We start from the raw sequence: 69,674 nt of genomic DNA, 5'->3' as shown, positions 1-69,674 counted from the left end.
CCTTTTTGGTCCTGGCTCCCTCCTGGTGGAACGCTCTGTCTGCTGAGATCAGAGCCCAGCAGGACTTACTGTCCTTCCACCGGGTCTGCAAGACAGAGTTGTTCTGCCAGGCATATGGCTGAGGCTGGGCCTCCGCCAGCTTTAAAAAAAGGGGTGTATAAATCTTAACCCTCCCTCCGAAGGCTGTCCACCATCCTGTTTTAAATGTGTGTTAATACACTGCTGTTTTAATGTTTTAATGCAGATGAATTTTTATTGTATTTTAATATGTTATCTGCCCTGAGCCCGCTCGCGGGGAGGGCGGAATAGAAATTTGAAATTAAATAAATAAATAAATGACCCTGCTTATTTTCATTTATTTATTTATGTCATTTATAGTCCACCTTTCTCATTGAGACTCCAGGCAGATTACATAGTGTGAGAGTAGTACAGTCAGTTGCAAGGACATTTCCATAAACAATGCCATAGGGTAAATAAACACAATTTTACAAAGACATAGCATTAGCAAGAAACCAGTACAGAACTGAAGAAATGCTGAAACAGAACATAAGCAACTCTAAGGCTGAGATTAGACCACGTGACGCACAAGTGGCTCATAGGAGCACATATTTAAGACAACAGGACCATTTCCACACTACTCGCCTTCATTTGGAACGCTGCAGAATGTCGCGAAAAAAACGCAGAAGATAGCGTCTTCTCGTGTGAGTTTTTGCGCGACATCGTGCAAAACTCGCGTGAGAAGACGCTATCTTCTATGGTTTTTTCGTGACATTCCGCAGCGTTCCAGATGAAGGTGAGTAGTGTGGAAACAGCCCAGGTCGTACTTAAGACAACATAGTGGTGAAGTCAGCGAAGCATTTGAGAGCCCCTCCCTACAACACAAAAGCCTTTTTGAATAATTCAGTTTTGCATCATTTGCGGAAAGCTAGGAGAGTGGGGGCTCTCCTGACCTCCTCAGGCAGGCCGTTCCACGGGGTAGGTGCAACCACAGAGGAAGCCCGTGTGCAGGCTTGCTGTTGATTTCACCCATGTGCAGGGGGGCACCTGCCGGAGACCCTGTTCAGATGTGCGGAGGCCTCTGAGATATGATGGAATGGGGCTGGCATTCGCATTAGGGGCTGTTGCAGGCTACAGAAACACATTTCCGGGTCCTTCTTAGCCGTTGCTCATAATCTTTGGATCTTCTTCTCCTTAAACTCTTTGCCTTCCGGGCCTTCTGATGTCAAAAAACCCTTCACAGAATTTCAGAAGCCGTTTGAAAAAGAAACGCTTGCCTTGGTATTCAACGCTGGTTTTAAATGCTTGCTTTTGAATTACTTATTGCCTTGGTTTTTAACTGCTGTGTTCATAATTGCATATTGTTTCAATGTTTTGAATCTCATCCCTGTGACTGGATATCTTATTAATTATAAAGCCATTTTGAGTTGTGTTTTTTAAAAAAGGAAAAGGGCAGCACAGAGATGCAAATGAACCTCTTCCTAAGCTTTCCCTGCCCTTCATCCCTATAGCTGCTATTTGCCCAATTACCTGCATTATCCTCCTCTCCAACACACAGACACACACACACTTATTTATTTAGTTAAAGTTTTGGTCTCCTGCTCTCTCTTTGAAACATTTCCAAAGTGGCTAACAATCACCAACAATCATCATTAAAGCAGCAACTACAAACAAGAAAAAACCACCACATCTTAAAAGATCCTCTAAAGCTGCAATCGATACACCATCAAATACTGCATGAAGCAAGAAAAGGGAAGGAGTGATTAAAAGAATGAAAGCTGATCAACGTCTCCAAAACACTGAATAGCTGAAGAGTTTGAACAGCGAAATTATTCCAGCACTACAATGTAAGCTGAGAGGAAGAAGTCGTGCAAAATGTTTGGGGGAACAAAAGGTTTGGGGGGAAACATGTTTTTGGTCAATACCTGAAAAAGAACTGACACTAGTGGGATGTCTTGGAGAAGGGAATTCCCCAGCTTTGGCACCATCAAAGTCTGGGGACAGGTGGGCGGGGTGGGGGGGAGAAGCAGCCCAGTATGTGTGCGAATACAACATAAAAGAAAGCCACAGGGGCAAAGATAGTGGAAATGAAAAACAGCAGAAGGAAGGGAAGGGAAGGGAAGGGAAGGGAAGGGAAGGGAAAGAAAGAAAGAAAGAAAGAAAGAAAGAAAGAGAAAGAAAGAAAGAAAGAAAGAAAGAAAGAAAGAAAGAAAGAAAGAAAGAAAGAAAGAAAGAAAGAAAGAAAGAAAGAAAGAAAGAAAGAAAGAAAGAAAGAAAGAAAGAAAGAAAGAAAGAAAGAAAGAAAGAAAGAAAGCTTTCCTCTTGTAAATCAAGTTGCTTCTCAGGTGCCAACCCTCAAAAGCCAGCTGCTTAATGAATGACTAGACAATTCTATGTGGTGGTAGTGCCCACCTAGCCAATGCATTGTTACGTGAAAACTGTAATGTCTCAGACAATACCCCCTTTTCTTTTCCTTTATCTAGGCCAGCTCTAGAAAAGAACCTGTATTGTGTAGAGAGTCAGACTAGGATCTGGGAGACCCAGGTTCGAATCCCTGCTCTGTCATGGAAGCTTGCTGGGCAACCTTGGCCCAGTCACAGGTTCTCAGCCTAGCCTGCCTCACAGGGTGGTTGTAAGGATAAAATGGAGGAGAGGGGAACCATGTAAGCCAATTGGGTTTCCGCTGGGGAGAAAGGTCAGGTAAAAATGAAGTAAATTAATGAACAAAAATAAATCGATGTTATGGACTGGAGACAACCTGGCCATGGAACCCTTAAGGGTCCATGAATCACAATATCTCATAATCAGCATAAAGGGGGGAGAGGACACAGTGGCTGAGGTGATTGCCGTGAAAAAAGACTGCTTTAATGTTATCAGTTTATTATTTTGGAGGTGTGTTAATTTAGGAGATTTCTGTGCCCCCTCATCAGAGGCCTGCTCAAGGTGACTTACAATTAAAATAGTAAGTGATCATTCTCCTTCATTGATTGGACCATTATTTCCCCCTAAAACCTCCTGGACTCAGTTTAAGCTGGGAAAATATATAAACTTGTGCCAAGGCCTACATAATAAAGTGATGAGGGATTGTTACCATTTGTCATGCACAGGAAGGATCATTACATTTTACGCTGAAGAAAGAAAAACCACACATAAAAATCCTCCGTTAAACTAAAAAATCCCTTATGTTTGCTGTTCAGCTTCTTTTGAGAGGAGAAATCAGAATGGATCAGAAGGTTGCAGCCGAGGAAGGGGACAAGGGACCAGCCAACGGCACTAGTACAGGTGCCATTTTGAGAAAGCAGTCACTGTCCCCCCCCCCCATGATCCCCCCACACAGTACTTTAGCAGCTCCCGTGCATTTCCATGGAGCTTGTGCGGGAGAAACTCCCGATGGTTACATCCGTTTATGGGTCAGCTTCATCTCTCCCCCACTCTAGTTCTCCAGACCCTTCGCCTCCTCTTGCCTCATGGGAAAACCACCTTTCTGTATCATGAAATGGAGAATATGTGGTGTGAATCAGCAATACACAAAGTGTCTACAGTATTTCCATGAGGACTACAGCAAATTCTATGAATGTGCATCTGGAAATGTACTGATCGGAGTCCAACCCAAGCAGCACTCATTCCCAAAAAGCAGCAGTTCTCCAAATCTGAGAACCCTCTGTTATAAAAGTTGTGATTACGCCTGTTTGTTTTCATTATCCCTGATGGCAGTGAGGGGAGAGTGAGGTAGCAGGTATGTGCCTGACAAGGACTTCATCCAACCAAAACAGTTAGTTGATCTTCCAGCTAAACAGGATTGTTCTAATTGGACTTTCTGTGTGTTCACTTCCATTTCACTTTCCATCAATCATTGCACCATCTGACTAGTTTTGGAAGGGCTTTTTGATTTTGAGTCCTGTGTTTGCCCAAGATAGTTGTGTGTGTGTGTGAAAGAGAAAGAATTCAGTGCCAGTATCCTCAACAAATTACAATTCCTGAGATTCCATAAGGGAAGATGCAACATGCATAAAACAGGGATGAACACACAAACATAACATTTGTTTTCTTTTGGGGAAGATTTTTGATTTTTAAAAAAGTTGTCTCTTTTTGCTATTTAGACATCTGCTCTCCCTGCTCCCCTCTGTTTCCCCTTCTGCTCACCTCCATGAACTCTAAACCAAACAGCCAGGCACCAGAACAGCAAGAGATCCTATTTGCTAATAATAACTGGTTACTATTTTATGAAAAAAATAAACTGGGGATATTCCCCAAATGACTTTTTTGTATAGTTGCTCGATTAGTTAACATCTGAGTGCACGTTCCTAGAAAAACCCAGCATTTGCTGTGTCTACATCCCTTTTAGCTATCTAAAAGCAGCCAAGTACTGCATTTACTCAAAAGAAGGACAACACTGAATGTAATATGGCCCCCCTCTAAAACGTTATACACACACACACACAAAATATTACTGAACATAACTGCAACTTGTATGTGAATGTAACACAACCCCCCTCTAGTCTTCCGAGTAGATACTGTATTTGAAAACCACACTGAATATTTTTATATAAAATCACATTGATTCTATCAATAGGTCACGCTTGCTTCTGCATTCTCTTTCCCCTCGACTCCTCTTCTGTCAAAATTTAGATTGCAAACCCTTTGGGGCAGAGACCAGCCTTTTCACTTACATTTCACTGGTAAGAACCCTTCTGAAAGCCACATGGGGCCACCAAGACAGAGAATCCCCCACAGCCCATATCATGTTCCTCTTTAGAGACTCTGTTTGGATTTTGAGCACGGAGGCAGGGAGAACTGCTCTCCAGCATTCACCCAATCCTTTTCTGTTCTTGTTGAAATCTAGGAAATCCAGGAAGAACTGGGGTGTTAGCAAAACCTTGCATTCAAAAGGAGGTCCTCAATCTCACCACCCCAAACCTGATTGCTTGATATGGGTTAGTTAAATGTGTGCGTGTGCATGTGTTACACAATTAAGGAGATTAAAGCATAGTAAAAGAGTGGACTCTTCTCCCTCCCTGCCTTTTTTGATACATTCCCTGCTTGTTGACCCTTCCAGGCAAATAGTTGGCTGCTGTATGAAACAGGATGCCAGATCTGATGGACTACCGACCTGATCCAGCAGCTTGCCTCAGATGGTTTTCAATGCATACAGGTAGAAATTCTGATTCACGTTCATAATTGTAACAACGAAAGCAGGACGTACCTCCTGGTGTCTTAGGACGCATTTTGTTAAGCAGCCCAGTCATTTGAAGACTGCAGTTTGTTCCATCGTGTTCCTAGTCAGTCCAGATGCATCAATCCAGCATTGCAGGATGTAATTTTGCATTTACCTACAAGGGGAAACACCTGTCTGTGGTTTCCACTCCATGTGGATTATAAGGCTACAGTTGTGTCTACATGGTGGGGAAGGTACAATGGAGCAAGAGTAGTGGGGGGAACCACTCAGGGGTTGGGGAGGCCGGAGAGTTGACCTGAAGGAGGCTCCTCCTAATCCACAAGAGAATTCCCATCTCTGTGTAGCTGAACTTTGGCTATTACGCTTAGCAGCAGGAGGGGATGCCCCAGGCCAGTGCCAGTGGGAGGTCAAGGCAGCCAAGCAGAAAGAGAAGGTGTGAACGGAAGGGCTGAGCATCTGTACGGATGGCGGGAGAGGCGGAAGGCTTCAGAGAAATGGCTGTCGGATCCCATCCCGTCATGGTTGTCTGGCTCTCAGCCACGCTCTGTAGGCTGTCGGGACTTTTTTCCCTCTGATGGCTCCATCCTGTCTCAAAGCGAGGCTGGCCGTGGCAATGTTCACTGCTGGTTCTGAATCTTCCAGGCCTGCTCGAAGGCCAGCTGGGACAGGCGAGGGCTGGATTGTTATCCTAGGGACACTACAGATCAGATCCCCTGGCAAAAATGGCTGCTTTGGAGGGTGCATTCTGTGGCATTATACCCTGCTGAGGCTCCTCCCCTCCCCTCCCCAAACCCCACCTCCTGCAGGCTCCACCCCCCAAAATCTGCAAGAATTTCCCAACCTGGATTTGGCAAATTTAGTGGCTGCCTGAGGAAACTTGCTAAACTCTACTTTATGGGGAGACAATCTATTTATATCCCACTCGACTAGTGCCTTGGAGCGGTAACAGGGGGGAGAAAGTGGGGAATATCTTCTGGGCAACTGAATGAGATCCAGACTGATCTTCTGTTCCTTCTCTGTTTGCAAGGATTTAGCCTGGGTCTTAGGCCTGTTTCTAGAGGCCAGACCTCTGAAATCCCCAGATTTTGCTTCTGCCCAGTCAAATCAGCACAATGGTAGGGGCGGCTCCATTCCTGAACAGCCACGGGAGACCCAGAGCTCTCTGCGGTTGTAAGCAAGGTTGTTCAAGCTGTCTGGGGAGAATTAAAGACCAGAAGCAAGCACCTTGCAAATATCCTCATCAACAGGCAGCGCCTGGGCAGTAGACTGAGCTGGTCCTGTCTACTTAGGTCATAGAAACTATGAATAAATTTGCATATATGAATATGCATTAGCATATGCACATTTTGCCTTCTGTTAATGTCTTTTGGGGGGGCTCCTCTTTGTAGACAGCCACCCTTGGTTCATACGAGAGGCCGTAGAATATTGCTCAACACCCCCAATTCCAGGCCCGGCATGTGTTTTGCATGTACTGGAAGGAAATCATTTCTACTTAGCTGTGATTATTGTGAATGCCTTCGGTTCTCCCTCTCCGCACGTCTGTTGCCTTCCGGAACCCCCCAGGGTTCCTATCAGCCTCCTCACAGCCTGACACAGGCCTTTCTCTGCTCAGTTCCAACCTGACCCGTCCTCCCGCCCCGGGCTGTCTCCAATCAGAGGAATGGCCCATCATGGAACTCCAATTCATTTCGCTTTCATCAGGGCTCCCATTTAAAAGCAACAAAAATGATTGAAGAGCCAGACGGGAATTGGCTATCAGGACAGAGGAGCCGGGCTAAATACCGAAAGCTCATCCCGGAGAGAAAGACGGAGGGAAAAGGGCAGCGAGCAAAGTTGAGAGGAGGGAGCCAGGCAGAATTAAACATAGGAACATGAAAATATATTGCTGGAAGGGACTCCAAGAATCATCTAGTCCAGCCCCCTGCACCATACAGGAAATTTCCAGCTCTCTCCTCCCCGATCGCTTTCTCCAGTGACTCTTTCTCTATGCTCAGAGGAAGGCAAAAATTAGGGGTGAATATTTGGGAGCTAAGGCTATGGGTGTGTGTGTGCAAAGTTCCAGAAGTCCTGGCTACCCAGAGGGGCTTGACCAGGTGCTATTGTTGTGCAGTTGTGAGTTCTGTAGTAGTTCTATTAGCCCTGACCTGGATAGCCAGGCAAGTCCGATCTCATCAGATCTCAAAAGCTAAGCAGGATCGGTCTTAGTTAGTACTTGGATAGGAGATCCCCAGAGAATATACAGGTTGCAGAGGCAGGCAATGGCAAACCACCTCTGTTAGTTTCTTTCCGTGAAAACCCCACCAGGGGTCGCCATACGTCAGCTATGACTTGAGGACAGGATTTCATTTCCCCCCCAGTAGTTCTATTATTCAGCGGAAGGACAGATGAATCTGGACCAGTCCTTGTCTCACAACCTAATCTACCTCATAGGGCTGTGGCAAAGCTAACACAAGAGGGTAGGGTTGCCGGGTGACAGGCGGCGATGGGCAGTCCCCCACTGCCATACTCAAATGCCTGCCATTGGTCAGATGAGTGGAGGGAGGGAAAAGGGGGTGGGGAATTGTGCCACCAATGCCATGTGTGATATCATTTCCAGGTGAAAAGTGGCATCACAGCCCCTGTCCCAGCCACGATGGTTGAAGAATTCCACTGGCCTTTAACATAGAGATTTGTGAAATTCCTAGAGCGTCACAAGGGTCTGTGACATCTGTAAAAGACGGAATGGCCTGGTGGAGTACAAGAAATCTTAATGTACACACTCCAGTGCAGGTTACAACAAGATTCTCTTGGAACAGTTTCTAATATTCATATTTCCATAGTAAGTTTCACTGCCATGCTAGGCCAGGAAAATGCACCCTTTGGTTATCACCCCAGAGAGGAAGTGTTGCCAACTAGGAAGTTATACTTGAATTTCAGGGCAGGTATGATTAAATCAGAGAAACGTGGCAGGGTTTCAAGATTAAATCTCATTCATTCATTCATTCATTCATTCATTCATTCATTCATTCATTCATTCATTCATTCATTCATTCATTCAGTGACTGCCTTTCAGCCATGAAAGTTTCCAAGGCCGTTTCCAATATTTTGTTTTAAAAAATAAATACATATTTTAAACAATCCACATTTGACAAATGAAATTCACAAAATCAGTTATAAGCCAAAATGAATGGCAGCGACAGCAGATCAAAATAGATTAAGCTAAAGGACTCTCACCTTTTTAAAAAAGTAGCACGAATCTTTTGTTTAATGTAATCTCTGATGGCACAGCTAACAAGTTTGTACTCTCTTCCAAAAAAGTTTTTTTAAAAAGAGAGAGAGAGACTGCTGGGTTTCCAAAAGGACAGAATACCAAAGTTCAGGGGCCACCACAGAAAAAGCCCTGCTCACTGTCAAGGAGAGTTTCGTACTGCACATAATAGTTGATACCTGAAGCCGGGATTTGGTCGTCGTCACACGGGCTTCTATTTAGCGCGAAAATGGTGCAATTTCCCGGCAAACACCCACCTTATTCCAACACTGATGCGATTTTCTCTCTTCTGCTTTGTGCTTGATAGTCGCGATATTTTGCGCCTCAGTGTGAATGCCTCACATCGATGTTTTTCACCTCGCCACGCCATAGGCCCCCCTTTTTTTCTCTCCTCAATTCCAGAATCCATTTCTCCCACGACTCCCCCCCTTTTTTTTAATAATGTCCTTATATCGCTATAACGACATCACACAATGAAAATTTTCTGCTGAAGAAAACAAGTAAAAATGACTGAATTGCCATTAGAGAAATTTTTATTTTAACCCAAAACCACACCTCGCTAAAAATGGCCGTGTTCAGTCATTTTCCGTTTTTTTTTTAACATTATCTAATGTTATTCTGTTATAGCGGAATTAAACGCCCAAAAATTTTTTAAAAGGGGGGGAGGAGCTGCTTCTGTGCCCATTAGAGAGAACAGAACAGAGCGCTTAGGTGTGGACAGCGAGGTGACCCAAAGAAATGTTACTGTGCCGATATCAGCGATGACGCTATATGCTGTAAATTTAACGGAACAGATGCCCGTGTGACGACGGCCTTTGTTGGGAAATACTAAAACTGTCCCATGGCAGGATGAGAGGAAGCTCAAGTAAGAGAAAACGCTACTTCCTGAGATACTTGAGAGAGTTTTTGGCTTTAAAGTTTGAAACCACTACCTTTGCTTGGGCATGGAAAGAAACTGCCAGTGCTTCTAAACAGGTGTTGGTTGTTCATGATGACTTGCACCCATCTGCAGGTGAGCAGCTGAACTCTGAACCCCTCGGAGCTTCCAGATCGCCTTCCCGATCACATACAGTGTATTACAGTAACACTAGAGTCCTACTCACGAGGTATAGTGGACATGAATACAATCTGTGTAAACACATACATTGAGTTACCCTGACCTGGATAGCCCAGGCGAGCAGATCTCTTCAGATCTCAGAAGCTAAGCAGGGTCAGCCTTGGTTAGTAATTAGACGGGAGACCTCCAACAAAGACCAGGGTTGCAGAGGCAGGTGGTGACAAACCACATCAGTCCTTCTCTTGCCTTGAAAACACCAGCAGCGGTCACAGCATTCTCCACCACCACACTGAGTTATTCTCACGTTACACTCAGCACATGCACACTGGAACATTTATCCAGTAACTGATCCCTGGTTTTAGTTGCAAAGTGAATGTGCCTGGCTTCTTTCTTACAGATGTACAAATGTACAGGAAGGAGGCACATGTACGCACGGTAATGCGAATAGGACTTTCTGAACTGGAATGTGGGCAATGCTGCAGTCCCATTCCTTGGTCACAGGGAGAATTTTGGCAGATGAAATGCTGCAGCTTTAGGACAGGAGAACCTGCATGATGTTGAGGCACACGCCCACCTGGCAACTCCCAGTGCCACCTCCCCATTGCCTTCTTATAAATCTCTTGAATCTGCTCTCTCTCTTACAATGTCCTCTGTTGCAAGAATGAGCTGACTCTCTTTGTAAGCTATGGAACACTAGGTACCTCGCTCTTAGGATAGTCTTTGCATCTCACACCAAGGATTCCAATTGTTTGTAGTCCAGCCCATTCCAAGAGAACCAGCTATATCCTTGGTGCACCCATGGAAATCCCAGAATCCCAGAAATAATTTTTCTCCATATCATATACACCTCCAATGCTCGGCTTTGTTCAATGTACCCAAAAGATTTCTCACCGTATGCCCTGTATTCCTCTGATTTTGCTGTCCTGGGCTAGCTAAACTGTTGCCCCGGATATCTGGGTTCCACAATGCATCGTCAGTCCCCCATTGCTGTGCCAGGAAAAACCAAAGTTCAGGTTCCAGAAGCTTTCGTTCACATCCCATGTTTGCTCGTTTATCAAGGCATGGTTCCATTTCTGGAGTCCCGCACTGATGCTCAGCCTATGGGTTGTTCCCGAGCCAAAGTTTCAACGTGCATCTTCCCAAAGTCAGACCTGAGTAGCACTGCGCACATTCTTGGCCCCGGGCTGAGGAAGCGAAGGAGTGAAGCTGCGGTGCCTGCTGTCTCTGGTACTGAAGGACTGGGGAAAATTGGGAAGGGAAGAGAGAATGAGTCAGAGAGCTGTAAGAAGAAAGCAAGGATTCTCTTTCTTCAGAACCTTCACTCCCACTTTCATTTAGGGGGCTCTGCCAGAAGCCACCTAAGGCCATGTCACAGAGGCAGAGATGCTCTGAAAGAATCCAGTAACTGGCTGGTCACTGTGTGATACAGGATGCTGGAACAGATGGGCCGCTGGTCGGATCCAGCAGGGCTCTTCTTTTTAACTACTGCACAGCCAAGACAGGATCATTCCAAGGTGGTTTGTAGACAGAGATGCTTTTTCTCTCCCCTGCTTTAATTTTTTTTTTGGAGGGGGCACTTTGCATGGGAGGAGGGCACTTGGGGCATTTTGCTACTTTCAGCAGGATCTGATTGGAGGCCATGATTGTTGGAAAAGGAGGACTCAGGGATGTCCCTTTACTCAGGTTTCAGAGGGGGGCAAATCAAAGATTCAGAAAGATAGAGAGGTCAGGGCACTCTGTTGATTGTTTACTGCTCTGACTATCCTTTGATATGTAGTTTGCTATTCTCAGGATTTCCTCCTCCTGACTTCCTCCCTCTCACTTTTTTCTCTTCCTGGCTTTGTTCCAGGCAACACCTCTCTCCTTCTCCTCCCTCCATCTTGGCAGCATGGATGCAGGCCTTGTCCTAGCATTCATGTCCATCCTTAGACTAGTTAGTATCTGCCGCTCCTCCTTTCCTATCAGAGTATGGAGTTCCTACAATAAAGAACTCTCATTTCTTTTCTAAATGTAAAGCAAGTGTATGATTCATTATTTTCATTCCTGCCCACACACCAGCCAGCAAAACCAACTCACAACCACCTATAATCACACTTCCTATGCCAAACGATAGACTCTGCTAATAGCCCCAAAGTGGAATCCTTTAATTAGGTTTCTGGAGCCTACATAATAAACTGCGTACAGACTATCGTCTTTTGCTAGAGTCTAGGCTAGCTTAGGTGAACTGTGATCACTTAGCCCATCGGACCCTGCCAAGCCAAGTCCACTGGAGCCCAGAAGCAGTGCAACACATTTCATTTGGCATCCCCTCCACAAACGGAGAGCCAGTTTGATGTAGTGGTTAAGAGCAGCGGTACTCTAATCTGGAGAATCGGGTCTAATTCCCCACTCCTCCGCTTGATGTGAGCTGGGTGACTCTGGGTCAGTCACAGCTTCTCAGAGCTCTCTCAGCCTCATCCACCTCACAGGGTGATTGTCGCAAGGATAATAAAAACACACTTTGTAAACTGCTCTGAGTGGCCATTAAGTTGTCCCGAAGGACAGTGCATACATTGAATGTTGTTGTTGTTATTAAACTGCATCAATCCAGCTCTCAACAGCCGAGAGGCAAAAAGCCCTGTTCATATGTTACAATGAACACAGGAAGAGCCAAGGTGCCTTCTCTTTACAAATGAAAGAAGAGAGACTAGTATGAACATAGGAGTCTGAGATCACACATTCAGCTGTAAATGCATGGCATGTAACATGAGAGTCAACACATGCATAAAGAAAAATCAAGTGCATGCTAAACACAGATTGAATGCACTTTCAGGTAACTTGCAAACAGGGCTGACAGTTCAGAGAGTTTGGTGGTGGAGGGGTACACCCTCAGAGGCAAGATGCTCCCAGGCCACACAGATAACAGAGACTGCTCAATAGGCAATTTGACTAGCTGCTGTGCTAGCAGGATGAGGGATGTTTTGCTTCTGGGAATGGAATCTGAAAAGCTTTGTAGGGGGAAATTCCTCTTAACCCCATTTCTGGTGCCTCCTGAGAGCTAAGCTGTTAGAAGAGGAGGATTCAGCGCTGTCCCTTTCCTCAGGTTTCAGAGGGGGACAAACCAAAGAGAAAGATAGAGAGGTCAGGGCACTCTGTTTACTGTTCTGACTGTCCTTTGATAAGTAGATTTATTCTCAGGATTTCCTCCTCCTGACTACCTCCTTCTCTTCCTGGCTTTGTTCCAGGCACCATCTCTCTCCTTCTCCTCCCTTCATCTTGGCAGAATGGATGCAGGACTTGCCCTAGCATCCATGTCCATCCTTAGACTAAATAGGTAGTCAGGATCTGTCTCTCCTCCTTTCCTATCAGAGTATGGAGTTTCTACAATGAAGAACTCTCATTTCTTTTCTAAATATAAAGCAAGTGTATGATTTGTTATTTTCTCTCCTGCACACACAGCCGCCGGCAGAACCACCTATAATCACGCTTCCTATGCCAAACGATAGACTATGCTAACGGCCTAAATATGGAATCCTTTAATTAGGTTTCTGTGGCCTACATACGATTTATTTATCATAAGCTACAAGTGATGCCAGACACCTGTTTTTTAATGTGTCAGGGATGCAATTGTAGCTTGGAACTATAGTTGAAAACAGCGTTATGTCCCTAGCATGGGGAGGCAGGGGAGGGGAAGAGCTTTTCAAAGTCAGTTTTCTGCTTTTCAAAGACAGCTGGCCACCCTGCCCCACGGATCTGTCCTAACATTTGGTGGATGTGCAATATGGGCGCGACTGTCTGTTTTAGATTTTATTGTCTTGACTGACCTGTTTTAATCTAATTTATGCTGTCTATTTTTATTGTATTTATTACCGCTTGTGATTGGCTCTAAGCCTGCTTGCAAGGAGAGTGGAATATAAATTGAATAAAATAAAAATCAATTAAAAAGTCAGAGTCATGTGGGATTGCTGGGGGAGGGGAACTTTAAAATTGTTTGCTTGCAACCCTGTCCCAAGTACGGGGAAGCAGGGAAAGGGAAGAGCCGGTAGTTCATCTCTGTGCTAAAATTGCAAGAAAACAATTCTAAAGTTCCTGTCCCTCAGCGATCCCATCCTTCGAAAAGCTCTTCCCCTCCCCTGCCCCCCTGCACTGAGGACATAATGCTGTTTTCATCTACAGTTCCCAGGTACAATTGCAATCCCGACACGTTAAAGAACACGTGTCTAGCATCACTTGTAGCTTAGCCCTGAGTCCCAGTGCAATACTAGAAGAGGATCTTTGCAGCCGGATCTGGGGACTGTGTTTAAGCCGAAGGGCTGTACGTAAATAGCAGGCCTTACCAAAGAGGCTGGCCCTCCGTATCTGCGCAGGTGTTCCTCATAGGTGATGGCATAGATGTCCGAGTCTCCGGAGGACCAGCGAGGATTGCCCCAAGAGGGCTCATTTTGCTCCTTACCGTTTGGGAACTGGAGTAGGGTTGATAGAGGGAAAAAAACAGGGTCGGCAATACCGAGAGACAGCGCGGTGCAGTGGTTAGAGTGTCAGGTGAGGATCCGGTAGACCCAGATTCGAATCTCCACTCTGCCACGAAAGTCCATTGGGTGACCTTAGGCTAGTTGCACACTCTCAGCTTCCGCTTCCTCAGAGGGGTGTTGTGAGGATAAAATGGGAGAACAATGGAAGCCATTTTGGGTCCCCAGTGGGACCAAACAAATTAAATAAATAAATCAGATGGATAAAGGGGGGGGGGACTTTTTAATGGTACCTCCTCCTAGAGACAGTTCGCACAGCACAATGAGCCCCCTTAACTTCCCAGGCCCCTGGCTCATACCCAATTCATTCTCACCTGGCGAGACAGGTAATGTTGCCGCTTCTCCGGTGGTGTGTCGGGGACTTTCTTGTTGCGTGCTACAAGGGATTAAAAACATCATCAGGACCTCGTATTCAGAGACTGGCTCTCTCTGACTGTCAGATATACACAGCACACAACATGAACCAGGCGAGCACCACTCCCTGTCTTCGAGACAGCTGAGTGCACTACCAACTCCCAATTGCATGAAGCCAACTTCCTCTCCTCTTTTACTATGATAGGCCAGTTAAGGAACAGACAACACCTTTGTTTCTCCTTCTTAATGTATTATGAGACTGAGTATCAAGGCAGGTAGAACTGTACACCGACACATCCAAATTGCTGCAGGAGATCAAGGACTTCTATGTCACAAGATAAAATTCGAGGGTTTGTGCTGCACAATCAACCTGTGTGAGCTCCCAAGCTGACTCTGGGTTTAGACTTAAGCAGCTTGAAAATCCCCAATTCCATCTTTAAAAGTTTCTAGCCTGTTAAGCATGCATCTGATAGCCAAGTTTTCAATGAATTTTTGCAAGACCTTGAAGTTAAATGGAGAAGAAGAGAATATGTTCTAAGCCACATTGGGTCCCTCTTGGAGAGCAAAGGGGGGCATAAATAAAATATAAACAAATAAATAAAATGGAAGAAAGTAAGTGGACAGGCCTTAGAGGTAAGGTTTAATGCTTCAGAAATTATTGGTTAGAAAGACGATTAATTCCTTTCCTACCCTATTTATAAATAGTCTAGGCCAGGGGTGGGCAAATTGCGGCCCGCGGGCCACATGCGGCCCGCTACAGAGTTTTTTGCGGCCTGCCAAGACAGAAAAATCCGCCTTGAACCGAGATTTCCTAAAATAAATGTGCTTGCAGCTATAAATGATATGAAATTAGCACAATAAATAAATTGAATAAAACTACCACTATTTTATTTAATTTATATTTATTGATTTTTATGATACAATTTATACCTTTTCTGAAATGCAAAATTAACTAATGAATGCAATCATTTTAAAAGGTGCGGCCCTCCGCTAACCTCCGCTCCCACAAAGTGGCCCCTGAGCCAAAACAATTGCCCACCCCTGATCTAGAGGACGGCAGTGACTTCCTGCAATAGGATCTTGATTTTGGTTGGCTTTTGAATCACATTGGTTAGAAAGAGCTGCCTGATCGGTTTCGCACCAGGTTTCATTGGCAGCCTTTTTGATAGATCCTTTTTCATCCGATTCTTACCTCAGGGAACTTTGTTTCATGTGGGTAGCAGCCATGTTGGTCCATAGTAGAAGAGCGAGATTTGGGTCCGGTAGCACCTTAAAGACCAGCTAGGTTTCCAGGGTATTGGTATGAGCCTTTGAGAGTCAGAGCTCCCTTCATAGCTGATGATGGGATCTCTGACTCTCCAAAGACCAAATCTAGTTGGTCTTTAAGATGCTACTGGACCTGAATCTAGCAGAGAACGTTGTCTCTGGTGCACCCTAAAAGAATCCCTTGCCCGTCTGCAGCTCACCTCTGCGGAGAAAGAAGATCAGCAAGATCAAAAGGGCAAGGATCAAAAGCATTCCCAAGATGGAGCCAATCACAATTCCCGCAATGGCACCAGAATTCAGATGTGGCTCTGAGAAACAAGAAGTCAGGATTAGAAACCCAGAGGTTTCGTAATGGTTTTGTTGTATTCACAGAACGAGCTGCCGCTACCCTTTCCAGGCTATTAAAAATTGACACACACATGCTCATTCGTGCACACAATGTACAGATGCACACACCGCCAAAAATCCTTCCGTTTAAGAGATGGGTTAGGCTTGTACAAACGACTCGGGAAAGCACAGGACTTGCAAGGAAAGGTTCCTGCCTTAATTGCTGCATAATGTGAGCAGTACAGACGTGGTACAGTCGAACGTTTTGTACTGGCTTACAACTCAGGCTCCTTGGGACTCTGCTTTGCCGTATTCTTGTAGCCTCGATTTTCTGCAGCTTGGGAGTGCAAGGTTGAATGGGGGGAGTCAGCGCTACATAAATGTTTAATCAGGATTTGGGTACGCGTTGAAATTAATGACGGGTTACGAATGACCCTGCCAACATGAATCTTTTTGCTCTCCTATGATGTGCCAGCGAAAGAATGCAGCGGCGCTGTGTATAAACACCTGCAGCTTCAGAACTTTAATTAAGTCTGTCGCTACTGTCCCTGTTCACACGTGTGTGCAGGAGACTGCCGTGGCAGATGCTTGAGGAACTAAAACAGGCTGTGTTACTGCAGGGGGAGGATTCCAGCTCTGAATGTTCTTTTGATTTTTTTTTAAAAAACCTCCCTGCAACTAGAAAACTAGCTCCGCTGGGAGAAAAGCTCTACTATCAATTTTCGTTTTTACCTTGTGCATTTTTAAAAAAATCTTATTTGTGGACTTAAGTTTCTGTGTCCTTGCAGTTGATTGGCACATTGTTAGCTAGCTGCCTTGAGTCTAAAGGCTGAAGGTGCAACAGAAAAGTTTTAAATAAATAATGACGTTGTCTCTTTCCTTGTGATGCTGGGTTTCTCTCAGTAAGGAGTTTTTAAGATAATGGAATACCCCACAATATATCCTGGATGATGCTTTCCCAACAGCTGTTGCCCATTCTACCAGTCCAAGGCTCTGCTACTTCATTCCCCCGTATATGTGAATCAGGCCTTCGTTTTTGCCACAAGCTCTTTTTATTAAGCATCAGCAGCATCTAACACAGGTGGTGGCTGGAGAGCTCCTGGATCACAGTACCCCTAGAAAAAAGGGGTGCTTTGGAAGGTGGACTGTATGGCAATATACCCTGCCAAGGCCCCTCCCCTCCTAAACCCCACCCTCTCCTGGGGGCACCATCCTGAAATCTCCTGGAATTTCTCTAGCTGGAACTGGCAAGCCTAAACACAGGGGCCCCCAACGTGGTGCCCATGGGCACTATGGTGCTGCCAACACCTTTCCTGGCTCTAGGGTTGCCAGGTCCAGGCTGGGAAATTCCTGGAGATTTAGGGGTGGGTTTGGGGCGGGGCCTCAAAATGGTATAATGCCATAGAGTCCACCCTCCAAAGCAGCCATTTTTTCCAGGGGAACTGATCTTTATCGCCTGGAGATCAGTTCCTGAGGCTGGCAAACAGACCTGGAGGCTGGCAAACCTACCTGGCATCCATCATGCATTTTTAGAAAATGTGCAGGGGAAGGTGGGGCTTTTGCTCAGTAGAGTTTCTGAATGGCCCCTGAAGATTTGATTGGCTGCTCAGATTTGAAAAAATGTCCCTTTGGCAACAGCTGCCATTACAGCACAAGAATCTTCATTGACTGACTTAAGGTAAGCTGTGGCGGTCATTTTGTGGCCGGCTCCACTTCCTGTGGCAGCCATTTTGTGGCTGTCTCCAGTGCACTGTCAGAATTTGAAAGGTGCCCACAGGCTCAAAAGCTTGGGGACCCGGGAGCTAATGCGTGCGGGTAGAAACTCAGGTGAACAGTGACATCAGTGACTTTATTTGCAAAGCTATTCAGACAAACACTCTCTTTTTGAGTCTGCAACTCGTACCTGGCCAGAGGGTCTGAGCCTGAGAGGCGTTTCCAGCTTGCAATCCCAAGCGAGGCACCACCTGGAAGGAATATGTGGACTCGGGCTGTAGTCCCACCACTGTGGCGGACCTGTTAGTTGCTCCTAGGACTTGCACCGTTTTCCATTCCGAGGCAGAACGGCCTTGCTTCGGGACCTCCATCTGGATCCAGAAGCCGGTGACCACTGACCCATTGGGAATGGCCCAGGCGATGTACGCAGAATGGGGATCAAGCCCACGAGACAGAGTCCAATTCGAAATGGCAGGACCTGCCAAGATCAGAGAATGCATGTACAGAACATGTGGAGCTGCGTCTTAGATGTAAGAGATGGATATAGGTTAAATAATCAAATTCACAATGCCGGTTGTAGGGGATACTGGAGAAGAGGAACTGGGAATCAAAGGCAAAACCACGAGACTTGCCATCTTTTTAAACTGCCCCTGTGGTTGGCCCAGTGGACGCCATCATGTATAGTTTGGCCCTCGGCCTCAGATACCTCAAAGGTTGTTTGAGGATAAAATGGAAGAGAGGAGATGTAAGCCCCTTTGGGTCCCACCAGGGGAGAAATGCAGGGTGTAAATAAAGTCAATAAGTAATTGGACATAACCCTCAGTTTCTCTGTTTACTACAGGGAGGATCTCACCAACGAGATTGAGATTGACATGTTGGGAACCCAGTGGATTCGAGCAGTTGGCACTGTAATTTCCCAGGTCTCGTGGAGCAGTAAAGTTCCAAATGGTGAGTCTGGTTCCATCAGGGCTGATGTGATAATGGCCTCCAGTAGAAACCAGCGGCTGCCCACTCTGAAACCAGTTGATCTCCGCTGGGTTGAAGGTGCCTTGGCAATCCATTTCCATGGCAACTGTCCCTCCCATGTTATCGAAGGCCTGGAATGAGAGGAAGACCCCTGAGGGGGCTTCTGTGGAGGAAGAGCAAGTTGGGTCCATGAACCAAAGCGTCACGGAAAATCAGAAACGTGGCAGATTTAGAACTGAATCATCGCACATTGATTTTTGACAAGGCAATCTTCTCCTGTGTATGGTATTTTGTTTTGGTACGTCTTTTTATTCTTATGTATCACACTGGTACTCTCCTTTTTTACATCCAAAGAGCTCAGGGAGGAATAAATAGGGTTTTCCTATTTTATTTTCACAACAACCTTGTTGGGTAGGTTGAGCCGAGATGTATTGACTGACTGCAGATGACTACATTTAATTCAAAGTTGCCAGGTCTCCTTGTAGGGTCAACAGCTTCCCCCGGGGGATATTTCTCTGGTGGGGACAAGCATACCAGGGTTACACTGGATGTAGTATCCCTTTTGGCAAAAAGCCAGAAGCGATAGCATAACAACGGGGGCAATGCTCTAGGATTTGGCGAAAACTCTATGGTTAAACAATAGAGCATCCTAGAGCATTGCCTCTGAGGTTTTCCAGAACTGACGTAACTTTGTATGCTGGCACAACATTGGTGCCAGTTGTGTCAGGGGAAAATGCCCCAAAGGTGTCCCTCCATAGCAACAGTTCTGGCATGCCTATCTCCTGAAATGGCCCACTGGCAGTTCGCTGGCAGCCCAAGAAAAATGGGGGCAAATATGTGCTGTCCAACGTCACAATGTCACTTCTGACACGGCCTCCAAAATGACACCCTCATGTTGCTGTGACATTCTAGGACACCAACCATTAAGTTCTGGAGGAATCCTAGTGTGTCAGGCTAACATGATGATGTCACTTCTGGGAGGCTGCACCAGAAGTGATGTTGTAGCATCAGAATGATGTGTATGTGCATGTTCTCATCTGAGAGTTGCCAACTTCCAGGTAGTGGCTGGAGAACTCCCTGGATTATATCTGATCTCCAGGTGACAGAGATCAATTCCCCTGGAGAAAATGGCTGCTTTGGACAGTGGGCTCTATGAATTATAACCTGATGAGCTCCAGCCCCTACTCAAACCCCACCCTCTTCAAACTCCACCCCCTACATTGAGCTGGCAACCTTACCCCACCTTGTACACCTCCCGCCGGTTGGCAACACTCAGCTGGCAACCCTAATTAGCTTCCTTGCTTAGCTGTGACTCGAACTTCCTGGTTTAAGTCTGACGTTCTATCTGCTGGGCCTAAGGTTGCCAGGTCTGAGCTTGAAAATTCCTGGAGATTCTGGGGGTGGAGCCTGAAAAAGGCAGGTTGTAACGCTGTAGAGTCCATCCTCCAAAGCAGCCATTTTGTCCAGGGGAACCTATCTCTGTCACGTGGAGATCTGTTTTATTCCCGGGAGATCTCCAGACACCACCCGGAGGTTAACAACTGTAGCTGAACCCCACTGACACACACTGAACACACACACACACATCTCCACCAACAAGGTTCCAGTGGGGTCCTGCCACCCCCACCTCCTTTCCTGCCTCAGCACCTTTGCATGAGCTGATAATAGGCCCTTCTAGTGCTATTATTCTAGTTGGTTTCCCATCCTCCAGGTAGGATCTGCAGTTCTCCCAGAATTACTACAGAGATCCGTTTTCCTGGAAGAAATGGCAAGTTCAGAAGGTGGGCTGCATAACATTATACGCCCACTCGTTCATGTCCCCCCCCCGCCCCCTAATTTCCAGGAATTTCCTAAGCTGGAGTTGGTAACCCTAACCTTCTGCAGGTTTGAGCTCCCCCACATGGACATTTCTGGGAATACACCCACATCCCATTTACAGCCAGTCATCGAACTCACCAGGAATTATGCTGCAATTCCTCTGCCCAGTCAAATGATGTGCAAGGCAGGTAACCTGGCGGCCACTGAGCCCAGCTGGGAAGGGAGAGACCATCAGCTGTTGCAAATAGGAGGAATCGACCTTTGTGTCCCCTGGCAGACCCTGGAAGCTTAACTGGGGATCCGGCGAGCCTCCTGGCCAGGAACAAGAAAAAAGCAAAGCCGAGCCAGTGTTTGCCGAAGACACAGAGCACTGGGGGAATCCGGTGGGTCGTTCTAAGAGAAGCATAGGGAAACAAGAGACATGTAAATCAGCTAGTTTGGATCCAGAGATCTATAAAGAAGAAGGAGGGGCTGGCCTGATTTATACCTACTGTGCAATGGAAGTTTTGTCTCTCCCAGACCTAGGGCTACCATCTCTGGCCTGGGGAACGTCTGGAGATTTGGAAGCGGTCCCTGTAGAGTGCATAGTTTGGAGAGTGAAGGTAGTTCCATGGGCGTGTGATGGCTCTGTCAATTTCACCTGCCTACCCTAGGGTAGTTTAAAAAGACAGCCTGGTGGAGATTGCTCCTCAGAGGGTTTGTTAATTTCATCTTTTTCTTCCTGAAGGCTCTGTCAATTTCACCTCCACTTTGGGGAGGCAAAGATGAAATTAACAATTTCAGTTTGGAAGAACTAGGTGGGAAGGGGGCTTCAGCTTTTTCTACCAATGCACCATATTCCTGATATAAATAGGGCCCTTGTGAACCTCAGTATATTGTAGGATACAGTTGCATAGTTATTTGTGCAGTAGAATCAAAAGACAGACTCCTGTGGTTTTAGCTCTAAAAAGATACTTTTACTACATATCAGGGAAAAGGGCACATTTGGTGAGAAAATAAAGAATAGCTCTCTCTCTACATCTTGATGGCTAACCAGAACAGGACAGACTAAACTAAGACATGAACTAAGACATGAACTAAGACTGATGACTGAACAAAGAGCAATAAAACCTTAGTATACATTGCTAGTTAACTGCCCCTCAATAAACTGGTTCATCCAATAGATAATCCTAGATCTCTTCATTAAGACTAAAGACTCCCTTTTCTATGGTGGAAACTTTTACTGGATAACTAAGTGGTCCTATGCTAACTAGCTATCTAACTAAACAAACAGAACAACAATTTAACTCTTTCATGACTGAATGTAGGACACTTGCTAAAACCCCAGCATAAAGTTCCCCGACTGTTGAAGTGGTGTGAAAGTTTATAACGCAGACCCTTCTCAAGACTGTCCTATACCTGGTTCCGTCCTCTTGAAGTGATACTTGCACCCCCTAGAGGGGACAGAGGACCCAACCCCCACACTGAACTCACGGGCAACCACGAGACTGAAGTTGTTTCGGACGCGCCGTCTAGTGTGCTGGTTGATAGCCAAACACGAATACGTCCCGGCCTGGTTCAGCTGCACTCTGGGGAGAAGCAGACTCGGCAAGGAAGGCACCAGGTGGTCCTGAGTATCTGCCACGTTCCAGTAGATCTCCGCCGGGGGCTGGGATGGGGCCAGGCACGTGAGGTTCACACTGGCATTCACCAGCACAAAGCCTTTCATGTCAGGGTCTTGATCCGATGAAGAGATGGTGATGTTCGGGGTCTCGGGGCCGTCTGAGAGGAATGGAAACATTGCCGTGATGTAGTGCGGCACCAACAAAATCCCTATTTGCTAGCTTTGAAAAAAGGAAAAGCCCCTGACAGCCTATTTGTCTATTTGGTCTGTAAGTGCTGAGGGTTCCACCTTCTTCATGCGGCTTTCCATATCCAGGTTGCGACCTCACTGATGAATGGGGCCATTCACGTTGATGGAGTGGTCATTTAGTGGCAAGCAGGGAGGCCTTATGGTTTGCCGTTCTGCCCAGCCACCTGGAATGCAGAGAGCTTCTCACCGGTCCAGTTCACACGACCGCTTCCGCTAGCAGATGGACGTTCGGCCTTCTTCCCTGAACTGTGCTTGCTTACAGGCACCTGGATCACCACCCACAAGCACAAATGGAGAACCTGGGCACACATTTTGGAAAGCTGGGGGTCTTGTGCAAAAGCAAGGCTTGTGGTGCACAATTCATGCCTCCTGATCTCCATGAGGAGGGGGGAATACAGCATCTGAGTGTAGGGTTGCCAACTGTCAGGTGGGGTCTAGAGAGCTCCCAGAATTAAAACTGATCTCCAGACAACAGAGATCAGTTCCCCTGGAGAAAATTGCTCCTTCGGAGGTTGGATTGTATGGCATTATGCCCTCCCCTCTCCAAACCCAGCCCTTCCCAGACTCCACCCCCAAATCGTCATGAATTCCCCAACCTGTAGTTGGCAACAAAATCTGGGTATGAATAGGAGGGAAGTGTGGATCGACTTCAACTTGCACTGTCGTTAGAGTTGCTACTAAAATCAGGATTTTAAAAATCTGTTATTTCTTAATGGCTTTCCCACCAAACCAGTGCAGAAAGCAGTATATGTAATGGTCCCCTGATCAATGGAGAAAATTCACAAAATCTCAATCAGAGACAGCAAATGGACCTAAAGGATGTGCAAACATGAAATTTTGCTAGTCTCGGAAGGTTTCCCTCTCATTTCAGTCTTCAAATGAATATCACTGGATATCCAAAATGAGTCATAAAGTGCTAACAGATACAGATTTGAAGCTCAACCAGCAAAATCGATAATGTTATTTCAGGAACTAGAACTCTTCTGAGCCCCCTGCAGCCCTCCCAGGTCATATTTGGTCCTCCCCATCCCTGGGTGATTCCATGGAGGCCAGACCCAAAGCAGGAAACATGCAGCATGTTCCCAGGCTGCTTGGCCTAGTGACGTCATAGGGTGGAAATTCACGTTACGAAGTACCTAAGGATGCTCAAGTGAACCTCATTTCACATGCCCCCCCCTTCCAACTTTCCAGGCACTTGCTGGAGCAGTCACACTGCAATTTGTTCCACGTGAGTACATCCACAGGTTGGTATCAGTTCCTCCTCAACTGCTAAAAGTATCCCAGGCTGTTTACAACTGCCAAATTCATCCCGTTCTGGATGAAGGTGAGTAGTGTGGAAACGGCCCTTGTCTTCTCATGATGTGACCAAAGTACGATAGCCTCAGTTTTGTTATTTTAGCTTCTAGGGGAAACAGGCTATTTTCAAGTCTTCCAATTCATTGTTAACCTGACCCTACAAACCTTGGCCACAGCTATTCTCAGAAACCTAAATTCCTTTTTAAAAGGACAGCTGTCTTTCATGTGTACTCACAATAGACCGTGAGCTGAGCCGAGCCAGTCCCATTACCGAAAGGGTTGGAGACAGTGCAACGGTAGATGCCTGCATCATTACGTTGAGGAAGGCTGATTTTCAGGGAGCCGCCGGAGCGCAGGAATCGGGGGTTCTCGCCCAGGGTCCGCCCATCCTTAGTCCAGGTGACAGAGCCTTGGATTGGGCTACAGGTTAGGGCCACTGAGCTGTCCCCTTCAGTCACCTCCGCAGATGATGGGGCCACAGTGATGTTGTGCACCTCCTCTGAGAAGACATGCAAAAGAATGAGGCTGGGGCATTGTCCCACACATTGCTGCTCTGACCATTAGGCACCACCCTCCTCCCCAATTACATCAACGGGACCCATTCCTCCCAGTTCCCTCCCATACATATTCGTTGTAGTGGAGAGTGCCCTCAATTCACAGTTGACTTATGGCGACCCCTGGTGGGGTTTTCATGGCAAGAGACTAACAGAGGTGGTTTGCCATTGCCTCCCTCTGCAACCTTCGTCTTCCTTGGAGGTCTCCCATCCAATTACTAACCAAGACCGACCCTGCTTAGCTTCTGAGATCTGATGAGATCAGGCTCACCTGGGCTACCCAGAACAGGGCATATACATTCATTGGTCCCCTTCAATAGCCCACAGGTCAAATCTGATCATACATTTTTGCATTCAGCTGCCATCAGAGTTTCCATTTGCAGCAATTCCATTCATTCCTTTTACTTATGCTGCTGTGCATATGTACATGTGCAATATCATCAGGAAACCCAGCAGCCAGGATCGGGGCAGGAGGAAGAAACAGTGTCCAAGGACAAGTGGGTAAGTGTTGCCAGGCTAGACCAGATTGCAGATTCAGGAGGCCTGATTTAAAAAGAAAAGAAAAACCCCACTATGTGACTATGTGCATACGGTATTAAAGTACCAGAGCTCTTTTGTAGTGGCTGCCGGAAGGTTGTAGTCAAATCAGGCAGAAAAGCTCAACTCAAATTGGCTTTTAATGCTAGGGCTTTTTTCTTAATGATGATTTTTATGCTTCATCACATTTTGATTTACAGGTTTTCTGGAGAAGCAGCTTAGGAATTTTCCAGACCAAGTGATCACCTTTCAGAAGAGCTCACGATCTACTCACCATACACCTTGAGTGTGACGTTTGCCTTCAGCACTGTGTTGTCTAGGGCGGAGACTTCTACTGTGTAGACACCAGAATCGGAAGTGTTCAGTGCAGTGATATTGAGGCTACCGCTCGTGGGATCCACATGGAACCGAAGCTGGTAATTGGGTGCGATGAAGACTGTGAAATTGGGCCGCAGGGCTCCTGCGGCCAACGTGATCATATTCTTCCTCCAGGTAATGATGGTTAGAATCTCGGGAGCGGGTAAAGAAAACGGGATGGTGAGAGAAGTATTGTCCCCGGCAAGCCTAGCCAGGAGCGGTGAAGGAAGGGCGGGAATGAAGGGCACTGGAAAGGGAGGAGAAAAGAATGAGATAGATGCGATAGTTTTGTTTGTTTCCCTAGTATAGCGTCATGAATTTGACTACCTGTTTTCGAATAACATTGAAAGGACAAATGGTTAGCCATTTTGTTTATAAGAAGTTGGAATCCCATGAAGAATTGTGAGAGGAAAATTCCACTTTTCTTTCTTACATCATCTTTCTCTAGTAGGTTTGTCATCTCTGGGTTGAGAAATTCCTGGAGATTTGGGGGTGTGGCCTGGGGAGGGTGGGGTTTGTGGAGGGGAGGGACTTCAGCAGGGTATAATGCTATAGGGTTCACCCTCCAAGGCAGCCATTTTCTCCAGGGGAAGCGATCTCTGTAGACTGGAGATCAGTTCTAATTCTGGGAGATCTCCAGCCTCCACCTGGACAAGAAAAACCTGAAGCAGTAACTTTTGTTTAGATAGACACACTGATTATTTTAACTGCATCCTTGGGCCAATAATTTTGGGTCATGATTATTGGAAAAAGACTGTCCATTAGAGAAGATCACCTGGTTTGCACATTCCAGATTTGAAAACGGTGATCTTGCTGGGAGTTATATGAAACTCTCTTTTTATCTTTTGAACACGTACATGAATCAGAGTTTGAAAAGAATTCATAGACCAGGATAAGCGAAGAAAGGACTTGAAGGAAAGCTGCCCTTTGACTTGTTTTAAAACTAGTCTTGATAGTTTTTTTATACCCGCTGTTTTGTTTTAAGGAGAAGCCTTTTTGTCTGGGGTACAGAAGATGTGAGTTTAAATGCTGCCTAGACAATAGGGTTAACTTTGGACAAACTGCCTGTTTTCAAGTTTACTTCCTCTAAAACTGGAACAACAATGGCCCACCTTGTAGGATTACTGTGAGAGTCAGCGAATTTTTTTTAAAGCTATCATTCATGTTGAAGCTGAAATGTTCTTTGTCACAAATTTGGCAGACTTTCAAAAATTCATGTTTAAAACACCTCAGGTGTAAATTCTTTGAGGTCAGGTCTAGGGAAAAAGTATTAAGCATCATATTTCCAAATTAAATACTTCTCTTTCCTTTTTAAAAAGTCCTAGCATATGTTTCTGTGAAAGAGGAGGGAGAAATCTCTGAAAGTTACAAAAATGTAAATTACAGCTTTTGCAAGCAAATTTAAACTGTGGATTTTTCTTGACAATTCTCCCATTCACCCAACCTCACAAATTACGTTGGAGAAAGAAAATGATTTGAGGTAAATTTGAAGGTACCGTACAACAGAACGATATTTGCCTGTGATGCAAATATTGGCCATACTGTAATCTCTGCTTGCAGGTTTTGAAGATATTTGTATTGCTTCAAAAACCTGCAAAATATGTTTAACTAGAAAAAATAATATCAAGATGGGGGAGCCCCCCTTTCCCCCAAATGATGCCTCATAATACCTTCATCTTCTTAAAATCTATTGCCATTTGCCAGCCTTTGTTTCTAATTAGCTCTAATTAATGTTATATAGCAATGAACAATAATACTAAAACTCACTCCCAAAGCTTGCTAACAGCTGTTTTAAATTTGCATACATTTAAATAAATTAGATGTCTGGTAAATTATTTAACTTTACAAGGGAAATCTTGCCGAAATGGCGCCTGCCTAGGAGGGGCAAGGTATCCACAACTTTGGGACTCTGTCCAGCACCTACCATGCTTCTCTCATCTGTGTAGAAATTTACTAGAATATTTTTTATAGGAAGGGATAGTGGCTCTGGCAGTTCCTTCCTTCCTTCCATCCTTCCTTCCTTCCGCTTTGACAGATGTTTATCTGCATCCAGACAAACATCTCCACCTGCTGCATTTATCCTACCACTATGCCTTGATCATTTTTTGTATTTGCCCTGATCTGTTCTCATCCCTCTAGTTCTTTGGTCTTCTTTCAGCAGTCATCAGAGCCTGCACAGAGAGAGCTCAGGGGCTGAATCCAGGGCAAGGGATCTTGCTGGGAACAATCGACAAGACTTCCAAAACAGCTCTGACTAGAGCTAAATTGGTAACAAAGGTGCCTCTCCTGACATCCCGCAGTACCTTCCCTGACCCTCACCTAGATTTGCCAGGCTTACAAAGGCCAATTTGAAGAAAGTCATCGGAAGAAATGTTTCTTAGGTAGTGACGTTGCTAAGGGTATTCATGGAAGAAGCGGTGAAATATTCATGCAGCCACTCCAAGGACATGGATGTGCTGCTAATGCTGAGAACTGGATATATCTGTACGGGGCTCCTCCTGATGCCACACATCCCAGATGTTTCTGGCAATCCTGGTTGCTGGCTTGCTTGTTGTGGCTTATGGGACCAGAGCAAAGCAGATCCCCCGACCTTCTGTGGTTGCCACCTCCAGGTTTGAAAATTCCTGAAGATTTGGGGGAGCCTCAAGAGGGGAGAGATTTCAGCACAGTAAAAGGCCATAGGGTCCACCTTCCAAAGCAGCCTATTTTCTCCGGGGGGACTGATCTTGTCATATGGAAATCAGGTGTAATTCTGGGAGATCTCCAGTTTCCAGCTGGAGGTTGACAACCCTATTCTCTTTTCACCACCCCCTTCTTCCTATGGCAGTGAGGAGTGATTTCAAAATGAGCATTAACATTAAAGGGAAAAAAGAAGGTATTGTCCCATGAGGCAGTTGACCTGTACAGTAAAGCCACTGCTGGACGTACTGTCCCAAGGAATCATAGCAACTTTTTTTGAACCATCTACCTGTTACTAAGTTAGGAGGGTGAAGTGCCAACTAATAATGGGAGATTGTGCATTTTGCCAGAACTCCTGGAACTTCTTGCCAGTACTTGAAATTCAATGATAAATGAGGTTCATCTATTTTTTTTTCTGGAAATGCAGACTTTTTTTCCCAGAATACACTTTCTAGTCCTGGTCAGCTTTTACCAGCGGTGCCAAGACCCACTTCCCAGCATCCCCTCTGTATCAATGCACACAGTGACCATGTTTTCCCCTCATGATATTTTGGTTTCCTTGATTCTGTCCCGCTCATGCAGTAAACACACTGCAAGCCTATGCCTGTGTCCTTTGGCTCGCCTACGACTGGACCGAGAATAAAATCCTCACACTACGCGTTGTTCATTTTTGTGAAGTATGCCAGGACAACTAACCGAGGGAGTCTGAAGGTGACAATTTGAGACACCCTTCCTCCCCTTGGTTGGGTTGATAACATTATATATGAGGGAGCAAGCTGCCCATCTCAATATTCTAGTCTCCATTTCCTTCCGCAAATCCTTTTATTGTCTGTCAACACTAACTGAGGAGAGGCAACGCGCTCCGATTTATTTGCCTGGTTCTAATCCTGGCCCTTCCTTTCCGTCTCCGGCTCTTTGAAACCATCCATATAACATACCCCCAAGCTGGCGGGGCCTGCAGGTCTGAGGCCCTTGTAAATTAAAAGCCGAACAACAGCATCGGCCACACGCCAGGGGCTGCATTAGCGGGAGCTAAGAGAGGAGAGCCGGGAGGCAGCAGGGGACGACGACAAGAGAAGATGGATGAAAATTGGCTCAGTGGGAGCCCAGCAGCCACCACAGGCTGTAATGGATGGGCCGGCACCCTGCAGTGAAACAGAGTGGGGCATGGATGGGAGAAGGTCATAAATCTAGCAGGAGGGGGTGTGTGGTGGGGTGGGCATCCAGGTTCCTGTCTTCTGGGCCCAACTTTGAGAAGACAGCAGGAGACGGAAGGAAGGTGGCCATTTTCTTCCCTCCCGCCCTGTGCTTTTCGCAGGTGCTTCCTAAGGAAAGGCAGCCACAGAAGAAGTGTCCCCCCCCCCGAACTGAGCAGATATCTGCTTGCGGTGGAGCTGTTGAAAGCACCCGGGCTATGTTCATTGCTAAAACGGCAACCTCAGGCTGGCCAAATAAGTGGGGAGGGTGGAGAAGCAAGAATATCCCCCGTCCCCCCACATTTAACAACGAATTTGACCCTTTGCCTGTCTTTAACATAACTCGTTCAATGGGATGGTTGAGTACAGGAGTCCCCAACATGGTGCCCGTGGGCACCCATCAACACCCTGGCGTCTGCTAAGCATTCTGAGAAACTGGCTGTGCAGATTTTTTTAAAAATTGCTTTGGCAGCAGCTGCCAGCGCAGCGCAAGAAGCTTCCTTGCGCGTCTGTGTGTATATGCAAGAAAATATCTTTCAACAGTATGTTCATTTCAAGAGGCGTACTGCTAAACAGAGCTTCGACCCGAAATGTTGACAAGTTACTATAAGAGTTACGCATGAATTCACTTCCTGACATTTTGTGGATGGCTCAGATGTATGCTATAAGAGTTCTGTGCGGAGGACTCAGTTCCCAGGTGTGTGCAGGCCCTGTCTGGATTGGGACCGCAGCACACGAGGATGAGGAGTTTCAAACCTCCCCCCTCCCCCATGTTCCTGGCTTGAAACAGCCACAGGAAGTCACTATTTGCCTTGCTGTGAATTTACTTGTTGCCATCAGCACTCTTAAGTTTCCCCAGCAGAGATCCTCGAGGTTGTTTGACGTTGAAAGACAATGCAGGTGGGGAATGCTGAAGCCTCTTTCTCTCAATAATCCTCACAACAGTTCGGTGAGGCAGGCCACTCTAAATGCCTCCGTTTTAAATATTGTTGGCAGAGTTATGAAATATGCACAGCGGAATTAAGCATCACAGAAATCTATTTTGGCTTCTTTGCTACATATAGGATAAAAAGGGTACACTGATAATAAACCAAAGAATAGCTAATCTTAGCTGCTTCACATCTTGATGAACTAAGCAGGACTGAACAAAGAGCAATTAATCCTTGCCTACGTGAAGGAATTCTAATTGCCCTTCGATAAACTGGTCAGCCAATAATCAATCCTAGCTCCCTTAATTAAGCATGTACCTCCCCTTCTGTTCTGGCATCTGAATGGTCCTATGCAAACTAACTATCTCTAGGTAAACACAAACAGTTTAACTGTTTCATGACTGAAAAGGCATGTGTGTGTTATGTGCCATCAAGTTGCCTCTGACTTAGGGCAACCCTATAAAGGAAAGACCTCCAAAATGTCCTATCATTAACAGACTTGCTCAGATCCTGCAAACTGGAGGACGTTGCATGTACCTCCCCTTCTGTTCTGGCATCTGAATGGTCCTATGAAAACTAACTATCTCTAGGTAAACACAGTTTAACTCTTTCATGACTGAAAAGGTGTGTGTGTGTGTGTTATGTGCCATCAAGTTGCCTCTGATTTAGGGCAACCCTATAAAGGAAAGACCTCCAAAATGTCCTATCATTAACAGACTTGCTCAGATCCTGCAAACTGGAGGACGTTGCTTCTTTTATTGATTCCAGCCATCTCCTTTTAGGGCTTCCTCTTTTCCTACTGCCTTCCACTTTTCTTAGCATTATTGACTTTTCCAGAGAATCTTGTCTTCTCATGATGTGACCAAAGTACGATAGCCTCAGTTTTGTCATTTTAGCTTCTAGGGAGAATACAGACTTGATTTATTTCTCTTTTTGGCCATCCATGGTATCCACAAAACTCTCCTTCAGCACCACATTTGAATCAATTTTCTTCCTGTCAGCTTTCATGACACTTGCAAAATCCCAACAAATATAAACATCCCCATTTTGGATACAGTAGATCAAGCCTAGGGAGATGTGAGCTCAAATCTTTAGTCATGAAGTTCATTGGGTGACCCTGAGCCAACCGTGTTTTCTCTCTCTCTCGGCCTAATTTACCTCACAGGGCTGTTGTGAGGAAACAATGGAAGAAGGGAACTTGTACCCTTCCCTCAGCTCCTTGGAGGAAAAATGATATTTCATAAATTAATGTACACTTCTCTGACCCCCTTGGAGGAATATTGATATTTTCAAAAAATAATGCATTTCAAACTAAAGTTAAAATACTGAAACTGAGAAATGGAGGCCGTGGGGTCATGAAGGCCGGAGCCCATTTCTGATGAGGCGTTTAATCAGATGCTTCAAATGGTAACAAAAAATTCAGACATCCTAATTCTAGTCAAAACCATCTGAATTCCCACAGCCAGGACACTTCATAATTATTGTACCTTATGGATGCTTAAGAAAGAAAAGATAAACCCTGCTGAGATTTGAAGAATGGGAGGCCTCGACCCATCCTGCTGAACAGTATAACGGAGTGGATAGAGTGTGGGGCTAGGATTCAAATTCTGCTCAGTCATAAAGCAAATCTCTCTCTCCCTCTCTCATAACCTCCCTCAGTCAGTTATTAAGAGGATAAAATGGGATAACCTCATGGAAACGCCATGACCTTGGAGGAAGAGCAGGAGTTAATTGCGAAAAATCTCCTCTCCACACACACACACTTCAAAAACGGATCAAAGTTGATGGGGAAACGTTTCCCTTGAGGTCAGAGGAAGATATGCCTCCTTCAAACCTAGCATTTCTTAATTAGGGGGGGGGGGAAGTTAGAGATGTAATTATGAAGTTGAAAAGTCAGCAAGGCGTTTATTCCCCCAAACATAGTTGTTTCCTCAAGGAAGGTTATGAATAGATTTGTATTCAAGGCTAGTAGCATACCGCCTCTGGGCAGTTATGGGAGCAGCCACCTCCCTTTCCGACTGTAGCCAGCAACACGGACAAGAAGTACCCTCCAAAAACATGACATATTCCCCCCCCCTGCCCCCAATCGGACTGGGAGAACAAGGATCCTATGCTTCCAAGGGCAGACTGCAAGATCTGTGATCAACCCTAACACAATCCACTAGAAGCCTGTCGCTTTGTCTCTGCCTAATCTATCTCACAGGATTTTTGCAAGGAAAAATAGAGGATAGGGAAACAAAGTACGCCACCCTGAACTCCTTGGCGGTAGGAAAGAAAAGAATGTATTAAATAAATACTTTTTTTTTGCCTGCCGGAAATTGCTAAACAAAGTTTGCCAAAAAGCTACAAAGGTGGTCATATTTGGCTTGAAGTCTACTTGCTTAAAGTCGACCAACAGACACCACTTCTCCCAACACAGTGTGGCTACCTAAGGGAAATGCAGCACTCGAATAAAATTCTCTTCTTTTCCCAATCAATGAAGATTCAAAAGGCTTATTTAATTTCGAACCTGGACTTTCTAGGAAAACAAGCCTACCACGCCCTCCCTATTATTTCCATTCGATATGTGGAACTGGGGAGGGGAAAATGTGTCTTACTATATTCAGTGCCCCTAGATTCTCTTCCACTCCCCACCCCCCTCCACACACACAGCTCAGCCAAATGTTCTCAGGTAGCCGAAAGACCAAACTAAATGATTCGGGAAGGAAAGAAAACCCTGGAGTGAATATCTCAGACTCACCCAGCAGTGCCAGCTGCCAGACTGTCAAGGTAGCGAGGAGACAGGTGCCCCAATGCCAGCTGTGAGCCATGCCCAGCTGGCGTAAGAAGGCTGGAGTGAAGGCCCAAAGCTCTAGGACTCTCGGTGGAGTGCCATGGGGAAAGGAAGGGCTTTCTGCCCTGGCCGGAAGGCAGGTAGCGCCAGGTAGCGGAAGGAGCTGAAAGGCCCAGGTGGAGATACGATCCTCCCCCAGGGAACGATGACAATAGGAGCTCTAAGTTATTCGAGTTATGCAGCAGGAAAACCTGTCAGGCTGTTTGAGGAGGGGAGGAGTATCACTGTAAGAGAAGAATTTGAAAACTAGCCCTTTAAAGGTTTTTCAGTGGAGGTATGAAGTGGTTTTGAGCAGGGCATGGATCAGCAGGCAAGAGAAGTGTGACAAGCAACATCTGTAGCTTTGAACAATGCTTCTCAAATTTCTGGGGGGAAAGGAACTTTTTAAATCTAAGTTAAAACCACGGGTTTATTTCCTCTACCCACCAAAAAGCTAATTTTTACCATCAGTAAGTGTATAAAGTAGCTGCCCTCAGTCTGGAGTACACCCACTACATCTCTGCCTGAGTCACTGTTCTGGACACACCTCTGAAATTCTGCTACATCTCAGTTTCCAAACTCTGTGTCTCTGCCAGAGTCACCGTTCTGGGTGTGCCTCCACTGAAATTCTCCTACAGTCTGAGGAGTAAACAAAAGATTCAACAATATCTGACACCATGACAGCTGAATTATCAGTCCCCCAATAAGACAGCAAGACCAAAGGAGTGAATCAGAGACATGACAGAAGTTTCTTCTGGGGTGTGTTTGGGGAGGAGGGGTGTGTTGATTTTCAGAGCAGCAGTAGCCATGGCAATCTGTTGCAGCCAAAATAAACAAGAGTCTTGAGGTTGTTTCTGAAAACAAAGGAACTTTTCCCCCTAAGTTAAAATCATGGGTTTATTTCACTCTACCTACCAAAAAGCTTATTTTTACCATCCGTGAGAGCATAAAGTAGCTGCCCTCAGCCAGGAATGCACCCTCTATGTCTCTGCTTGAGTCATTGTTCTGGACACATTTCTGAAATACTGCTGCATAGCAGTATAAATGTATGCATTTGGAGAGGAAATGTTCCTGCCTCCAGATTTAAATCTGCATATAAAAGACAAATACCAGCTTTACAAACTGAATTCCCTGCCTTCTGAATTTTGAAACTTTGAATATGTAAACTGCACTTGTTTTAAAAAAGCAATAGTATAAGCAGTATTTATTTGAGAAACAAAAAGCAAGTTTCTAGTCCTTATGCCTGCAAATACATCTGCCAGTATACTTGCTGAAATCTCTGAACCGATAGACAGACCCCTGCCCTTAGATGCAGAGCTTTGGAATCTCCATTCTTCCTTGCTCTTTCCTCCAAACCTAGTCAAACCAGAATAAATTATGCAAAGCACCAAGTCATGCAAAACTATGTAAATGTGCATAATTTATACAACACAGCACATTTACTTTTGGGGAGATTGTTTAAGCACAGAAAGGCCTAGCCCTGACCTACTTTGTAACATGACCGTGAGAGTGAAGCCAAAATATATTTTTCATGTTATAGAACAAAAAACCAAAAAAACAAGAAAGAGAGAGAGAAGTTGCTGGTTCCGGAGGTAAAAGCTGCAGTGGATCAGAAGCAGTTCTTCTCGGCCCAGCAGCAATACGGTTTCTTTCAAGCAGGCCGGATTGCAGAGCAAAGCAAGCAGTTTTGGTCTTGCTAGCACCCGCCTCCCCCCCCCCCCCCACACACAAAGAAAATAAGAAACCCTTCGCAGGAGTGAAAAACTGCCAACAGTCAAAGCCCAGGCTGCTTGGAACAAGCACTGTTGAAAGGAGGAGGGAAATAGCTGACCCAGATCTCACTTTGGAGTGTAGCCAGAAGGCACCCATAAAAGGGTGGAAGAAGCACCTGGCCTTACACTTATGGGATAACAGCTTCACATAAATGCTTCTGCTCTCCTGAGAACCACTTAGGCATTAAAACTTGGCCCCACTTTAAATATTTAAAACCTCTCCTCTCTCCCACAATGACCCCTCCCTATAGATAAACACCACACATTCTTGCATGTTGTGTAGACTGTCAACAACACCAAAGTTGCCTCCCGGGGAGATCTCCCCGCTTAGATTCTCTGGAGCGGCTGCCAATGAGCACACCAATTGGAAGCATTCCAATTGGTAACCCAAAAGGCTGATGGGAAATGTAGTTGACACTAAATGGTCTGCATTCTTTCCCTTGAATCATCTTCACTGCTCAGTTATGAAGTAGCCATACTGTGTTCCCCCCTGCATGCCAATACGTTAAAAGTGTCTTGGATCCAGATAAATGTATTTTTAAACACATTTTTAGATCACCATGATTAAACAAAAAAGGAGACCAAAGCAACAAAGAGCGCTGAGATAAACAGTGGATGAGGAGGTCTGGGGAATGTGACATCAAGAGAACAAAAAGTAACTGGCTGGAACACAAAAAAAAAAAAACTGGTCACATTTGAAATTAGCTAGAGGAACTCCTTGCCCCCAAGAAATGGATGAGGCAGAAAATCGCAGCAGCTCCCTCCCTCAATATAGTGGCTACTAGGTTTCATAGTATTCAGTATACATAGTCCTTCCCCGCCAAGTCTGCCCTGAGAGGGGATGTATCACTGTGTGGTGCTGGAAAGTGCTGTCAAGTCATAGCTGATTTATGGAGACCCCTGGTGGGTTTTCAAGGCAAGAGACTAACAGAGATGGTTTGCCATTGCCTGCCTCTGCAACCCTCGTCTTCTTTGAAGGTCTCTCATCCAATTACTAACCAAGGCCGACCTTGCTTAGCTTCCGAGATCTGACAAGACAGAGCTTACCTGGGCTATCCAGGCCAAGGTGTTTCTCTGCGTAGCGTAACGGTTAAACTAGGGCTAGAAAAAGTATCATTGAAATTCATACTGAGCCATTAAACTCACTGAGGATGGGTGAGTCCCTCTTTCTTCTTTCTCAGCTTACCTGGGGTCACTGAAGAAGGGGGGGGGACACTATCTGTCTGTTACACTAGCTGAAGCTCTGATACACCCCATCAAGACCAAACGTGGCTGCTCCATACCCCGCCACTGAAGAAGGCTTCCAAAGCCAATTTGGGGTGGGGGCTGTTCACAGGTAATGTGTATAGCACAAAAATAAAGTATACTGGATATTACCTGGAAGCGGACAGCAATTGTCCTGTGAGCATCCCCACCCCAAAAGACGGATGTAACGCCCTTTCTGGACTCTACCATATCATTGTGCAAGGGGAAAAATCATCCCCGAGAATGTCCCCTCCCTATATTAAAAAAAGGCTTTCTGTACATTAAAAAAAAGTATTAAAACAGTTTGTTCTTCCTGCTATGTTAGTTTTGCATAAGCAAGGATCCTTTACGGGGGGCTTAAACAGAAGCCTTCGTCTATGATATTATTTATTTATTAGCAACGAAGTCTGTTGTGGGGAAAAACACAATGGGCTCTAGAAAGGGCAGGGCAGATGGGCAAGGCATTGCTGCCTCCACCATGAACTGATACACTCAAGGGGAGGACTGGGCGGCCGAGCCTGGCACTGCACCCCCTGCTGCACCCCAATCAGGGTGGGGGGAGGGCTAGGCATCCGGGCCTGGCATTGCTGCCTCCCCAGTGCCCGGATCTCGGCCAGGAAAGGGCAGCAGAACCAGCCGGCTACAGAAAGCTTGGCAGGTGGGCAGGTCCTTCCCTCCACTGGCTGATCCCGGGCCTGATTCTGGCCACTGCAGAGCCCAGGAGCACTGGGGGGGGGTGCAAAAAGGGCCTTGGAGGGCTGCACCCTGAAGCACTCCTGTGCTCTGCAGCAGGTTGAACAGGGACTGCTTTGGGCCAAAATCATCCTACTGCGGCACGCAGGAATGTGATGCGCCATCAGAGACTGCGCTCCAGAAGGTGTGTTCCCTTGTCCCCTGGTCTGAGATGATGGAGGCCAGGTCTACCTGCCTTGCAAAGCCAAGGTGAGTAGACCTGGATCTGCAGGTCCAGAGGTCAAATTTACCTAATTTGCAAAGCTGTGGGCAGTAGACCTGGCCTCTGAGATGCCAGGACTACCTGCTGTGCCTCCCCCCGCTGCAAATCAAGACTGGGGGGGGCAAGGCTTGGAGGGAAGTGCAGGCAAACCATGCTGCCCCTCCATGCCTCCCCCTCCACAGATGAAGGCTTGGGGGGAAGGCTGGAGTTGAGAAAGTGCAGTCAAGTTGTGCTGCACCCCCCACGCACCCCAGCTCAAGGTTTGGGGGTGGAGCACAGGCCAGCTGGGCAGGCCCCATGCCAGCCCGATCCAATTGGGCGAGGGGAATGTGGAGCCGACCTGCAGGCCCTTCCGAGGCTTCAGAGGCTCACCCCGACTGCACCTGCTCCAGGATAAGAGTGTGAGTCGTCTCGAACACACCTACCCTTTCATGTAGTAAGATAGTCTGCCTTTCTCACTGAGATCCAAGATGGATTACATACGGAGATGCCTTCAGTCGGGGAGTGGCACATCGCAGGAGTGAGTTTTACCCTTTTTTTTTTGCTTTTGGTTTGTGTGAACTTGGCTGTGGCAACAGAACAAAGCGATTCCCAGATGCTAACTGCGTCGGGACAGCTGTGCTTAGTCTCCGATTGTTAGTATTTAAAGGCTACATCTAGCAGCTTGGAGAGAGACCCATTTAACAGAGCACAAAGATTCATATGCTGTAAACCTACTTCTTCCGATGCCTGAATTGTTGACTGCAAGAAAACAGAAAGCGGTTCACAGAACGTACGCCCGAAGAGGGCCCTGTGAGCCTTTAAGAACTTTATTTATTTACTTTATGCCATATCTGAACTTTAAAAAGTCTGAGACGAGAGCAGCTCCTCCAACGATCACAGGATGTTTATTGCAAACTGACCCATCATTAATCCAGAAGAAACAAAAAAATTAAAAATTGTCATCCAGCTTCCTTTGGGGGGTAAGCTGTGCGGGAAGGCATCACGGTTCCGGTCTCTGAGGGACTGGGCCCCAGCGAGGCCAACGGACGGACCCCTGAGTGTCACACCCGCCTCAACAGCAGCAGAAGGCCTAGAGCAACAGATCCAGGCAAGGCTGAAAGAGAAAAGGAACGGTAGTTCATAGCTGTACGCCTAAATAGCAGAAGAGGGCAACTAAGTATTTATTTTAATTTACATCATTTATACCCCACCGCTTTCCCCAGTAAGGACCCAAAACAGCTTTGTTCTTCCTTTCAATTTATCTTCAAATTAACCCTGTAAGGTAGGCTAGGGGTAGGGTAGGCTAGGCAGAGAATGTATGACTGGCCCAAGTTCACCCAAGAAAGCTTCAGTGGCAGAATGGAGATTCAAACCCGGGTCTCCCAGATCCAAGACTAAACACTGCCAACTATTATGGATGAAGAGTTGGAGCCCCTGTCTTAAGAGGAAAGGTTAACGGCTCTGGAGTTTTCAGTTTTCAGGTTGTGGGCAGGTTTGGCCATAAGAGGATCCAAAGGCAGTGTCTTGTTTTCCTCTACCAAATTTGTAACCCTTTCCTTCTACAAAGAAGAAAGGAGAAAAGTATAGGCGAACAACCGAGATAGAGCAAGAATTCAGCTTGCTTCTCTTCTCACCACCTTGGCCCAGCTTCTGTTTTTTGATCTTTTGAGCCCTTTATTATGTATTTATTATTATTATTTATGTCATTTATAGTCTGCCTTTCTCACTGAGACTCAAGGCGGATTACACAGCGTGAGATTAGTACAGTCCATTTCAAGGGCATTTCCATAAACAATGCCGTAGGGTAAATAAGCACAATTTTACAACGACATAATATTAGAAAGGATCCAATAGGGAGTTGAAGAAATGCTGAAACAGAACATAAGCAATTCTAAGGCTGAGATTAGACCACATGAAGCACAAGTGGCTCATAGGACCACATATTTAAGACAACTGGTAGTGCGTAAGGCAACATAGTGGCGAAGTCTATTAAGGATGAACTTTTTTTTAAAAAGCTCTAGAAACCTTGTTTGCAATGGCAGGTTGGATCTCGGAATATCGTGTCTCTATAACTAAACACGTGCAAATGTGCTCCTACAGGTTGCCGACGTCCACTTCTCCTGGCAACAGTATGTCCCCCCCCCCCTTAAACACCGCCCCCCATGCAATTAGCATTTGCCTTACCAGAACAATTCAGGGGCTTAGATCCGCCCACTCTCCTTGAGTTTAGCAACCAGGTCGTCCACGGTTTCCACTTTGACCCCGGCCTGGCGCTGGGGAGGGTCTTCTACACTCAGTGTTTTCACCCGCGGGGTCAGGTCCACACCGAGGTCGGATGGCTTCACCACCTCAATCTTCTTCTTTTTAGCTTTCTGCAGGGGTGGGCGGAGGAGAAACAAAAGAGGACACCCTTGAAAAAGCTGCCCTCCAGTTTGAATCGGCCGGTGGAGGGGGGCAGGCTGCTCTTCTCCTAGCTTAATCATCAGCTCCATGAAGCACTTTGGAGATTCAAATCACTGAAAATCACTGTAAGAAAGTGTTTCTCTAGCTCTGGTTTTGTTTTGTTTTTGGTTAGAGCCTTGTTTCTAGTCCTTAGGGATGTTGAAGTAGTCCGAAAGAACTGATCCTCAGATCTGGAAAGAACCTTCCCCCCATACGCACTAAATGGCACACCAAAGCCTTTCCCTCACCATGATGTTAGGTAGGGTGGCGTAGCGAGGCTCATTTAGACGTAGATCAGCGGTCACGACGGCCGGCAGCTTGAGACGCACGGTCTCCAGACCCCCGTCGACTTCTCGTTCCACCTTCAACCAATCCCCGTCCACGGTAACTTCAGAGGCGAACGTCCCCTGCGTGAGGGAGAGAAGGGCTGCTAGAGGGGAAGTGGGGCAAATCCCACATGATGCAATCACATAAACCAGTGCGCTGTAAATTAAATACAGTATTATGTTCGCTGTGCATATTTTAAATTCAGATCAGATTTTAAAAAGAAAGGAAAAGGTTAAGAGCAGGGGGGCCCCAACCTTGTTGAGCCTGCGGGCACCTTTGGAACGCGGACATGAAATGTCAAGGCGCGAGGTCATGCGTAACTCTAATAGTAACTCTTCAGCATTTCAGGCAGAAGCTCTGCTTAATAGGATGCCTTTGGAAATGAACATATTATTTTAAATATTTTATTGCACAGGCACATCTCAATCTCTCAGTGAAGATCCTTGTGCTGGGGTGGCAGCTGCTAACCAAAGCAATAATCTGAAGTAGGCACACCCAATCAGGACTCCAGTGGCCAATGAGAAGCCGTACTGGGCAAAAAACAATTGGCAGCCGCCAGGAAAAGTGTCGGTGGGAGCCGTGCTGAGGAATCCTGGTTAAGAGAATACTCAGATCACAGCAGAGTGTGTGCGTGGATATGTTTCTACGTACTAAAATGACTTACAGTGCAACGTTAAGTGGCTGTACTCAAAATCTTACTCAAAGTCTGTTCCGGGGGCGTATTCCCAGGAGGGCACTGGCAAGAGCTCTTTTCTACCAGGCCGCCAGAGTGACATTAAACGTTTCTGCAGCCGTTACCAAACCCCGCTGCCAGATGAAACACAGGTCATCCAATCTTGACAAAGCCTGGCATGCCTAAGGTCCAGGGTACTCCAGAGCCAAGGCTACGACTGGCATTTCAACAGTTCCAGACTAGCAATTTTCAAGCCCATGGCCCCTGTTACCACTTGAGAGCTGCTGGCATCCATTGCAGAAGAGCTGGGGGGTGGGTGAGAAGAGATGCACGGTGCTGAGGCACAGGCAGAGCGCCATCGGAAGATTTGGGAGCTGCCCCTTTGATGTGATCTTGGAACCGTTTCCAAGTGGAGGCAAACGAATCTCTCTGGAAACATGGCCGCTACGCGCTAATCAGATTTCAAACGGTCATTTGCCTCCCAACCGCCCCTGTGTCTCATCTGCACGTTAATTAGGCCATCGTTAACTGGAACAAAACAGATTGCTGCCGATTGGTTCCGCCCCAAGTGGCCTTGCGTCAAGCAGACCAACAGATTTTTTTCTTTTTGATTAAAAAAAAAAGAGGAAAGGGAGATTCCCTTACAAGGGGTAATCTACTCTCGTTTGTAAGAAAAAAAAATATTCCAGACCGACACCAAAGAACTAACTGCTGGTACGGTCTTCTCTAATGGAAGATCTTACTCTTGGGAGATGAAATGTCCGTGTGTTAAAACAGACTAGGAAGCTTTAGACCCTGGTTTATTGCAGGGACTTCCCTTCCTCAAGTTAGCCACGGTTGAGTGGATGAGCCAGAAGGTCTCAGGTTTAATTCCTGGTACCTCTTAAAAGGATCAGGCAGGAGGCGATGTGAAAGATGTTTATTTAGAGAACTGGTTCCAGTTAAGAGTTGGCCAGAGAGACCTCGACAGACCAATGGTCTAACTCAGGATAAGGCAGTGTTCAATTGGTTTGAGGGTGTGGCTGTGGCTTAGCAGCAGAGCATCTGCTTGGCACGCAGGAGGTGCCAGGTTCAATCCTGGACATCTCCCGTTAAGGGGATCAGGTAACAGGTGATGTGAAAGAACTCTGCCTGAGCCTCCACAGAGCTACTGACAGGCACGGGAGACAAGACTGACCTTGACAGACCAAGGGTCTTGTTCAATGTAAGGCAGCTTCCTGTATTCATGCAGAAACTGAACGTGTCTGCCATGCTCAACGGGCATGCATAAGGAGGCAGCAAGAGGCCTATCTGCTCTGCCAACTCGCGCCTGTCTTTTCCGCACCACAAACACACTCCCATCATACCTGAGGCCAGTCAAGAAATGCTGCTGTCATTTGCCCTGTCTGGTTACAGTCATCATCAATGGCCTGGAAAAGAAGCAAAGAGATAGGGGGTGGGAAATCACACAGAGGACAAGAACGGCTCCCAAATGGTTTCTGCCATGCCCAAGGCAGACGGCTGTTCCCGGGCCGGGCACAGGATCACCACCTTAAGCCTACCCCCCCACCCCCTGTGGACATTTCTCAGGAACACGCATGGATTAAGCCTGAGTTTCCCCCAACCTCCTATGCAGCTGAGAGAGTCACGGAGAAATCCTGGAGAAGGACTATCAGATGGGGTGGACCGGCTGCATTGCAGGACTCTTCAAAGTTATCTCAGGAAAGCTCTACTGCACAATCTAGCCCAGGGGAGGAGGCACGGATGGCCACTGGGGGAAGGCTGCGCGGTCACTTTGCCCTTGTGATGGGGACAAGAGACTCCCTGCCAAACTAGCAGCAGAGCTCATGGAGAGTGGCGCTCCTTTTGCCAAATGGCAGCCCGTGCAAGTCCAGATGTTTCACTTATAAGCATGCAAAGTGGAAGAAGCAGCCCAGCGGGGCCGAAAAGGAACAGGGAGCAGCTCCTTGTAGCACTGGAAAGGCTGAGCCAACTGGCCAGGCGACCTCTGTAACCCTCTTCCCAAATCTGGTCAGCCTCTGTCCAGGCATTTGGTTGGCAACCCGCTCCCTGCAAGGGCAACCTCTGCTCTCATCAGCCCCAGGCCAGTTCAGCTGGCCTCTCCGGTGCCCTGATCTCCCCTTGCCCTCTTCCTACTTGCAACTCCACTGGATAACGAATCCCCAGATGGCACCTGCGTGGCTTCGTTAACTATCTTACCCTGGATGCCCATATGGTTCCTGGGACCGCTGCTATCCTTGGCGCTGCACCCGCAGAGGGCACTGACTGTGGCTTAGATCCCTCCTGCTCTTCTCAAGAGGGGGCAAGTGTGGAAAACCTGTTACCAGCTCACTGGCCTTGGGTGTGGTCTGGAATAGAGATGGGCATGAACCAGGAAAATGGCAGTTCATTGCGGTTCATGGTTCATTGTGTTTCACGAACCAGTATGAAATTGGCCGGTTCACGAACCGGTTCGTTTGGCTCGTGAATACGTCACTTCCGAGGCAGCAGAAGGTCGGCAGAAAGCCCATCCCCCCTATTGCCTAGGAAACTGATCATCGCCAGGCTGTCTGCAGTGACAAACCGAAAAAACGAACCAAACAAACCAGCCTAAACTTCATCGCAGTTCATCACGATTAGTCAGAAATGTCCTCCGATGAATCGCTAGTTCATGAACCCAAAAAATGGCCTGGTTTGTGACGTCCTTTGGATTGTATTTTGGTTCGTGCCCACCTCTAGTCTGGAACCATGAGAGCCAGAAACCTGACACCAAAGCAAAACCCAACGATCCACCACGAGGTTCCGCTTTCACACCGCACAGTGGGCCTGCAGCCCTCCCACTTACCTGCTTGCCAAGCAGCAGCAGATTGACGCCCTCTTTCTTGACCAGAGCAGCAAGGATCTTTGAAACATGGAAGGGGCTGAGGTTCTCGTAATCCTTGGCAGGGACCTCCACGTGCAGCCCTCGATCGGCACCCATTGCCAAGGCTGTGCGGATTGTCTCCTGGGGAGTGGGGGGGGGGGGGAGGAACAAGAATAGAAGATCTGATCTATCTGTGTGCCCTACGGGGAGGCCAAGCATCAGCCTAACTTCCCAAAAGCTTGGTTGTTGCTACCTACTGAGCATCCCGTGCCACTGCTAGAAAGCCACAGTGATTCAGAAGAAAATTTGGAACTTGTATCTGGAAGGCTTGAGTTGCAGTTAAGCATGAAGAAGATGATGCTTTTATGCCAATGGGTTCTTTGACGGCCAGAAATAAGAAAGGGTAACTGATAGATTGTACCCACCCTAAGCCCCTAGGATACCGTGGGGCAGGCTGTAAGCCCAGTCAAACAAACACGGGGGTGGGGGGTGGGGACCTTGAACAGTCAACGTCTCACAACTCTAGATCCTTCATCTGTGAAATGGGAACAGTGGCCTTCCTCACAGGGCCGTATCCCCAGCACATGTAGGCCACAGTTCTACAAAGGAGATCAAGGCTGCACAGAAGGAGATCTCTCCTCTCATTTTCACAACAGACGTGTGATGTAGGTGAGGCTGCAGGATAATTGCTTGAGTGAATTTTGTGGCACGGTAAGGACTCGAACTCCGTCCAAGACCCAACACTGCTGTGGAAGTGCTTCCTTAACCATTTACATGGCACTTTTACACAGTCAAGGCTGGGGAAAGTTTCTGGAATGTCCCAGATGGGAGAGGTTATTACCAGAAAGCTGAGAGGGAGGGGAAAGCTTCTGGTACTCCAAACACACGCACACTGTCCTGAGACAGCCCCCAATTACCCTGTATTCCTATGAACTGCTTTATAGGGTTGTGTTATCAACGGCCATTCTGCCAATCCCCACCCACCCCTCAGATCTATCTGCATGCCTAACAACCAACATACCACACACTGAGAGACTGCTCTCTCAAACATACAAAAGCAAAAGAACCTCACAGGGTTTTTGCTGTGGGGATAATAACAACATACTTTGTAAACCGCTCTGAGTGGCCGATAAGTTGTCCTGAAGGGCGGTATATAAATCGAATGTTATTATTATGTTATTAAAAAAACCCAGCAGAGCTACTCAGTACACATTCTCAGTTCTGGGTGGGCATTGTACTGGCATGGAATATTTACTACCTGCTCTGCACGGGGCAGGATAAATAAAATATTGATGCTGAGAGTTTTTTTTTAAAAAAATTGATGCTAGCATGCAGGAATTTGAGATCTCTTTCCAGCTTTCTTAATAGTAACGATAATCGCATCTAAAGGGAAGGGGGAATGCCTGCCCCACTGGGAACGCGGCCAAGGCACTGCGCACATTCGTCAGGTCCACAGCGGCGGCTGCTGAACCAGCAATCCCAAACGTCTCCACCACAGCAGCCAACCTCCTAAACAACCTGAGGCAGCATTTGATGGTGGGAAAGGGAGGGGTTGGAGACCTCCCTTAGAGAGCAAAATCCCCCCCTCTCCCCTTTTAGTTTCCAGGCTCAGATTGACAAATGTCAGCAGACTGATGTTTGAGAACGGGGCTGGGGGCAGAAAAAAGGAGGGGAGGATTGCAGAGGGACTCAGCAAGTGAAGGTCACTGGGGAAGCGAGAGAGCAGCCGTGCAGAAAATAGCTGGCGACGGTGCGGCTGTCAGGAAGCCGCAGCCGACAGAAAATAGAAGGGAGCCAGGTCTGCAGAGAGAAAGGGAGGTGAGAGAGAAGCATGTCTGGACCAGTTACCTTCACAGGGCTGGAGCAGCTGTGCTCTCACGCCTTCACCCACATGCAAGCACTGAGTCATCAAGCAACGGCCTTCAACAATGCAGCGGGGAAAGGGTGTCCCAGCTGGCCTTGACGCTGCTGCGGAGGACAGCTTCCCTGCCCACATGGTTCCCCAAGCTTTAAGGATGTCACACGCTCCCTTCCTGAAGGCAAGAGAGGAATCCGGCAGGTGCGGTTCCCCTCTTCTATGCAACTGTTAAAGACCTGGAGGAGAGGGGACACTTTTTTCCTCTGTATTTGGTGACTCTTAGGTCAAACTGGGCGAGTCTCAAAAGAAAAGTGTGGTGTAGTGGTTAAAGTGTCAGGCAAGGATCTGGGAGACCCAGGTTCGAATCCCCACTCTGCCATGGAAGCTTCCTGGTGACCCTGGGCCAGCCACTCTCAGGCTAACCTACCTCACAGGATTGTCGTGAGGATAAAGTGGAGGAGAGGAGAACAGTGTCAGTTGCTTTGGGTCTCAATGTGGAGAAAGTTGGAAGTAAGTAAATAAATGCAAGGCTACTGTTAAGTCTGTCTTTTCACATTTGATGGGCTGAAAATGTTCTAAACAGAGCTCATCTAAGGAACTACGTAGGTGCCCTTAACTCTTTTTTCAAATTGTGCAATAAACTAGCAGCCCCTCTTAACTCCCCCCCCACACACACACTTGATTCAACTCACGGAGCCGTAATTTGTCCCAAAACAGTCTACTGAAACCAGGTTTTTCCATCAGATTTTACCAGCGCAATCCTAAGAAGAGTAACACCATCGAAGTAAATGGGCTTAGGAGGGTGTAACTCTACTTTGAATGGCACTGAAAGGTGGTCAGATCTAGAAAAAGAAACGGATACCACCTGCCCCTTTGATATAACCCCCCTCCGAAGTCCTCTTGTCTACGGCTGCTGCCACCTCGTGGCCGTCTGCTTCTTTGACAGTGGCTAATCCAACCCCATCGCTGAGTGGTACAAAATCCTTGTTTTGGAGTTAATCATGCTGAACACAACCCGCTGAGCAAGCTAGCAGATGGGAAATGGCATGCCCTGCATTGCTTCCAAAAATTAGTTGGAGAAAGGCAGTTGGGACGAAACATTCCAGTCACTCAAGTGACTGGACACAGAAATGGTTCCGAAAGTTGCCCCAGCCTTGCATTAGAGATCCTCCCAAGGTAACCATCCCACACAAGGTGGACAAGCTTGCCACAGGAAGAGAGATTCACTGCGGGAAAGCTGTTCCCACAAAGGGAGAGAGACAGCTCAAGTAAGTGAACCAAGCCACGTGATGACTCTATTATAAGCTCCCAAGAAGGATTCATGCTGTGCTTAGAAAACAAAAAAGCATGTAGCATTTAGTACAACATTTGGTACTTCATAAACCATCAATAATAAAGTGAGGGGTAATATATACTCCTAGGCCTGCAGACTTTACCACCTGGACCAGTCAGATGTTTTGGCCTGAACCCACAAGAGAGTTTTTGTTCAAGTTCTACTCCAAATTCCATGTAAACTGTGCAGAAAACAAGATTTAATTCAACTGGATAAAACTGGGAGGTCTTGTGTCATAGGAATATTCGTGGAGGTGGGGGGGGGGGGGAAACAGAAGCCATTTAGGAGAAGGGGACTGGGCAATCCAGGAGAATAAAACTGAGTTTCAAGACACCATTAAAGAAAAGAGCTGGAAATCTAGTTAGTCTTTAAGATGCTACTGGACCAGAATCTTGCTCTTCTACTACACACCAACACAGCTAGCCACCTGAAACTATCACTGAAGGGATGTGGGTGCAGGCAGAGCTTCAGAAAAATTTGGGTACTCAAATGTGGGTTCTGGTTTTAGGCTTCCGTGGTGGAAGGCTCACTCCAGCCTCCCCAATCCATCTCCCTCTGCCTCTGGGATCCATGTCCTCACCTGGCACTGTTGTGGACCACAGCTAACCGCTACTACCTCCGAGATCAATTTCTTCTCCTTGAGGCGCACGGCTTCCTCCACGGCGATCTCGCAAAAGGGGTTCATGGAATGCTTCACCCCGTCCGTCACCACCCCAGTCTTGTCTGGCTTCACCCGGACCTGTAAGGAGGACAGTTTCTTTAAGGAAGTTACCCCGGAAGATCCGTAACTGGGGACCTAACGTCCGAAGGCAGTCACCGTTTCTCATTTGGATACGGAAGTGCGGTAGCGTCAGCAGCATAAAACCAATCCAAGACAATATAATATATAATAATAACATTTGATTTATATACTGCCCTTCAGGACAACTTAATGCCCACTCAGAGCGGTTTACAAAGTATGCTATTATTATCCTCATGACAATCACCCTGTGAGGTGGGTGGGGCTGAGAGAGCTCTGAGAGAGCTGTGACTAGCCGAAGGTCACCCAGCTGGCTTGAAGCGGAGGAGTGGGGAATCAAACCTGGCTCCAGAGTCCTGTGCTCATAACCACTACACAAGGCAAGTGGACAAATTGCACTGGCAGAAACGTCCTTGTTTGGAAGTAAGGCTAACTACCTTGCAATGTCCACCCAAAGTCTCAACGAATGGTTCAGACACACAACAGGCGCTCCACCTGAATTTATCTTGACCATGCTCCAACTCCCAGCCTTGACAGGACACTATTTCTGCACTGCACTGTTCCACGATTTTGCCACGGACACGAGGTGACAGCTCATGCAGCTTCTTGGGTGGGGGGGCAATTCAAGCAGCTGTTTTGGATGATTATTTCTCTCTCTCTCTCTCTCTGGCCACGCACGGGAATGAAATTACACGGAGGCCATCTCTGACATGACCCAGTTGGTACATGGACACGCTCAGCAGTGATTTCTCTGACTGGAGCTGTTCCACAATTGCAGGAATCAAAGCATATCCAGATACTGTCAGTTGGCAGAATGCTTTTTCTCCAGTCACTTCCGTGGGGACAATCCACGTGAATGGGGGGGGGGGGGCGCGGCTGGAGAGCCAAAAAAATTAACAATCCCTTAAATGTTATTAGCCTTGGGTTTGAGATTAGAAAAATTCATGTAGGACAGGTCTGCTAATGAAAATTAATTTCAGAGGCGAAAACCCTCTGAACACCAAAGCTGCAGACAACAGGGGGAAGGCTTTGGTCTCCATGCACTGTAGGTCTTCTAGGGGCATCTGGTTGACCACCGGGTGAAAGAGGACGTGGGGATAGATAAATGTGGTTGCCCTTACGTTCCCATGACTAGAACCACTCCCTTTAACCTTGGCCTGGATACCAGACACAATGATTCCCTCCATTCATTTGTAAACACAATAAAAGATCTCACAAGGGGGGAAAAGCTTCCACTAATACTTCAGTTCAAGTACCAAGGAGCCTTAAAAGGCGATTAGATTGATTCGTGGAGAAGAAGTCCATCAGTAGCTACTAGTTGTGATGACGAAACAGAACCTCCATATACTGTAGCACTCAACCTCTGAATAGCTGGGCAACATCATAGGGCAGCCTTGGCCCCTCCCTGAAAATCTCATCTGATGAAGAGAACTGTGGTTCTCGAAAGCTTATGCTACTATAAAGTTGGTTAGTCTTAAAGGTCCTACTGGACTCGTTACTATTTTGCGACTACAGATTAACACGGCTAACTCCTCTGGATCCATGTCCCTGAAAATTAGTTGGCCATTGTGGATGCTGGACCAGATGGACCTCTGGCCTCATCCAGCAGGGTACCTCTTGTGTTCTGACAGAGCAAAGCAAGGAATTCCTAACTAGGCAAAACTCTACCACATTGTCAGATGATATACCTGAGCCTGTAGGTCGGAAAGAAATTAGGCAGGCTGGAAGCTAAATAAAAAGGCAGTGGACATCTAGCTAGTTCTGCTTAGACTTCTCCAAAACATTCTGGTTAAAGTTCTCTGGGAAAGGCTTGCGTTTGCACAAGGGTGCACACCGAATGCTCTTTCCAGTACAGCAAACAGCAAACACATACCGCAGTCAGAAAGGAGGGTGTTTGTGCCCAGTCCGGCTCACCACTTGCGACTCCATATACAGCTACAAAGAACGGCTGCATTTCTAGATAACCCAAACAGACTCACAGTACAATCCTAGGCAGAGTTACTCCAGTGTAAACCCATTGATTTCAATGGGGTTAGACTGGAGTTACTTTGCTTTGGATTGCAGTTAGAACCTTGCAGCGCTGCTCTGCAAAAGTGCTCTTCGCACATTATACTGACATTCGCCCAACAGTCACTTGAGATGTTATGATCTTCTTAGGGCAGCGACCCATGTGACTGCAGAGATGGGCACTTGAAGCTATGATGGGGACAGAGGGAGGTGGCTTAAGTCTACCAGCTGCTTCAAAGAGACGGGCATCCTTGTACTGTGGGTTCCACCACCCAGGAGACCAGGAAGTCGTTCAGGGTACCAAAAGGGCAGGGCGGTAGACCTGGGGGAAGGTGACGACTGGAGTGGCTGATGCATATCAGCCTACCCGACTCAACTGGACTTCTGCAGCCTGTTGGAGCCGGGGCAGTGCAACTAGGGAGGAAGTGCATGTACCTTCGCTACTTGTGGCACAGCCACATAGATCCAAGATGGGTAAGAAGGCTGTAGCTAGAGCACAGAGGCACAACTGCCCCATGATACCTTCCTGTCTCTTTTGGAGACAAAACAGCCCTGGATATGTATCCTAAGAATTTGCCGTTATCCCAATATACAGAGAGGTGGCAGCTCACCTTTTCTACTTTATTGCAAGGCCTTTTTTTCTTTAAGCAAGGGTAAGTATGCAGGCTATTTGTCCCCTGCCCAGTGGCAGTCAGTGTTGCAAAGCACTTCTGGCCTCTTGCTATAAATGCTGCCATCCCCCTACAAGCTTTTGTTTTTTAAATCAATGCTGTTATTTCATTTTTTAAAAATTGCAACCATTAGCCAAACCTGGAGTTCTAGGAAGAACTCTTCAGCAAATCATCCACGTTTTCAAGCTCACCCTGTTTTCTGAATCTCTTTAGAAAGAAATAAAAGTCATTATGAACTGCTAGTTCAGACCAAGGGCTCGTGTGGGCGTTTCCACCAGCAGCCAGTCAGGAAGCCTGTAAGACGAGCATGAGGGAAACAACTCTCCGTGGTTATCTGTCATCAGCCTCTATGGTTCCAAGGTATATTACCTCAAATATGGAGGTTCTGTTTAGCTCCCCTGCCTGACAGCCATTGCTGAATGTATTTATTTTGAAAATTTACACACTGCCTTTCCAGAGACCAAAGCAGCTCAGCAGGCAAAAACCAATACAATAAAATAAAAACAACCTAAGAACGATCAACATGGAAACAAACCATGAAACACAATATAAAACATTCAGCGTCCACAAAACAGCCCTTGGGATAGAAGGAAACTGTAAAAAACAGCTTTCAAAAGAATCCCTCAACTAAAAGCTAAGGGGAAAAGAAATGTGTTGGGCTCAGGCCTAAACAAGAAGTCAAAGGGCACTGCATAGGCCAGGAACCACCTTTGAGAAAGCCCTACCTCACCTTTGCAGGAGAGGGTACTGAAAGCAAGGTGAAATCGCCTGTGGTTTTTAAAGGGCCAGCTGTGTAGTAAACAGGGTTGCCAGCCTCCAGGTGCAGTCTGGAGTTCTCCTGGATCTCCAGCTGGCAGAGACCAGGTCCCCTGGAGGAAGGGGCAGCTTCGGAGAATGGACTTCATAGCATCACTTCCCTGCTGAGCTCCATCCCAAATTCTGCGTTTCACTGGCGCCACCCCCAAAGCAGGAGCTGGCAACATTATCTAGGATTGCCAACTTCCAGGTGGGGCCTGGAGGTTCCTGGAATCACAACTGATCTCCAGGCCAAAGTGACCAGTTTTCCTGCAGGAAATGGCTACTTCGGAGGGTAGATTCTATGCCATCATACCCCACTGAGCTCCCTCCTATCCCCAAACCTCTCACAACTCCATCCTTCTCAGGTTCTGCCTGCAAATCTCCACGGATTTCCCAAGCTGGAGTTGGGAAACCTACTTGTGAGCCGTTCACATAAGCTTGCCAACCTCCAAGTGGGGCCTGGAGACCTCCTAGAATTATGACTCTTCTCCAGGCCAAACAGATCAGCTTTGGAGGGTGGACTCTAAGGCATTATACCTTGCTAAGGTCTCTCCCCTTGCTAAACTCACCTTCCCCAATGCTCCGACCCCAAACATCCAGGTATTTCCCAAAGAAACCTATAGCTTGTCTCCCGAGATAGACTGCCACTGGACATGGAGGCTCGGCCACCCCACCCCAGCTGCGAATGTCACACACAGACGACCCCCCCACCACCACCACACACACACACGTGACATGCCAAAGAAACCGGCAGTGTGAGCTCACGGAACGGAGAGACCCAGCCGTCCGAGCCACGCACCTTCACCGCGTAGTCAATGACCCGCTTCACGCCCACCATCGCCCTCAGCCCGGCCGCCGCCATTTTGGCCCACCTCCCGGTCACTCTCCTGACAGCCCCGCCTCCATTCCGAAGGCTCCGCCCATCCGGCTGGCTCAGCCAATCGGAAAAAGAATTCGCAGTCCAATGAGGAAAAACTCAGGGGCGAGGCTAGGGGGAGGAAGGCGAGAGGATTTCTATCAGCCAATTAGAACACATATTCGTATTTCTATTAGCCAACGGAGTAACGCGGCAGGCGGGCGTAAGGGCGACTCTTGTCTCTTTAGTCATTGATGGAATCGGTGAAGCGAAGGAGAGAGGCGGAGGAGGGAAGCTTTATGACGTCAAAGCCCTGAGCCAATCACAATGCGCTGACTTTGCAAACTTTTTTTCTCACCACAAGTGGGCGGGGCGCCCGTGGAAGAAAACTGGGGGAAAGGTTAAAACGCGTGTCGTGTTTGAAGAGGGTTCCCACGTTCTTCGGATTGATGTGCGCACGTTGCTAATCACGAGAGGTGAGCATTGCTTGCGAAGCCAGTCCGGGCGTTCTTGCTCCCGGTTAGCCCTCCTGAACAATGGTGAGTTTGTATAGAGAAGAAAATCAGGAAAACGGTGTACAATGCAATCCTAAACAGAGTTACTCCAGTCTAAACCCGTTGGAATCAATATGCTTAGACTGGAATCACTTTGCACAGAATGGCACTATGAAAGGTTTTTAAGCATGCAGCTCACACAGCGATCAACAAACGAGAAACACAGAGGGTAGAAGGAGCAGCTACTCTCAATGGAAAACCCCGAGACGTGTCAGACATTTATTTTATTTATATTGTTTATAGTCTGTCCTTCTCACTGAGATTCAAGGCAGTGTGGGTCAACATAGTCAATTTCAAAGGTAATCCAATACACAAGCAACAGGGCATATGCATGCAAATTTGCAAAGATTTGAACCCAGCGGAAATGCGGTATTAGTTGTGTATTGAAATGCCTTTGAAATTGACTGTAGTGACCCACACTGTGTAATCCATCTTGAGTCTCAGAGCAAAAAGTGGCTTATAAATAATGTAAATGAATAAAAGCCCACCCATGCGCCCAGTTGTATAAATTGGATCTTCTGTGTCCCCTTTGCAGACGTGCATTTATTCCAGCAAAAGCCAACATTAAAGCCCTTTGTACAATATTGTTTGAACTATCTGGTTTAGGGAACACTCAGATTATTGTAGCAATTGCCTCTTCCTTGAGGAGGAAAAAAAGACACCGCTCTGCTTTTTCTAATCATGGGAGTTTCCCCAGTTCAGACGTTACTGTACGCAAACATGAGCGTTATTCCTAAGCACAGGTTTCTGCAGCTTGCAGCCAGAGTCCCCTCGAGGTTTGTCTCCTGATCTCCAAAGTTTGGATCTGGGGTGCGTGCATACCCCGCCACTCGCCACTGCTTGCGCATCTTGTCAATGGATTCACAGGGACGTGTCGGACTCTTTATGCCTGTGCCTCGCCCGGGCTGCTTCAGCTTCTTCCATCAACCTGCATTCCTCTGCCAAGGTCAGGAGATGCCGGCTGGTGTACAGGTGATCATGGAGCAGCTCTTGTTCCCACCTGGAAGCCCAAAAGTAGCAAATTCCTACAGGGAAAGAAAGAGGGTCATTTGGAGGTTCCTGGATGGGGGAAATCCGGATTCACGCCTACCCCACTTTGAACTATAGTGATCGAATCAGAAGAAGTCCTATTTGAATGCTTCTTCCTCCTCACCGTAGTAACCCTAGCAGCTCATGGCCATTGCTAGGGTTGCCAACCTCCAGGTGGGGGCTGGATATCAACTGGAATGACAGCAGATCTCAAGACTGCAAAGATCAGTTCCTCTGGAGAAAATGGCTGCTTCGGTAGGTAGACTATATGGCATTATCCCCTCTCACGCCTCCCTCAAACCCACCCTACACTCTCCTCAGGCTTCACTTCCCAAATCTCCAGGAATTTCCCATCCCAGAGTTGGCAACTATACCCTTGCCTGCTTGATCTAGTGTACATAGGAGTTCTAAACTGATACGCAAGGCTGTGTGTCCGGCACTTCCACAAAAGGAGAATGTGCCTAGATAGGGTTGAGAGAGAATGTGCCTATACAGAGTAGAACTGAGATTTCTCAAAAACTGCTTTCATTTTTTGAAAGCAAAGTTTCTAGTCCTCATGGCTGCAGAATTATATCTGAATGTGCACATGAAATGTCTACTGGAAGCTTGAAAGCCAAGTAAGTGGGTTGGGGCTGGGGCTTCAGTCCTTCCCAGAGCTTCTTGCTCCACCCTTCTACACAATCATCATCTCCAGAATAACCTATGCAAAGCAGCATCACTAACCATGGCGTTGAATTTTTTTTCCTTCAGTGGGTATTGAATGCAAATAACAACTATAACTGTGCTCATATACCACTCTTCTGGACAGATTAGTGTCACACTCAGAGCAGTGAACAAAGTCAGTGTTGTTCATGGCAGTAGTGAGATTGGAACCAGCAGAGTGCCAATTCGCATCCCAACCACTTAACCACTATATTACAACAGCTCTCATAATCAAACTCCAGTTGCAGAGAATCACAAGAAGAGAGAGCAATAGGAAACAATAATCGTGACAACCTAACAAACACTTATAACAATTGCAAAAATATTCTTACTGTTATTGCATAGTTCAATTTGCCATTCATTAGATATCAATGCACACAGTCTTCATATACAGCCTTTCTTAGGAGCTGCAACCAACGCATGTTTAAGTGTTGTTTGAATGGGAGTTTCTGAATATTGAAAATAACGTCGGTGAGATAACCATCTTTGAAAAAGACCCTGAAACGGGACCCCCAAAATGAACCGGTCTGCCCGTTAGATGGTATACATTCCAACCTGCATGTACTTGGACCTATACTTGAAGTTGGATCCTATGAACTTTTTGAGTGATCCTAAGGAATACTAATAGATCCAGAGGAGTTAGCCATGTTAGTCTGTAGTAGCAAAATCAAAAAGAGTCTTTTTGATTAAGGAATACTAATGGACTTTAAAAGTATCAACTGTTTATAAGTAGTAGTATCATTGCTTTGCACTAGCACTTTATGTACAGGTCTGTATATGAAGACTGTATGTTGATAGATATTGAATGGCAAATTGAACTATGCAATAACAGTAAGAATATTTTTGCAATTGTTATAAGTGTTTATTTCATTAGGTTGTCATGATCAGGGCTTTTTTTCAGCGGGAACACGGTGGAACGGAGTTCCAGCACCTCTTCAAAATGGTCACATGGCTGGTGGCCCCGCCCCCTGATCTCCAGACATAGGGGAGTTTAGATTGCCCTCCACGCCGCTCGGCGCAGAGGGCAATCTCAACTCCTCTCTGTCTGGAGATCAGGGGGGTGGGGCACCAGCCATGTGACCATTTTCGCCAAGGGTGATTTAAACTTTAAAAAACTCCCCCCTTGTTCTAGCTGACCCAAAGTGACGTCATTGTTCTAGCTGACCCAAAGTGACGTCATTGTGCGGTCTTGAGTTCCACCACTGAGTTCCACCACCTCTTTTCCCAGAAAAAAAGCCCTGGTCATGATTATTGTTTTCTATTGCTATCTCATAATCAAACCCAGCTGTTTTTATTTTACAGACCCGCAAACATATTTGGATCAGCGAAGATGCAGCTGCACGTCATCAAGAAAGCTGCTTTGCTCCTCAGATCTGTGCTCTGGCATCTCTTCCCCTCCTGCAAACAGTCCCCAGCACTTTTGAACGTTGCTTCTCGTACCTGCCATGAAAATCAAAATCACTGCAAACCACCCGTGTATCAGCGACCAGGAGAGGTAAGCGCTGGGCTCTATGGTGGCATAGCGCATGAAAATGTACAGGCCCATCGCTCCTGTGAAACCTGATGGGGAAAAGCCAAAGAAGAAATAAGGGTGGGGAAGGGCAAAGATTTGGCTGGGGGCTGCACACGTAGCATTCCATGTATGTGCAAATTCAAACATATGCAAATCACACACACACACCCTGGACCATTTTGGCTCATAGTAATGGAGTGGGTGGGGGACAAGACCCATCCTTTTCCACCGTCCTAAGCTGAATCAGGCCCCCGTAGGCTTGAAAAGATGTTGCCTGCAGCCACATCTGGGGGTAGGGTTGCCAAACTCCAGGTGGGCCCGGGAGATCTCCTGGAATTACAGCTGATCTCCAGATGACAGAGATCAGTTACCTCAGAGAAAATTAATGCTTTTCATCATACCCTGCTGAGTCCCCACCCCAAATTCCACCCTCCCCAGGCTTCACCACCAGGATTGCCAAGAATTTCCCAATCGGGACTTGGCAACCCTGTTTGAGAACCTGGAACTGACTTGGTTAAAAATGATCATGTCCTTAGTTGCTTCCTGAAGAGGGTAACATTTGTTCCTCTATTCCTAAGCAACTGCAGCCCAATGACCTAACTTGTGGTAGACCTAGCAAAATTCATTTAAAATATTTGTATGTCGCCTTTCCACCCAAACAGGAAAAGTGAAAGGCAGTAGGAAAAAAGGAAGACCTAAAACGAGATGGTTTGACTCAATAAAGGAAGGCACATCCTCCAGTTTGCAGGATCTGAGCAAGCTGGTTAATGATAGGACATTTTGGAGGTCTTTCATTCATAGGGTCGCCATAGGTAGAGGCAACTTGACGGCACATAACACATGCAGGGTCCCCAAAGCGACAACCAGCAATGGCATGACTGAAGTGCATTGTCAGGGCAGATGCCCACCAGAGGTATAGAACATGAACGGGTGGGCATAGAAAACCAAAGAACTAGGATCTTGCTACCAGCTTACCCAATATGGCAGAACGTGCCAATGTTGGTATATTACCCTAATCCCAGTTCTGCTACAATCTGTATTGTATCCTGTCACAAACTTGTATACAATAATAAACACAATATTCGTTTGCATGTTTGAACGTTTCAAGCAAAGGAAAATGACTCTGGAATCACTATTATTATAACCATGTTTCAGCCTCTTTAACATCCTTTAACTATAACATATTGAACACACAACCACTTGGAGATACAGCAGTACTTTGAGTGCTACCATCATAATTCACTCTGGGTTGGTTTCCAGGCCCGGTACAAACTACCTTTCGGAGTGATGGGGGATATGGGGAAGTGATATTTTTTACTTTCCTACTCATGTCTGACAAAGGAAGCTTGGCTCTCAAAAGCGTATGCCCTGGAAGCTCTTCAAGGTGCTACTGGACTCAAACCTTGCTTATCTGCTGTGCACCAACACGGCTCCCCATCTCTGAAACTATCTTTTTTTCAACAGTAATTATTACAGTAGGATTGCTAACCTCCATGTGGTGGCTGCAGATTTCCTGGAATTACAGCTGATTTCCAGGCCACAGTATAATCTAGGGTTACCAGTTAGTACCAGGGTTATGAGAAAACGACAGCTTTGGAGGGTGCAGTCCGTCACATTATACCCCACAGAGGTCCCTCCCCTCCACAAACTCCGCTCTCTCCAGGCTCCATCCCCAAAGTCTTCACCCTAGATTATAGTGGTACTGTTGACTTTGCACAAAGCTCTGTTGAATGGTTTTGATTTTTTTTAAAGGGAAAAAATGGGTTGGGGTTGGTTTAAACTAGGGTTGCCAGCTCCAGGCTGGGAAATTCCTGGAGATTGGAGGGGACGGCAGGGTATAGGAAGTAATGCCCCAGAGTCCACCCTCCAAAGCAGCCAGTTTCTCCAGGGGAACTGTTCTCTGTGGCCTGGAGATCAGTCTTAATTCTTGGAGTTCACCAGACCCCACCTGGAGGTTGGCACCCCTAGTTTAAAGCCAGGCGGTACTCTTCCATCATTACTCTTTTGGGGATGATAAGGGAGTCCACAAATGGTTCTTCTTACCAGATATGAAGCTTAGGAAGGTGGCAAGCCACGGCCACGATATCCTCTTCGGTCGTGGTAAGGGTGTGAGAGTGAGTGTCCCGGCGATGACTGATCCATAGGAAGTCATCACGGAGATCAGCATCAAAAGGATTGAGACCACTATATAAACTGTAAGGGAAAAGAAGAGATGAGACATTGAGAGTCCATCCTAGCTTCTCTGTTTTGGGGTGTCATGGCGCACAATGTGGCGTTTTCCAAGCTTCTAGCCCTCAAGGAACCCTTTCCAAATGGACTGGACTGCTGAAAAAAGCCAGTGTCTACTGACTACTTGGAAATGCAGTCTTGGTAATTACGAGGCACTCTTGGGTTTCTTTTTTAAAACAGAAGATAAATATATATCACCTTTGTAGCAAAACCCTGCCATTTCATTATCATTTTCTTGATTTTTCCAGACCATTTTTTAACCAGTGCCTGTGTTTCCTTTTTCCACCACTACAGCCAGCATCTTTAGATCTTTGAAATCCATTATTAAATGAGCAACAAGATGCGCCCCCAAGCATGCCCCCTCTCTCCTGCTGATTATATGATGGTTATTCAGCGGCAGAAGTGGTACAAGTTGCAATATAATGATGATAAAAAGGCAGGGAGGCTTGTTTCAAGTTGCTCCAGAAAGGTAACAGTCTGTTCTGTACACAGCATTGCTTCTACTGATGTATATGCTGGGAAGCAGTGAGTTTTTCTGATCACACACAAACCTGGGACATGGGTTTAAGTAGTTTTTCCTATACGGTGTTCAGTGCATATGTGAACATTGGTATGGCAGGGGGAGCGGTGATTGAGAGTGACATCAAGTCATAGCTGACTTATGGCGACTCCTGGTGGAGTTTTCATGGCACAAGACTAACAGAGGCGGTTTGCCATTGCCTGCCTCTGCAACCCTGTCTTCATTGGAGGCCTCCCATCCAATTACTAACCAAGGCTGACCCTGCTTAACTTCCCAGATCTGATGAGATCAGGCTCACCTGGGCTATCCAGATCAGGGCAGGATGGGGAGAGACATAGACAAATTGAAGGAATCGCTATCTGCTCCAGAGTGCGATACTCAATACTCTGTGTAAATGCAGTTATGGAGAGGTGATTTCACACCCCAATTTTTTCCCCCTCTTGTGGAAGGATTTCTTTTCAGCTACAATATAATTTCAAGAGGGGTTCTTGCCTTCGGCAATGCACAGCAGCAGAGAAATGTTAGACATCTAGATTCTCAGTTTGCCCCCTTGCTCCGTGTGTTCCGATTTTGCACAAACTACAGGGTTTCTTAGCAGTCAGGCAAGGGCCACCTAGCTGATAGGAATGCAGGAAAGACTGTTTGAAGGTAGGAAGGCTGAAAACCACCGATCTAGTTCAAGATTCCAGAGGATTTCTTGTTGAGAGACTAATGGACAAATAGTTGAAAGTGACACATGGTGCATTTTTTGTATATGGTAATGGCAGTGAGACTCTTATATGCTCAAAAATGGAAAGCTTCAATATTGCCTACAGTAGAGGAATGGCTATGCCAAGATTGCTAAACTTGCATCAGGGAAAATACGTTAGATAAATATATGGTTACCTAGAAGCCCCTTAAAGACTTTTTGTGAAAGTCTATAAGAAACGAATTTAACGATTCACGCTTTTGAAGATTAAAATCTCAAATCTATGAACACTCATGACTATACATCCTTAGTCAGACCTCGCACAACAACACATGATACGTGCAAACAACTTATTCAATCGTTTGGTTCATCATGCTACATCTTATCCTCCTGAACAATTGACAACAAAATACAACTTTCAATCTTGTGCAACATCGAAAGAATCCTCGCCGATAACCTGAGTTATTGACTCAACAGACGTATAACATAGGAACGTCAATATTGTACCTTGCAGCAGCTAGGTTTATTGTTATCTTTAATGTTATCATTATTTATAAGAAGTTGAAATCCATTTTAATAAAAGTTTTAAAATTAAAAAAATACAAAGCTTTTTTCTTTTCATCAACTTGCTTAAAACTCTTAATAAAATTCTAAAAAAAAAAAAATCTAGCTCAAGTTTGAGGGCCTCTTCAGGCATCATGTTTCTTTCTTGCAATGTTATAAAACATCCAGAAGATGGGGCAAAAGGATAGCGGAAAATCAAGGACGACTGTGTGTGTGTGTGTGTGTGTGTGTGTGTGTTGTGTATGTGTGTTGCAGGAGGGGGGCGTAATCAAAATCTGATGCTAGGAAATTAGGGTAAAGACAGTCATGGGATTTTAAGAATAGTCTTCACTGGCGATGTATACCCAAAATTACTTTTGTTTTAAAAAATGCATAACACTAGCAAGTTGATCACGGGATGAGCCCTTGGTTCTTAAAGAGGGGGCCTGTAGCTCAGAGGCAGACCATTTGGTTGGCATGCAGAAGGCCCCAGGTTCAATCCCCAGCATCTCCAGGTCATGTGAAAGACCTTCACCTGAGCCCAAGGGGAGCTGCTGGCAGTCTAAGTAGGCAGTACTGACTTTGATGGCCCAATGCCCTGACTCTGTTTCATGTGGTTTTCCTCCCGCAGATCTGGAAGGCTGTTGGCCTGTTAATGTGTTTGAAGTGACACCTTTTTTTCATATATCAATCCATCCTTTAAACAGCCCTGTACATCTGGGGTATGTGTGTGAGATGTCACAGCAAAGGCACAAACACTGGCCAGTAGGTGCCTTCCACAGCTGGATTCCCCCATTTCAGTTGAACTACTTTGAAAATTGGCAGAAGCTTCCATAGGAATTGGGAGGGGGGGGAGTATATTTTTTCACAGATCAGCAGAACTGCGATGGAATTGCACTCTGAAAATGTGTCTGTGCTCACCCTCCAAGGACTCTTTGCTACAGAAAGAATAGCCGTGCTTTCACAAAGTTCTGCGGAATCCATTGCCCTTACAATGCACTTTTTCGGGACGGGCACAGCTCCCCATCTGGCAATCTATCCACAGTCCCCGGAACACAAAGATCCCCCGGACAAATCGCTTGACCCAGAATTCTGTCGAGATCGCGATCATCACGAGGATAGTAGCCGTGCAAGAGAGGATGATCCCAGCCAGGCGGTACCTCTCAATCCCGTCCAGGTTGGTGAGCCACCAGATCAGGGGGCATTGGCCAATAACATAACAGCAGTGCACACAAGGTTGGCAGTCAATTGTGCCAGAGGGATTGGGGGTGCTGGATTGAAACCCACCCATCGTCAAGGCTTGGGGCTCGATCGCTTGCAAATAACTGGATTGAATGCCCCTGGGACTCTCTGACCTTCCAGGCTAAACCCACAGACTCTCTTGGTGACTAAAGGGAGACCGGTACTTCCATAGTGACTCCAGCGTTCTAGAACCTCTGCAGATTCCTTGCAAGCCCTTCTACTTCCATGGGAAGAGAACAGCGCGGCCACTTTGCTCAGCATCTCCTTTGGCCTCCCTGTTATTCCCCATCCAGAAGAAAACACCCCTTTCTGCGGTTTGTAAAGTCTTCCAAATCCACCAGCAATGGCAATGCGTACTGGTTTTCAATGGGTTTAAAAAGAGTAAGGACTCTTGCGGGTTATTTGCCCTGATCTCTAAGAATGGAATCTCTGGGATCAGAGGCACAGAAAAGGAAGTAAGATCTGTGGATTCCCGATGATTTCCTCTGGTGTAACCAGGCTGTGGACTGTAATAAAAAGTTGATGGTCAGCTAACAAAATTTGCAAACTTTTTTTTTTTTTAAGATTCATATCTCCCCCCCCCCACCACCATTTTTGCATTTGTTAAACAGTTTGTTCCAACTTCAGAATAAAGAGTGCACTGGGATAGATACGTTATTTTAGCTCCCCAGATGGAGACAAATGCTCCTGTCCCACAAATGTATTAAATGCACAGGACTTATTTTGCATAATTGATTCTGCCTCCAATGCCTTGCTTTACAAACCATGTGAAATTTATCCTTGTCCTAAGAGAATTTTGGATACTCAGACATGGGTTTGTGTAACCATTGCTTGTAGGAAGCTGATTCCTCCTCCCTCCCCAATTCCATCTCACTCCGCCTCCAGGTAAGGCTCCCAGGCCCCTATACCCTCCTGGCGGGAGGTGGGGGACCTGGACTTACCCCTTGGTGCCTCCTCTTGCACGTGCTCCTAGAGATGCATGCAGATGCCACAGGTATGCTCCTGTGCTTTGTGGGGGTCTAATTATGGCCCCTTTGCAGTCCCTAATGAAGTGCAGGAGTACACTCGCAGCTGACACGATATCACTTCAGGAAGTGATGTCATTGCGTCCCACTGGGAGCGCACCCGGTGCAAGCTTCCCCGGGTTGCCTACCAGTTGCATTCTGTTTTCCCCATGTGTGTGGGGGGGTGCCAACTTCCACCAATCACCAACCAGGCAAACCTGCCACCAGTGGGCAACTGGTAAGCCTACCTCCAGTGTCCATGCCCTCACCTTGCACAGGTGTAGACGATACCTTACTGCAACCACCTGGAGTCCAGTTTCTTCTCTTGAGGTGCACAGCATTAGCACGAGAGTTGAGCTTTGGAGCAGGACCCAACATAGGTCCACTTGGAGGGCAGAGTCCCCTGAACATGACAGTATATATGTGCTTCTCCAAATCTTATTTTAGGGTGCAGAGCGTTTCCATTTTCCTCAATATTCGTGTTTAGATTTGTGAATGAGGACCTGGGAGCTGTGAATATTGGAACTGGGAACCAACTTCTGCTTCATCTCCCCCATGGCAATCTTTTCATGGAATCCTTCACTCCATCCATCAACATCCCAGTCTTGTCTGGTTTCAGCCATACCTGCAAGGAGGACAATTTCGAGAAGCTTCCCCAGGAGATCCATAACTGGGAACCAGAGTTCATGATGAGCAGTCTCCATTCTTTGTTTGCAATAGCGGGCAACAGCAACATAAAACCAACCCATCAATTGCAACAGCAGAAATTCCAGTACTTTATTTTTATTTATTTATCTATTTATTGAATTTCTAATCTGTACTTCCTATGAACGGGCTCCGAGCAGAGCACAACTGATAAACGAAGACACTATGTTGGCTGGGCCATTTTACCTGTTGTGTATGGACTGGTTCCCCTCTCTCAGAAGAACTGGAGCAACAAGCATATGACAGGAGTTTATTATGGGGTAACTAAAAAAATCACAGAAAATTCCAGGGTATGGATTCTGCATTGCTCTGTATGGGGACCTTTTTGATATCCATATCAGAATGACATTATTGTAACTCAAGGTCATCATCCGTCAGTCATTGACACACGGGGAAAACAGAATGCTCCTCCCAGCATAGGTTCCTGAGCATTACCTCCAAACGTGGCATGACGATGTGAAGTTTGCCGTTCTTCACTGGCATGAGCTTGCAGCCAGTGTCCCCTCGTCATCTGTCTCTGGATCTCCAAAGTTCAGATCTGGGGTTCACATCCCACCACTCGCCATAGTATGTATATCTTGCCACTTGAATTTACAGTGTCCGGTGTTTACTTCCTGCTTCAAGATGCTTCAGACTCCATTGCCCTTGTGCTCCTCTGCCGGAGTCCGTAGAGTCCGGTTCTGTCCACTGTATGGAAGAACATCTCCTGTTCCATCTGCCAGCTTCAAAGTGGCAGACTCCTGCCAAGTAAAATAGGTCTGTTTGTTGATTCAGGTTGATGATCTTGTGTGGAGGAAACCCCCTCCCCCTGAAATTCAGTGGCTGAGTCGAAAGAAAGCCTACAGGGTCACCGATTCCGCTTTTGGAAATTCTTGGAGAGGGCAGAGTTTGGGGGAAGGAGGACCTCAGTGAGGTACAGTGCCATACAGTCCACCCTCTGAAGCTGCCTTTTCCTCCCGGGAAATGGCTCTTGGTAGAATGGAGATCAGTTGTAATTCTGGAGGCCTCTAGGCCTTACCTTGAGGTTGGTAATCCCACCCATTTGACACTTCTTCTTCCTCACTGGGTTTATTGTTTGAGCAGCTCAGGAGAGGCCTCAGGCAGGGTTGCTAGGTGTCTGGTTTTCACCTGGACAGTCTGGTGTTTTTGTGGACTGTACAGGGGAAATGTTCTCCAAACACCAGACACCTGGCAATCCCCCCCTTCTAGTCACCTTGCCCACCCAGGCTGTCTGACTAGCCTCTTGAGCGCTGCTGCCCAGCAAGGGAAGTGGCCAGTGGCAGTGGCTAGCCTGTTAATTACGCTGATGTCACTTCTTTTAAAAACTGGAAGTGACATAATGATGTCAGGGATTCTAGGATTTGGGAAAACTCTATGGTTTTACTATAGAGTTTTTGCAAATTCTAGAACTCTCCTTGATGTTATGATGTCACGCAACAGCAGTGCACACCCACATTTTTAATCAATTTCCTCCTTCTGGCACTTTAGTCACCAGTGGGCAACGCAGGGCAGTAGGCGATCTCCTGCTACCAGTGGAAAGCTGATAAGCCTAGCTTTAATTCTAGGAAAAAATTCCCCCACCTGGACCTTCACAACTCTACTCTTAACTGTTTTCTGCCTAGATTCAGGAAAACCTCTGAAGTTTGCTTAACCTTCTTTCCCCTTCCTCCAAACAATCCCCAGCACTTTCGAGCGTTGCATCTCATACTTGCACAGGACTTACCTGCTATATAAACAGCAAAAACAGAGAGCCATCCCGGTGCCAGGGACCACGAGAGGTAGGCATTGGGCTCCTTGGATGCAAAGCGCATGAAAATGAGCAGGCCCATCGCTCCCGTGACACCTGAAGGGGGAAAAAAGCCAGTGGGAAAACGAGTGTGGGATAAGGACAAGTAATCGGATAGGTAGCCCAGCAATTTCCTGAAGAAGTCGGGATTTGTTGCTCCATTGCTAGGCAATTACAAACATCTTTCTTTACCCATCATCCTCTGGGATTGGCAAAATGGCCAAGTATGTGCCTGACACGTAACAGCAGGATGTTGCCCTCCACAGAAGCCACAGAAAGGCGTAGAACTAGGATTTGATTAATGCATATCATCCAGTGTTATTAGGTGGTCAGGTGAATATGGCCAAACATTCCAGCGTATCAATGTACCAATGCTGCAACATCTTTATCGGCTCCTGATTGATTTTCAAGCCCAACACAAAGTGCCTTTCAAAATGATACAGAAGCAGCTTGGAATAAGTGCATGTGTGGTAGAAGGCGGCAGTTTTTCTCCCCTTCCTGAGCTAATAGCACCACAGGTGACTTTAATAGGCAAAACTATCTGGATTGTACCAATTCTCCTTTTCTCTGCATGGCAATGATCCAAACTGATGTAATGGTCAACTGTAAATTTAGTTTTAAAAGTCCTGGGAATATCTTACGGCAGACATAATCTCATCGATTCTAGAGAGTTTACAAAAGTCTTTTTGCCCTTTCATTGGTGCTTAGATATATACTTTCTCTGAACATGGAGGCTCTACTTAGCAATCTATTAGGGATGGTTTGAAATGATGGCATTGAGATTGCTGACTACGCAAAACTCTGTTTTGCTACTTTATTTCCCTTGTCTGGAGCGAGTTGAAAGCCAAGTGATCTTCTTCCTTAGTAATTTTGGGAATAAAAAGGAGAGTCGGGAAAAGGTTTTGTTTACCAGAGATGAAACTTAGGCAGGTGGTGAGCCACGGCCACGATATCTTCTTGGTTGGTGGCAAGGGCGTGAAGGAGAGCGTCCCGCTGATCACAGACACATAGGAAGTCACCACAGAGATGAGCATTAAAACTATGGAGACCACTAGATACACTGCAAGAAAAAAAGATAGAGTGAGGTGGGAGAGTCCATCCTAGCTTCTCTTTCTTCATTATTTCCCTTTTCTACCCCATATCTGGCCTCTGCTACCACAGAGGATCCCTCAGCTACCATGGGGTATCCCACAGTTGCTGTAGCTTATGCTCTCTTCCTTGCAGCATCTGAAGGAGATGTGACTTTTTTCCTTGGGGAGCTCAATCCTTACCCACAGCAGTTTTTTGGGGGGGGGGTTGAGCTAGGGTTGCCAACTCTGGGTTTGAAATTTCTGGAGATTATGAGGTGGTGCTTAGGGAGGGTGGAGTTTGCGGAAGATAGAGCGCTCAGCGAGGATGCGATGCTATAAAATCCACCCTCCTATGCTGCCATTTCCTCCGAGGGAACTTCTGGAGCAATTTGGAGCTCACTTATAATTCTAGGAGAACTTCAGATCCCACCTGGAGGATGAGCCCAAGAGAGTACCGTTCTTGTTGTCGCTTTTGGCATTAAATTGGCCAGGCTGCCATTCAAACTGACGCTGCTTTTACAGGGCTTTCACTAAAGAGACACCCTACTAGACTGAGCAATGTCCATAGACATTTCTGGCGGATGGTTCTTTCCGTTCCACCTTGGGGCACAGCAGTGTATCCTATGGTATGTGGAGTCACAAAGAAAGGGAGGGACAAGCTATCTTTTAAAAGGTTGGTTTAACATTATCAGATAACAAACTTCTGGGAAATTTAGACGTCCTGGAACAACATTACGAAAATAACAGACCTAACAGAATACAACATGCCAGTTTGGTCAGAGTGCAAATGTAACATTTCTTTTTTTTTTTTTTGAAAATTTTTTATTGTGTTAGACTCCATTATTTCCACATTTACATTCAATTTTCCCCAATTTTTTCATCTCTAACCCCCTCCCTTCCCCCCCCCTTTTTGTTGACTTCCAACAGCTTTCCAACCCTTTGTCCCCTTTCCCTTACTTTTATTAGCTTCCTCTATCTAAAACAAATATATATTCTCCATTATTCTAAGCAGTACATCCTTAACTATTTTTAACATTATATGCCCAAACTGTAAGCCTTTGTTTCCATCTTAGATAAACAATTTATCCCAATTTTTCAATTTCAGGTATTTCTATATATCATAAACCATATAGATCATACATTCGTTTATATCAAACAATTTGACTTATTCTCTATATATATTACTCATTCTATCTTTTTATAATAGTTCTATATATCTCTCCTCACGTAGTCAATCAATTTGACCCATCTATATCTTCAGACATTCAGTTTGGTACAAAACTTGTCAGAAAAAAAAAGAAAATATTGTTAGTTAATCGCTCCTTATATTTAGTCCTTATAATTAATTATTTTCTCTATGTTCTGTTTGTTAACCTATATATATCTGTATATATGTCAATCTATTAATCTGACTGCTTATTAATTCACATTTATCTCTTCTCCCCCCGGTAAAGTCTCCCCCCTCTACTTCAGTACTTCAGTAGTTCTCAAACTGCCACAGTTTTCCTCCCACCTCCCATTTCTTCTCCAGGTATTGTTTCAGCTTCTCCCAGTCTGTGTTGAACTGCCCTGAGTCCAGATCTCTCAATTTTCTTGTCATCTTGTCCATTTCAGCCATATACAGCAATTTGTAAGTCCAATCTTCAATAGTTGGCACTTCTTGTACTTTCCATTTTTGCGCATACAAAAGTCTAGCTGCTGCTGTCATATAAAATATCAACGTCCTGTGTTGGGCTGGAATTCCCTCCATTCCCAAGTTCAGTAGCAGGAGTTCTGGGTTCTTATTAATTTGAAATTGTAAAATTTCACTCATTTCTCTTATTATTTCCCCCCAGTACTGCCTGGCTACCTCACACGACCACCACATATGATAGAGGGAGCCCTCATGCTTCTTACATTTCCAGCATTTATTAGAAGTATTCAAATTCCCTAGCGCAATCTTCTTTGGTGTCATGTACCAACGATAGATCATTTTATAAATGTTCTCTTTGATATTAATACATGTCGTTGTCTTCATTGTAGTTTTCCACAAGTATTCCCATGCCTCCATTGTTATTTCTTTATTAAAGTTTATAGCCCATTTCACCATTTGTGTTTTAACTATCTCATCCTCGGTATACCACTTCAACAGTACTTGGTATACCTTGGATATTCTTTTCTTATCTTCTTTAAGAAGGGTCTGCTCTAGTTCCGAATTCTCTATTCGTATACCTCCCTTTACAGAGTCCGAATTATATAAGTCTCTGATCTGTCTATACTGGAACCAATCGTAGTTAGGTGATAGTTCCTCTTGTGTCTTTATTCTAAGTTTGGATGCTTCAGTTTTAGTTATTTCTTTATACGTTAAACATTGTTGTTCATTATCAACAGCTCTCGGGTCTATCACCTCATATGGAACCACCCACAAAGGGGTTCCTTCTTGTAGATAAATTCTGTACTTCTTCCAGATTATGTATAGACTTCTCCGAACAAAGTGATGCAGGAACATCGAGTTGACCTTTACTTTGTCATGCCATAAATATGCGTGCCATCCAAATATTTTTTTATATCCCTCTAGGGCTAATAGTTTCTTGTTCTTTAATGTCATCCATTCTTTCAACCAAACTAGGCAGATTGCATCATGATAAAGTCTCAGATTGGGCAGTTGCATTCCGCCTCTTTCCTTTGCATCTTGTAAAACTTTCACTTTCACTCGAGGCTTCTTGCCTGCCCAAACAAAATCTGATATTTTCCTCTGCCATTTTTCAAATTGTTTGGAGTCTCTGATGATTGGTATTGTCTGTAGCAAAAACATTACTCTTGGTAACACATTCATCTTAACTGCTGCAATCCTGCCCAACCATGACAAATTCAATCTATTCCATTTAATCAAGTCTCTCTCTATCTGAGTCCATAGTTTTTCATAATTGTTTTTGAATAGATCTATGTTTTTTGCAGTTAATTCGACTCCCAAATATTTCACTTTACTTGTTACTTCACAATCCGTTGTTTCCATTAACAATTGTTGTTTCTGCTTAGTCATATTTTTGCATAATATCTTTGACTTCTTTTTGTTAATGAAGAAACCTGCCAAGTCTCCAAACTCCTTGATCTTATCTATCACTCTTGGCATGTTCTCCAATGGGTCCTCTACAATTAACATTATGTCATCCGCAAATGCTCTGACCTTGTATGAATAGTCCTTTATTTTTATTCCACGAATTTCATCATCTTGACGTATTTGTATCATCAGAATCTCCAATACTAAAATGAACAACAATGGAGATAACGGGCAACCTTGTCTTGTTCCTTTACTTATCGTCAATTTCTTGGTCAATTCATCATTCACCACAATTGCTGCAGTCTGGTCTCTATAAATTTCCTTAATTGCTCTGATGAATCTTTCTCCCAATTGTAGCTTTTCCATAGTGGCAAACATAAAGTCCCAGTTTAAATTGTCAAACGCTTTTTCAGCGTCAACAAAGAAGAAACCAACCTCTTTGTCACAACGCTTGTCATAATATTCAATAGCATTGATCACTGTCCTTAAGTTGTCTCTTATTTGTCTGTCTGGCAAAAAGCCTGCTTGTTCCTCCTCTATGACTTCCGAGAGCCACCCCTTCAATCTCTCCGCCAATATCTTCGCAAAAATTTTATAATCATTGTTGAGTAGCGATATAGGTCTATAATTTTTCACATTAGTCAGGTCTTGGCCCTCTTTTGGGATCAATGATATATTCGCTTCACTCCAAGTTTCTGGAATCCTTTGATCCCTTAAAACCCCATTCATCACCTCTTTTAGGAATGGTGCCAGTTCATTAGCCATTGTCTTATAGAATTTAGCCGTAAGTCCATCTGGCCCTGGCGCCTTTCCTAGATTTGCAGATTGTATTGCCTTACTTATTTCCTCGTCAGTTACTTCACTATTCAACTTATTTCTCCAAGCTTCCGAGATTTCTGGAAGTTTGGTTTTCTCCAAATATGACGCTATTGATTCTTTGTTTACTTCTTTTTTATTATACAGCTTAGCGTAAAATTTATAAAAGGCTCTACTAATGGTAGCCTGCTCCAAATACGTTTTGTTATCTTCGCAAATTTTATTTATTATCTTCTTTTCCCTTTTCTTCTTCAATTGCCATGCCAGGTACTTCCCAGGTTTATTAGCACCCTCAAACGCTTTTTGATTCAGTCTTTTGAGATTCCACTCCAATTCTTTATTGCTCATTGCTGTTAGCTGTTCTTGAAGTATTTTAATTTCCTGGTATACCTTCTTTTTCCCTGGTCTCTTTTTTAGCTGTATTTCTTTGGCTTTTATTTTCTCCTCAATCTCTTGTCTTTTCTCCTCTTTCTTCTTTCTTGCTCTACCATTTAAGTCCATTAGTATGCCCCTTACAACCGCCTTGTAAGCATCCCAAACTTTATTGGTTGGTACTTCTTTATTCACGTTGTATTGTATAAAAAACTTTGTCTCTCTTCTCAGTATTTCCATATTCTCTCTTTCCTGTAACAAGTCCTCATTTATTCTCCATACTTTCCTTTTTCTCTTTTTTCCAAATTTCCACATAATTGGGTTGTGATCTGAGCCTACCATAGGCATTATTTCTACCTCCTTAGTCCATAATGCTAAGTCTTTTGAGGCCCAGATCATATCAATTCTTGATAATGTAGAATGCCTTGCAGAATAAAAAGTAAACTGTCTGCTTTTAGGATATTCTCTCCTCCATACATCTTCAAGAGTCTCTTGTTGAATCAACTCAAAAAAAAGCTTTGGTAATAGTCCTCTTTTCTTTTGTGCCGTTGTAGTCTTTTTGTCTAGTTCCAAGTCTGTCACTCCATTGAAGTCTCCAGCAAGAATTATCTGGTCGTATGCAAGATCGTCTAAATGCTTCCTTAAATCCTCAAAGAAGCTTTCTTTTGCACCGTTAGGTGCATAAAGTCCGACTACCAACACTCTCTTTAAATTCCAAAT

General features: G+C 45.9%; 2 protein-coding genes across 2 annotated transcripts; both read right to left on the bottom strand.

The window, feature by feature from the left end:
• Positions 1 to 10,086: 10,086 nt before the first annotated feature.
• VSIG10L (V-set and immunoglobulin domain containing 10 like) lies at positions 10,087 to 32,686 on the bottom strand. The gene is made up of 11 exons (XM_054998911.1): positions 32,570 to 32,686; positions 24,943 to 25,272; positions 23,813 to 24,076; positions 21,903 to 22,190; positions 20,568 to 20,822; positions 18,499 to 18,774; positions 17,836 to 18,123; positions 15,806 to 15,913; positions 14,300 to 14,361; positions 13,794 to 13,919; positions 10,087 to 10,715 (listed from the first exon to the last, which is right to left on the bottom strand). The coding sequence occupies exons 1-11, from the start codon at positions 32,637 to 32,639 to the stop codon at positions 10,623 to 10,625; spliced, it is 2,160 nt and encodes a 719-aa protein (XP_054854886.1). The 5' UTR covers positions 32,640 to 32,686; the 3' UTR covers positions 10,087 to 10,622.
• A 4,704-nt stretch (positions 32,687 to 37,390) lies between these two features.
• On the bottom strand, positions 37,391 to 51,165 carry ETFB (electron transfer flavoprotein subunit beta). Its single transcript, XM_054998726.1, has 7 exons — positions 51,085 to 51,165; positions 46,651 to 46,809; positions 42,862 to 43,020; positions 41,384 to 41,446; positions 39,286 to 39,444; positions 38,780 to 38,967; positions 37,391 to 37,709 (listed from the first exon to the last, which is right to left on the bottom strand). Exons 1-6 carry the CDS (start codon positions 51,145 to 51,147, stop codon positions 38,797 to 38,799), a joined length of 774 nt encoding a protein of 257 aa, XP_054854701.1. The 5' UTR covers positions 51,148 to 51,165; the 3' UTR covers positions 37,391 to 37,709; positions 38,780 to 38,796.
• Positions 51,166 to 69,674: the final 18,509 nt, after the last annotated feature.

Source organism: Eublepharis macularius, chromosome 15 (genome assembly GCF_028583425.1).
Source record: "Eublepharis macularius isolate TG4126 chromosome 15, MPM_Emac_v1.0, whole genome shotgun sequence".
NCBI lineage: Eukaryota > Metazoa > Chordata > Lepidosauria > Squamata > Eublepharidae > Eublepharis > Eublepharis macularius.
The sequence above is the reverse complement of the archived record's forward strand: the minus strand, read 5'-3'. Positions and strand labels throughout refer to the sequence as shown.

What these genes read in the sequence shown, in the direction of transcription:
- VSIG10L (XM_054998911.1), bottom strand. Translation starts at nt 32,639, where the DNA reads ATGGCTCACAGCTGGCATTGGGGCACCTGTCTCCTCGCTACCTTGACA. An exon ending in GAATTGCAGCATAATTCCTG is followed by an intron (nt 18,775 to 20,567) that starts GTGAGTTCGATG and finishes CTTCCTCCACAG; the next exon opens with AAGCCCCCTCAGGGGTCTTC. An exon ending in GGCTCAGACCCTCTGGCCAG is followed by an intron (nt 15,914 to 17,835) that starts GTACGAGTTGCA and finishes CTTGTTTCTCAG; the next exon opens with AGCCACATCTGAATTCTGGT.
- ETFB (XM_054998726.1), bottom strand. Translation starts at nt 51,147, where the DNA reads ATGGCGGCGGCCGGGCTGAGGGCGATGGTGGGCGTGAAGCGGGTCATT. An exon ending in GTGGTCCACAACAGTGCCAG is followed by an intron (nt 43,021 to 46,650) that starts GTGAGGACATGG and finishes CCCACTCCCCAG; the next exon opens with GAGACAATCCGCACAGCCTT. An exon ending in CATTTCTTGACTGGCCTCAG is followed by an intron (nt 39,445 to 41,383) that starts GTATGATGGGAG and finishes TCCCTCACGCAG; the next exon opens with GGGACGTTCGCCTCTGAAGT.